This window comes from Toxorhynchites rutilus, chromosome 3 (assembly GCF_029784135.1).
Source record: "Toxorhynchites rutilus septentrionalis strain SRP chromosome 3, ASM2978413v1, whole genome shotgun sequence".
Lineage (NCBI taxonomy): Eukaryota > Metazoa > Arthropoda > Insecta > Diptera > Culicidae > Toxorhynchites > Toxorhynchites rutilus.
In genome coordinates, this window is record NC_073746.1 from 210,810,528 (window position 1) to 210,878,356 (window position 67,829).

The following is a 67,829-nucleotide window of genomic DNA, read 5'->3' on the forward strand; positions in this document are numbered from 1 at the left end:
TTGGCTTTACAGTATCCTAAACTTTTGGTGGTCGCCACAGCAGCACAGTAAACTTTCAGTTGCAGCTCCTCCATGTTCTCACCATCAACCAAGTGCAGCGGGAGCTCTTTATATTAGATACCAGATTAAATGATTGAACAGGACTCTAGGATATAGGATTAGGATGGAGCGAGTGAGGCAGTTTGGTTTGATGAGGTGGGCAAGAATCAAACAGTGATATCATTTCTTCGTAAAATTTGTAAAGAGAAGGCATAAGGTTGAAGTCGCAACTAGCTAAGATGTCTCTAACCGGTAAGACAGATTCTCTTCCTATTGCCCCGAGTGATTCCGATAAATGAGCTCTGGCGAAATGAAAGTTTGTCCAGGAACACCAAATGTGGTATGAATGTGGGGGGAAATTAGCGTGCTAGATTCTCTCGAAATTGCGCGATTTGTTTCTACGTGATTTGCTTGAAATTATGCAATTTTTTTTGCGCGCACGTATTATTCGAGCTAAAAAAATGGGTGAATTATATCTATGATATACCCGCAAGGTTGACGTGGGACTACCTTAGCTTAGCGCAATCATTTGTTTGTATTGATTCAATTTTTGATTGAATGAAACAATTCCCGAATTCAATTGAATTCAATATATTTGCTTTGTGAGTAAAAATATTGTATAATTCCATATAAGGTCAATTCATGCATTGTAATAGATTATGTTCTTCGTTACAAGTAAATTTAATGACAGTCCTTTTACGTTTAGTATGATGTCTAGGACAAAATATGTGAACGGAAGAATTATCAAACGATTATTTTATTATACGTTTCCTTCTGAAGTTTGCATCTCTCAAGTGTACGTATTTCTCGAACCGCGAATTTGCTTGATTTGATGAACTTCAGGCACTCAGTTCCGATTTTGGCATGTACGTCGAACGCATATTGTTTAATCCATAGGCGTCATCGCAGCAATTGGTTATCAACATCTTGCCTAATCATCAAATGGTATGCGTAGGAAATCAACGAGCAGAAGATATGAAGGCAGCGTGGTGTTCGTACTCGCTATTGGAATCCGTGCTAGAAAAACACTTTTCGGAATGCAAAAACCATGCGAGTGCAGAAGTACCCCCGGAAGACCGTGTAAAGGAAACATATTCTAGTTTGCACAAAGGCAAGCAAGTACAAAAGAACTCGCAGTTTGTATTTATTTGCAGAGCCGATATCCCCAGACATCTTGGTTTTGAAGTCTGTGTTAGGGAAACACATTTCAGTCGGAACAAAAATACCCCCGACTTTCATGTATTTGCAGTGCCGATCTCTCCAACGCTGCTTGGTTTTGAAGTCTGTGTTAGGGAACACATTTCGGTGAGAACAAAAATCCCCATACTTTCATGTATTGGCCATGTCGATTTCCCCAAGGCCAAGCAAACCATTTGTGATGACAATTGTCATGCGTAAATGCGAAAACAGAATAGAAACATACGGTATGCGGCATGATGTCGACGCCAAACTCTCTCAGTTTCTATTCTGTTTTCGCATTTTCGCATGACAATTGTCATAACAAATGGTTTGCTTGCCCAAGGCTGTTTGGTTTTGATGGCTGTGTTAGGGAAGCCGTAGATCGGGCCAATCAAAATGAGGCAGTTAGGGCCTTTAGATAACGCTTAACATTTTACAGTTACTTAATTGTTTATCTAATGAAAAATAACACTTTATTAATTGCGATAGAAGCGTAGAAATATTCCCTATTAATTGATGCAAACATCTTTCCGATCCAGTAAGAAATGAAGCATTCGGAATCTTTCATTTTTTTCCTGCATGTTCTGTGTTTAGGTTTTCATTTTACCCCCCATATACTCCGGTTAGACGTAGTCCCACGTCAAAAGTAATTCAATGTAATTGAATCCTTGGCCTATTGTGCTGGATAATCCATCGGAAGATATAAACGCAACAAGGCAAGCTAATTTCTGTTTCAAGACGATCTTCAATGCTGGGATTAGGCATAAAATGTGGGTCTCAAGAGGCCCTAATATTTAGCTAACATTTAGAGCGTTTAAAAGGCTATCTGCAAGGTCAGAAAACGACAACATCCCGGTTTGAGGCTGTTGCTCAGGTGGCTAAAATTGGGTTTTTTGTTGGAAGTAGTTTGGGAAGATTTGTTCAATTCAGGACTTTCTGTAGTAGAGGGCAATTATCTGTCCCGTGAACGAAAATCAGGCAATTTGTGCATTGTGTTATGTCCCGATTTTGTACGACTATGTTGAAAATTGTCTTGAATTGTCTGAGGCGTATAATGTTTGCTGATTCTTTCTCAATGTGGATCAGACGTTGGAATATCCATTGTCTTGTGTGTCATGTCTAGTCATCCAATGTGCAGCCAACGGACTGGGAGACTGCTCAGGTTCCTGTTTATACCCTCCGTTTCAATAAAGGAAGGGGTTTTATGCGTATGAACCTCATTATTGTCTGTTTCCAGGTACGATCGGATTTTTTTTTCTATTGCTCCAAATTGACACTGATACTTTTAATATTGCACATTTGCACATTTCAAGCACTGGCTGCTTTTTCGACGCCACAGTCCGATCGATCACGTATGTTGGTGCGTTTGGTATACCTGGTTATACATGTTTTCCCTGTGCTCTTACTTTCCAAACGTAGAAAGGAAGATAATGAAATGTGGACAATCAGAAATGAAAAATAAATAGCTTTTAAATAATCAGGTAATAAATGAGGCTTTAAATATGCCCGTCTCTGTCGAAGGTCGGCTTAGTCTGTTTTGTTTCAGAAATATCAACATCTAAAGTATTTGAAATCATACCGATTGTTTTATGATCTGAAATTTTGCTATCTTTAAGAATTTCAACCACGCCATCGTCAAAATTGATAATATTCAGATCAATGGTAGTCGATGTTGTTCTTGTAACTCTGGTGTAATCGATAACTCTTTGTTTGAATCCGGTGGCTTGAGTGATTGCTTTAAATTCAGCGTATTTTGTATGCTCTGCCCAATCAATGTTGAAACCACCAGTGTTCACTGTTCGTTTTTGTTCATGTAATAGAATTTGCTGTAGCCATACATCTTCTAGAAATAGTAAGAAGTCCTTGTCGCTGCTATTAGGCAAATGGTATATTCCAGCGTAGATTCCCGATATTGTGTTACATTTTTAACACAACCGCTACCACACAGGGGTAGTGGGTGCAAATTGGTCTTGGGGGCAAAGTGGCCACCTGCTTGTTTGGTAGTATAACTATTGACTATAGATGCCGTATTGATAGTCACCTTATGTTTGAAGAATATAATGACTTTTGAGTCACCCTGTACGCAATTTTTCGTGAAATTTAGTTTATTCATTCTGATATATTGGACAAATTATCAGTTTGAACGACTGTTCACATATTCTAGGAGAGGTGAACAGATATTTTGTTTAATCTCAACGATTAATCAGCAGAGAAATTACTTTGATGTTTGGGGCCAAAGTGGTCATAGGTGAATAACGACTTACAATGTTCTGTTTACTAAAGCTGATATATCGCATCACATTCTGCTCTTGAAGAAGATTCTTTTGTGACTTTGACCCTGGATAAATATGCCACTCCAATTAAATGCCTCATTATGCGGAATGTTACTACGTTTCTGTATGCATGAGAAAATTTAAATTGAGACTCTAGGTGAATAGGATAAGCTTATTTCATACATGTACCTACTATATCAAATATGATCTGAACAAATTTGGACGAGGAAAACGCATAAATCTATTCCTTTTAGCTTGACATGTGCGAGTGACCACTTTGCCCCCTCTAGATGACACTTTACCTTCAAGCAAAAAAAAAGTTCGATTTTTCACCTTTATTTTCTAGTGACGAAAAGTGTACTATTTTAATTTTTTATAGTAAAAGCCGTTTGCTATCTTGAAGAATGAATTGAACTATGATATTCTTCAATGAACGAGAATTGAATCGGTATGTGGACGCTGGATATGGGCATATTCCTTATGGTGACCACTATGCTCTCACTTCCCCTACAATTGTATACTTACACCTGTGCTAAACGTTTTGCAATGCATGGTCGGTCATTGATATAAAATTTCACGAAGCATTCAACATTGAAGTCTTAAATTCAAATTTTATTTGCTAGAATTAATGGTATCACTAACCTTACTTGCAATACAAAAAACCCTTGACTTGCATATATTGAAAAAAATTGGGGAAAAAGAAATGTCGTATATTGTCAATATAAGGCAACACTTAAACATATCTTGTGTTGTACTTATCGCATCGGGTCATACTATACGGCTATTTAAAGACGACAATCTGTGCTACAGGTGTCGTTTTGACAGTGTTGTGATTGTCATTTTCAGTCTCAAGTTATAGCGCGTCAAAGATGGAGTTCACCAAGAAAGAAATTCGCCATATTTTACGTTTTTACTTCCTGCGAAAAAATTCGTGTAGTTTATGGACCCGATACTGTAACGATTCGCACAGCACAGCGTTGGTTTGATCGATTCTGTTCTGGTGTAGTGGCTGTCGAAGATACACCCCGTACTGGTAGGCCAATCGTCGTGGAAACCGATAAAATCGTTGAAATCATCCAAGTAGACCGGCATGTGAGCACTCACTCGATTGGTCAGGAACTGGGTATAGACCATAAAACCGTTTTGAACCATTTGCAGAAGATTGGATTTCAAAAGAAGCTGGATGTATGGTTGCCACACGAGTTGACGCAAAAAAATCTTTTAGACCGAATCAACGCCTGCGATGCACTGCTGAAACGGAACGAACTCGACCCATTTTTGAAAAAGTTGGTGACTGGTGATGAAAAGCGAAAACCTAAAGCGAAAAAAGTCGAGTCGTGGTCAAAGCACGGTGAGCCGGCCCAAACCATCGCCAAGACCGGATTGATGGCCAGGAAGGTTTTGCTGTGTGTTTGGTGGGATTGGAAGGGAATCATTCACTATGAGCTGCTCAATTATGGCCAGACCCTCAACTCGGTTCTCTACTGTGAGCAGCTTGATCGTTTGAAGCAGGCGATTGACCAGAAGCAGACAGAAATGATCAATAGGAATGGTGTTGTTTTCCACCAGGACAACGCTCGGCCTCACACATCTTTGATGACCCACCAGAAGCTACGGGAGCTTCTATTGCACCTATTGCACCCACCGTATAGTCCGGATCTGGCTCCAAGTGATTATCATCTCTTCCGGTCCTAGCAAAACCCTCTTGGTGATACTAAGTTGGCCTCAAAAAAGGCTTGCGAAAACTGACTGTCTTAGTTTTTTGAAAATAAGGAGAGGGGGTTTTATAAGGGGGGGATAATGAAGTTGACTTCTAAATGGCAACAAGTTTGCGAATAAAACGGCGCATATTTGACTTAAATTGGATAATTTTAAGTATGTTAAATAAAGCGTCAAATTTCGATCAGAAATACGACATTTTTTTCTTCAAGCCTATATTTGCAAAGCCGCTTTCCCCAGGTTCATTGGTTCTGAAGTCAGTGTTATGGAACACATTTGGGTGAGAACAAAAACTCCACCAAGTTGCATGTATTTGTGTTGGAGACGACTGTATTCTGTTGGAGTGGCTCCACCTATGGGCGCGCTCCCTACGACGCTGGGCTCTCGAGTGACTTCTCACTTCCGGCATTCTTCCAAAAATGGAAGCAAAAGTGATGAACCAGACAAAATGTGTTGAAAGTAGTTATAATACAGAAAAAAAAATCCCGCGTAAAAGACGAAGAGTAGAGAACATGGAAAACGGACAGCAGCACCATCCGGATGCGTACCATCTGCGGATCCAGCAGTAACAGTAACAGAATGCCCATGCACGAAATCCCAGCCATCCACGAGCATTTCAACGGATAATCGATACTATGCTCGTCGGTCTCGACGGAACGGCGGTTATATAGACGACGTCGTAGTCGGTGGAAAAAGCGATCAGGAGCATGATTGTAATCTGAAATCAGTTCTACAGCGCATCGAAGACTTTGGTTCCACGATTCGAGTGGAGAAGTTAATTCCGCAAACGTCAGATCCAGTATTTGGGCTATGTCATCGATCATCGAGGGCTACGTTCAGTCCAGATCCAGCAAAAATCGAAGCGGTCACAAAAGTATCACCTCCCATTGACGTTTCAGGAGTACGTTCTTTCTTGGGCGCAATAACTTTTTACGCAAAGTATGTGCCGAATATACGAATGTTGTGCTGTTCACTTGACAACTTGCTCAAATCGGATGCAAAGTTTGAGTGGAACAAGGAGTGTCAGCAAGCATTCGACAATTTAAAAAGAATTCTCTCGTTAGATCTGCGATTAGTCATCGTTCTCCATATGGTACAACATGTTTCCAGGGCACTAACCAAGGCGGTGCAGCACTACAGTCAATGACTCGCTCAGTCTAGTGGACGGTTGTATCTTGTTTGGAGAACGACTCGTAATCCAATCGCAATATTGAAAGCAGTGCCTGAAACAACTACATCATGGGCACCCTGGAATCCAAAGGATGAAGCGGTCTCGAGAAGCTATGTATACTGGCCTTCGATCGACGAACATGTAAAGAATTTCGTCAAAACTTGTCAGAATTGTGCGTCAGTAGCACGATCCCCTCCGTAGTCGGACAGTCGAACGTGCAAGCCTAACGATTTGTGGACACGTTGAAACGCGCCGTTAAGAATATTCGAGAGGGGACAAAAGCTATCGAAGAAGCCTTGGACATATTTCTGCTTACGTACCGGAGCACGCTAAACAGCTCCCTACAAGATAACAAATCGCCAGCCGAGGTCATGTTCAATCGTCAAATCAGAACGTGCCTCAAATTGCTTCGTTCACCAACAGCTCGTCAGCCGAAATTAACTGCAGAACCTGATAAACAGTCGAGGTTTTTTAGCAAAGGCGATCAAGTTTACGCCAAGACCATCACTAGGAACAGTTGGAAATGGGTACCTGGCATCGCATTACAACGTCGAACCGTTACTGATTTCGTACCAGATCAGTTTGTGAATCCACGGAGCAATTGAGAACCAAAGCTACCCTTGGATGTTTTACTTGAAGCCTGGAACTTACCAGAACAAGGTTCGACTACTCAAGGTTCACTTCTCGCTCCAGCAACACCACTCAGCAATTATCATCATCAGGCAGAACATCTATATCACAACTAGCATCGTCTACTCCGCGACATGACCAGCTGCACAGTCCTGTGTTTAGTCCTTTGTTGTCTGGCCAGTCTTCACCAACGTCAACATCATCAGCTTCAACCGAATTTGAATCAGCAGTTGAGGCAGATCCGGTGGTAGCAGTTTCTCGACGATCTTCTAGTAATAGAAGGCCGCCGAAGTGGTTCAATCCGTACCACATTTGTTCAAAAGAGGAGATATTGGGGACGACTGTATTCTGTAGCTCGCCCTATGAGCGCGCTCCCTACTACGGCTCTCGACAGTTGCCTGTTACTCCGACGATGCTTTTAGGCGCATAGATGTGTGTATGATAACAGTTGTAATTTGTCTCGACACTTTCAATCAATCTGTTAATTTGTAAGGTCTGCCGATGTAATGCCTCGTGTACCTTTACTGAATAAATAATAGTTTTTGATGTGTTATGGCGGGTTTACATTAGGGAGATCTATAGCTATAGATGGATTTATTCACGTGAAAATAGGTGTAAACGGGTGAGAATAAATATGATACACTTATTCGAGGTATATATAACTTGAATAAATTCAGCATGTGTAAACGCTTGTGAATTTCTCACTGGTGAGAAATTGCTAAAGGTGGATGCAGTTCTACTTCAAGTGAATAAATTCACCGAAAATATGAATATATTCATTCTGCAAGTTCACGCTAGTGTAAACGGTTGATGCGATTTCTATAAATCTCATCATATTTCTTCACATGAATATATCACTAGTCTAAACCCACCCTTAGAAGCGCGTCAGTATTCCCAATGAGATTGATTCCTCTCAAATACAAAAAAAAAAATGCAATGCCGATTTCTCCAGGCATCTTGGTTTTGTAGTCTGTAGTTTCATAGAATATATAATTTTCATGATTTTCACTGTAATTAATTGTTGTGAATGATTGATGCAAAACACTCATAAATCTATCAGAACATTAGTTTATTTTCATGACATATATTATTTTTTATCCCATTTGTTTATTTAATTAGGCTCATTCGCATTTTAGTTTTGAGTTTTGAACTCACAATCGATCGCTAAGTATGCGAACGCGCAACAAATGTGGTTACGAAGACCCCCCATATATTATTTAACTCAATGTAGAAAATTGTTATGGAGTGCCGAAAGCGATTGACGCAAAAATCTCATCAATCCATCATGATTGAGCAATAAACGTTTGAAACTTTTCACGATGCGATCGATTTTCGTTTCTAAATTTGCACCCAATATGTTCCCGAAAGGCGTAATCCTACGTCAAAAAATGGCGTGATCATAAAAAAAATTACTAATTCGTAGATGATCGTGTTGGGGAATCTTCTATGATTGAATGTAGATTAATAATCAACAAATATTTATTAAACAGTATATTCAAGCAAGCAATTTTGTTCATAGAGCGATCAGTTCATTACAATGCAATTTAATACAATTAACTCCATTTTATAACAGATAAAGAAAATGGAATGATATGGTAATTTCTAAATATAAATCATTTGAAGTAAATACCCAAAATAGACAATGGAGCAAAGAACAGACAAGCCGAAACCAAGGCGCCTAGAAGTATATCCTAAGGTGAGGTCGTTTCGTCACTAAGTTGGGTAGGGGAGCGGTATATGAAAACAGTACGGAAGAAAGCAGAAGGGGAATTATTTGCTTGAAGCGTGAAAGAGACAGACTAATCACGAGCGAGCTAGGGCACAAGCGTATTGTTTTGTTTACAAACAAAACACAGTAGACTTCCAAAATGGCTGAATAGTGGTTTTAGCAAGTTGGTCCACCGTAGGATATACTTATAGGCGCCCTTGTCGAAACCAAACGCCAACTTGTGAAATAAGCTTCACTGTACACCCATACCTCGCTTTACGGCCTAGATACGTTCCTGGCCCGCTAAGAAAAAAGCCGTATAAAGAATCAATTATTCCAATACAAATTCATACAAACTCTATCGGATCGGTTCCAAGATTGTTCAACGAAAAGCCGTATAAAGAGCGGCCGTATAGCGAGGTATGGGTGTACTTTCTTCTAAACTTGATAGCGATGATCGCGCGTGGCCTAAGAATCCCATTTCCAGTCCGATGTAAAGTTCGGGAGAGAAAGCTAAAACAAAATAGATGAAACAACGCTCCAAAAGCGCGTTCATGTGTAAGTGATCCTTCTAGAAGCATCGATCACCACACAACACCACGGTTACTTTCATGACGCGTATTATTATTATTTATGCCGGGCAAAATACAGCTATGCAAACTGCCCAAACAGGTGGAATGTTATAAATACAACCACAAACCGGAGGAGCGCATCAGTTTCAGTTTAAATCCCGCCAGGCCGAGATAGTCGTGATCGGTGTGTCGGAAGTAGTGACTAAAGGTGTTCAAGTGCATAAAAAGCGAACAAAGGAGAAATAAATTTCCCCTGAAGTGAAATTCGCCTTCTGATCGAGAGGATGAAGCACTTTCCTCTTATCTCATTAGGACTTTTAGTGTCGATATTCGTCAGCTCGTCGATATGTTTGGAGTAATGAATTAATATTTTAATACGAACGGTTTCGCTCATTCAACTCATCTTAACTCATTAATCTTCTTCACGATCATCTTAACTGGCAGCAAAAATTGAGAGATAGATTGAATAAAAAGTGATAGCGATGCGTAACGGTGCTGTTGATTCCGAGAATAATATGATAATAGAACCTAGTCGATTGTTGATAATTAAAGCTCCAGCTCTGAGATGCAAATGCTTCAAATGCGAATAGAACATGCTACATGGAACAGGAAAAGTATCACAGCAGCTTTTGTTGGTCTAACGGCTGAATCGATTCAGTAATAGCGCAGTGTTATTTCCTTTCTTGTGTGTTGTTAATTTATATCTTTCTCTGTGGCGAATTACAAATAACGTTCTTGAATCGATTCATCCTTTTTTTCGTGGCTGGAAGTTTTATATAGACGACATACACGATATTCATGCTAAAACTTGAGTTACGAGAACTGTTCAATAAGTTAAGAAAATTTGAAATGTACAAGTATCTGAGCTCATTGCATTATTGTTCTTCAAAACATAAAAAAGGTCCACTCTTAGAGAGAGAATGATATCCAAAACATATTTTTTGAACACAACAATCGCTTTTTCAGGATTCAAAAAATGTTGTCCACGCGATTTTTTTAAGTGCGCGAATTGGAAAAAGTTTTTTGCTATTCAAATCAGAACTATACTGTGGATGGTCCATCTACTCGTTCGCAGTGATGTGGACCTTTGTAATGTGGATTAGTACATCTAATTTATATTACGCAACTTAAAAAAAAACTCTGAAACAATTTGTTTCTTAGATGTTTCTGTTTTTTGATGTAGAACTACGTCTTTCAGGAAGGGTGCCAAATCAGAAAACAGGTCACGTTTTTATGAAATAAAGTTAACGTTAATAACTATTTTTCTGTGAACGAATTCTCATGATTTGTATACCAATCGAATCGCAAATTCTCTAAGATTTGTTTGAAAAGTTATAAATTACAATTCGCTAATCTATAAACTGGACGAACTCCTTTTTCCCATACATTTGTTCTGCAGATTTGTTTGCTAACCCTACCCGTATTTCGAATGCTTATAACTCGAACATTTCGTAACAGATCGGAAAGATGTTCGCATCAATTGATAGGAAATATTTCTACGCGTCTATCACAATTAATAAATTGTTATTTATCATTAGATGAACAATTGAATAACTGTAAAATGTCAAGCGTTATCTAAAGCCCTAACTGCTAAGTTTTGATTGGTCCGATTTACGGTTTCCCCAACACAGACTTCAAAATCGATGTAGCTGTGGAAATCCGCTCTGCAAATATACATGCAAGTCGAGGGTGTTTTCGTTCCCACTGGGCTATGTTTCCCTAACACGGACATCAAAATCAATGTGCCTGGGGGAATCCGCTTTGTCAAAACATGCGAGTCGGGGATATTTTTTGGTGTTGAGTACTTTTGTACTCGCTTGTTGTTGTGCAGACCGGAATATGTTTTCCCTAAACATACTTTGAAACTTAGAAGCCTGGGGAAATCGTCCGTTCAGATATTAGAGGTGAATGAACTTTCGCGGTTCGAGAACTACGTAAACATGAGATGTGCAATAATTTCAGAGGGAAATGTAAAATACAATGATCGTTTGACAATTCTTCCGTTCACATGTTTTGGTAGTCCTAGACATCATATTAAACGTAAAAGGACGTCCATCAAATTTATTTGTAACGAAGAACATGATCTATTACAAAAAATTCCATGCATTCTAAAATAATATTTGAAGTGGTAAACAAGTGGATTGCACAATGTAATTGCGTAGTTCTACGTCGGAAATATGCGGTCGTGTCCTACATACAACCCCTTCCAATTTTTTATTATTAAAAATGGATCTAAATATATTGAGCAAGATATTTTTCTGTTATGACCCTTTTGTATGTTTGAGTATTTCATTTCTACATGTTGCTACAAAGGGTGCACCCGTGGCCGAATGGTTAGCATCTCACATGATCATGCCGGGTGTTCGGGTTCGATTCCCGTTCTGGTCGGAGGGATTTTCCGTCAAAGAAATTCCCTTCGACTTGCACTGTGGTCACGCGTATTCTAAAGCTTGCCCCTCGGAATACATTAAAGGCGTGTTATTTGGCTGAAGAAATCTCAACTTAGTATTACTAAATGACGCTAGTTAATGCATACGTTGAGACGGCAAAAGTTGCACAGGGAACGTGAATGCCATTCAAGAAGAAGAAGGTCGCTACAAGATTTTCGTCTGTTGATGGTGGAAGCTTTTTCGATTTTGGTTTTTAGAGTTTAAAGTTGATTCAACCCAACGACTCAGCAGTAATTATCACTTGATGCATAAATAATTTAGGGTGGAAGTACACTTTTTGATCGGCTTTTTGAATTTGTTTGAGATTTGATACAACCATGTTTATCACTCTCTAATTATCAACAGTGGAAAACAATGTAAATATCAAACACTGAAAATTTTTACTAAAATATTTTACGTATGTTAGTACATGGTTTAAGGAACAGGTAAAAAAGTCAAAACACACAAGAATTAAATATCTGCTTGTCGTGTTTTGTGTCAAACATATTTGATCAGTAGTATTTGATCATTTGTCAAATAGTGTCAAATATTTGGATTCGAGCAAACAGTGTACTTTTACGCTTAGGGGTGTCTTCATATACGTATCCCAACTGTTTGTTATTGTAGTGTTTCACTTCTATTGATTATTACCGAAATAAAATAGCAAGTTGATTTGAGCTATATCCGTTCTTCGTAATTTAAACGCAAAATGAAAATCGATTTTTAGAGTAAAGGAAAGTCATAACAAATTCGAATCCTTCCCAGAGCTGCAAAAAAAAAGATCAACTGTTTCTGCTGGTGATTCTCGTCGGGTACTTGAACTAGTATCGTGGCTGCTGTTCATTATTCAATCTCGAAATTGCCATGCCTCCATCACTCGTTCGCTCAATGGTCGCCGGTCATTATACTATTAAACTCTATCAAACGCTTCTGTGTATTAATCAAAACTGCTGACACTCTTGATCGTATGCTGTTTTATCTTTATTTGCCGGGAATGCACTCAACAAAACACACATGAACCACAACACGATCGCTAACTTTTGGGCACATTGCTTTCATTTCGGGCGAACGTACAAAAAAAAACAACTTTTTGTAGCTTATTCGACGAGAACCCCTTTAGACTAACACAGTTCGATGAAGAGTTCGCTAATTGGCAAAAGAACTTCCAAAACTTTCGGGGTGTGCACAACGAGGGAGACGGTAGCAACATTGGATTAGTGTGGCCGTTTAGTAACGTTCATGATGAACCGCTTTCCAGGACTCCGACGGAGTTTCAGTTCGCAGCTGATGCGCAACCGGCTTTCGACCGACAGCCAGAACCGCATCTAGAGAGAGATCGTGAATCACTGGGTAAGTAAATTTCCTTCCTACACTCAATCAGATCCAGTCAAACACAGATTTTTCGGCTACTTATTCAGGCTTTGTCGATTATTCATTAACCCTTTAACCTACAAGATCGAGTTCCACTCGTGATAAATCCAAAATTATCAAAATTATTATATCTATCCTGACTCGTGGTGCACTTACCTTACCGTCATACCGTTTAGTTGTAAGCTGCTTTATAAAAAAAATGCTCGAGATAATATGCGATCTCATAACCCTGAAAAATACGTGAAAACAAGCTACTCTAGTCAGAAGCATTTCGTTGAAGCCTTATGATGAAATTTTGATCATATTTATAGGTAACAAAGATAACAGAACAAGAAATGCCGGGGGTTCCAGTTCAATTCCCGTTATGGCCGAGAGATTTTTTTGTCAAAGAAATGTCTTCCGACTTGCACTGTGGTCATGCGTATTCTAGAGCTTGCCACTCCAGAATACATTCGAGGCGTGTCATTCGGCATAGAAATGATGATGATGGTCCCCCCTCCTTCCCCTACAGAGGTTTGAGCAAGACGAGTTATCTAAAGATATTTTATTTATTTTTTCTCAACATTGAAATCAGTTTAGCAAACATGAAAAACGAACTGATTTTATTTACAGATATAAGTTCAAAAAATTGCGATGTCAAAAAACAAGCCAATACTCAGTCATATCCGCCACAGAGCCGATATGGTCCCGACGAGGACCTTGCAGCCAAGTGGTCCACCAGAGCATAAGTCCAACCGCCAGCCTTGTTTTGGATTGACTATGAATACCCTCATTCAGAGAAATCGAAAAAATTTCATTTACGAAAAATTCCTAGACCGGCACTTTAAAAACTTTCAATTTAATATCCTTCATATTTGTGTCTCGCGCGCGACGCTCAAACTTTTGTAGACTACTTTAAATTTTTTTTAACTAATAAAACTATAAAAACGACAAAATAAAAATAAAAATAGTCCATCATCACCAAGATCATGACAGACATAAAAGAGATCAATACAAATTTAAAAAAAAAGATAATTTAAAAAAAATTAAATAATCTACATAGTATAATCCGTTCAAAAAAAACTTCGTCAGATTCATTGAAAATATTGAAATCTCAACTAAGTACTACTAATAAAAATGGCGCAAATAGTACCTTCATTGAGAAGGCAAGAGTTCCACTGGGAACGTTAGTACCAAGAAAAACCCCGATTATCCGCTAGTGGATGATCCTATGTGCGGACTATTCGCGACAGCAAGTTCTTCGCTATACGGCCGCTCTTTATACGGCTTTTCGATGAACAAGCTTGGAATCGATCCGATAGAGTTTGTTTGAATTTGTATCGGAATAATTGATTTGTTATACGGCTTTTTTCTTAGCGACCCAGGAACGTATCTAGGCCGTAATGCGAGGTATGGGTGTATTTTAAACTTTTAAACCTTCCTGGAATTTGCAAGTGAGTGGTAGGATCATGCTCTTTTGTTTTGGTCATGGCTTTCACATTATCTGACCACTGGTGCACACGATTTTATAGATGGATAGTTTCATGATTTCTGTATTGATAAAACGCTGTTTTCATGCCGAAAGTCTTTTTTTTTCGTGTTTGCACATTTTTAATCCATTATTGTGTTATTCGCGATTTTCGTTATTCGCGGTGACCTTGCCCGACTATTCCGCAGATAAACGGAGTTCTACTGTAGTTCAATTAGTTTAAAATACAAAAAAATTAAATCAGCTAAGCTTCCGGTTGACCAAATCTGCATTGTCGGGCCCTTCCGACCGATACAGCACGTAACAATTGTGTTGCTCGGTTACGCAATGTTAATAGCTGATGGTTCCTGTGGCAATGAAAATATCGCTTTTGAAGTCACAGGTACAGATAACTTGCCAAACCAAATATTTATGAGTGAACTTCGACAGTTTCACATGCTTGAAAAAGTCCATCCCCTTTCTGCTCCCGGTTGCCATATAGAAACTCTGCCCGGAAAGTTGTTTGTACCGTTTTGTCTCATATTCCGAACACTTCATTTTCAAATGTGAATTTACTAAACTTTTATGTTTTAAATAATTGAGTAATGGAAACACAGATATTTTTTGGGATATAGGCTTGATTTTGACATCATTTAGAGGTATCGATATAGTCTATAATTTATAATATTAGACATTTGCAAAAAAGTGACAGTCAAAACCAATGATAAAGGGCCTGATTCTCGAATACACTACGAATACACTTCACGGTGGAAACGGAATGAAACGTATTCGCGATGGCAACGGTACGGTGTCGACATTTGGATACGAGATTAGTTTCCCACTAAACTTATCATTTTAATATCAAATTATCTTCAGATGAAATTTTTGTATGAGATTATTATATCACATGAAGAAAATAAAGTTTTCCACTTACATAAAATACCAGTTTGGTACGAAGAAGTTAATTTTCATTAATGATTTTTTATTGGAAAAGTGCTCATTCTGCCTGAAAACTCATTCTTTTTTTTCCAAAATATATATTTTTATCAAGGCTCGCTCATATGGCGTTAGTCTCACGGGGCCGGGAGTCCAATACTTTGACAATTTTTCTTATTATCTATGTTAGTAATATGTAACCGATTACTCGCGGTTGGCTCGAGTATTACAAGTGTTTTCGTAATTGGGATGTTGTTGTCTACAATGCTCTGTACGTGTGCCCGACACGGGATACTTCCTATTAGGATGCAGCTGACCATTAATCAGCAACGCCCCCCTAGTCTGTAATCCATATCTGGCGTGGTGCATCTTTCTCGATTCGAGGAATCCAGGATAGAATGGTCACTAACCGGCGCAATCATCAGTTCGTGTAGAGTTGTCATGAGCGGTACAAACTTTGGCTCTTGTTGAATGTTCAGTGGACTGCACAACCTTTGGCCCGTGTATCTGTAAAGAGTGTGTGTATGTATTGCCGCGACTAAGTAAAAGTTTATCGATCGGATAGGAGGGATATGAAACGGGGACACAACGAAGGAAACATTAAACGTTGACATCGGCGTTTCTGAGGAACAGGTATAGATGAAGCAGAAGATCAGGATCACGGCTACCTAAGATATCCCGGACGGGGATATACGATTGTCTGCCTTGTGCTCTAAGTGCTCTAGAAAGCTGAGAGCGAGCAGCATGGAACCGGATACACGACCAGACAACATGCTCGATGTCGTGGTAGCCATCGCCACAATCACAAAGATTGTTTGCTGCGAGCCCAATGCGATAGAGATGCGCATTTAGGTTGTAGTGATTGGACATAAGCCGAGATATCACGCGAATGAAATCACGACCTACATTCAATCCCTTGAACCATGCACTCGTCGAGACCTTAGGGATAATCGTGTGTAACCAACGACCGAACTCATCTTCGCTCCACATGCGCTGCCAACAACGAGTGTGTGCTGACGAGGAATGTGAAAAAAATCGTTATAAGCAATTTGCCTTTCAAAAAGTGTGCCTTCTGAAGCACCCACCTCAGCTAGCGAGTCCGCGAAAACTCATTATTATCTTCGACACTTCACTAACTCGTAAAACGTAGTTCAATGGCGTGCCGTTTATTTCGTTCCCACCGTGAAGTATATTCGAGAATCAGGCCCAAAATGTTTGCGTTAGCAAATTCTGTAAAAAACAAGCATCGTTAATTTTTCAGTTTTTGTTATTTTTTCAACTATTTTGTTTGTTGTCTTCATGTTAAGTGCTAGAAAAGTTAAGAATCTAACATCAATGGACGAAAGAAAAAAGATATTTTATGCAGAAATCTTCATTCAAACTAATCTCGTATCCAGATGTCGACACTGTACCGTTGTCATCGCGGATACGTTTCATTCCGTTTCCACCGTGAAGCGTATTCGAAGTGTATTCGAGAATCAGGCCCAGTGTTCGGAATATGAATCAAATTTCTACGTATTATTCAAATTACGAACACTTTATTTTTAAATGTGAATTTACTGAACTTCAATGTTATAAATAATTTAATATTCAAAGCCCTGACATTCTTTGGGGTTATAGACTTCATTTTAAAATCATTTACAGGTATCGATATCGATATAGAGCCCTTGGTTCCGAAACCATGTAAACTATAAGAAACAAATACAATCAATAATTACAAAAACAAAACCCATTTTTTGCGAGCATAACAAAAAGACTAGCCAATTGACTTTAATTTGACCAGTTTTTCACCATGTATATGTATTTGTAAATCAATTTCATTGTAGTCAAATAATAAAGAAGGCTCTATTGTATCCAAAAATCAAATTAATTTCGCGAAAAAGTACCATTTTGAGTAATGAGACACTGTTTAATAGCTATCAAAGCTTAAGTGTTCGGAATATGAGACAAAACGGTAGCTTGTTATGATCTAGGTTTCGTCGTCCATCATCAATAGAACTTCGTCAGCACCGTCGTGTATAATATCAGGGATTATATCCGTATTTTGGACATCCTTTTTTTATCGTTGCGATTGGGAGCCACCGCCTTCTAATAAATCGACAGTGCGGTGGTTTTTTTGCTTGATGCACGGTTGTACACGACACTCGCACCTTGTTTGCGACACCTCGGACTTCCGTTGGGGTTAGGATTGGGTGATCTTGGATCGTTATTCGACATTTCTTCTCCAATTTCCGATTCGTAGATTTTTTTTGATATTTGTTTCTCAGTGAATATCTGTTTCAATTTTACCAAAACTCACATGACTAATTTCATGAACATTGGATCCCTTTCAACGTTGTCAAATTAGTGGTCGTAAAGGGCCTGGCCGGGTAAGGGAGTTAAAGTGCCTCCAAACCAAATCACTAGCTGTATGTCAAGTATTGTATAGGATATTAAATAAGAAATTTTGGTGGTTTTTTTGAACCCCTATGTGGATTAACATAGGATCTATAGTGAAAAACGTACTTTTTCGTTTATTTCATGCCATCCTCAAAAGCTAAAAGATAAAAAATTTAAAAAAATACTGAATGTGCATCTCATTAAGGTGTATCGAGAAAAATCATAAAAAAAAATTCATCAAAAATTGAAGTACTAAAAAAATATTGAAATTCTGAGTTTTTTTTTGAGATTTAGAGATTCAGTACTACTCTAATTCATATTTAAATGTGTTCTTACGGTTTTTCTAGATATGTGTGATTTGTTTCAGTGTTGTGCGGTACAATTTTTTTTAATATTTTCAAAGGGCCTCGCTGGGTACGGGATTAAAAAGTGCCCCCAAACCAAGTCACCAGCTGTATGGAAAATATTGTATAGGGTACTAAATATGAAATTTTGACAGTTGTACCATATATTTGAGTTCTTATATGGGTCTATGGTGAAAAACGTACTTTTTCGTTTATTTTACGCCATCCTCAAAAGCTTCGAGATAAAAATTTGAAAAAAAAACTGAATGTGCATCTTACTGCGGTGTATCAAGAAAAATTTACAAAAAAATGTTTATCAAAAATTGAAGTACTAAAAAAATATTGAAATTTAGAATTTTTTTTTGGATTATAAATTCGGTACTACTCTAATCCATATTAAATATGTTCCTACGGCTTTTCTAGACATGTGTGATTTTTTTCAGAGTTTTTCAGTGCTGCGCGGTACAAAAAATTTTTTGTTATGTTTTTAAAGGGTCTGGCTGGGTGCGGGAGTAACAAGTTCCCCCAAACCAAATCACCAGCTGTATGTAAAATATTTTATAGGATACTAAAAAAAACATTTTGGCAGTAGTACCATATATTTGAGTTCTTATATGGTACAACATAGGATCTATGGTGAAAAATGCACCTTTTCGTTGGTTTTGTTTACATGTGGCGTAATTTTTTCCTGAATTTTTAAGAGCATTGCGAGACACAAAAATAATTTTCTTCATCGTCTGCATTTTTTTTCTTGAAGTCGATAATTTTATTCTATTCTTGGTTTTCAATTGTGAGATTTAAAAAAAAAATATTAGGATTAATAAATCCGAATGATTTTTTCACAAGGACTTTATTTTTTCTCACAGAGCTCTATCGTACTGCTGACTCCTATGAATTTACCATCTAAATCCAATTTTCAGAAATTTTTAATGATGAAAACATAAACAAATTAAATTATTTCGACTGCAAAAAATGGTAAAACAAAACGAAAAAAACTCATACTTCAATAACATAATAAGCTTACGTAGAGATGTATCGAAGGCAAAGTTCATATCAGGTCTGAACTCCTCGAAAATCGATTGTGATCTCATATATTTCTCTGCTTTCCTCTTTCAAGTATAAATTACGGACCCGGGATGAAACCGTATCGGCAACATCTCGTGTATTTAAACCTTTATGAGCCCGTGGAAACTAGGCAACGAATCGACTCCAACTCCACAGAACGTAATCCTTACATGAGAAATAACACATATTTATCTTTGGAATAATTTTAATTATTGAAACAGTTCGAAAAAATGGTGGCAATATAGTTGCTACTACTCGATAACCCCAAAACACTGTTTGCCGTTGCCTTGTAAATTCATTTTATTGCGCCTTTGGTTATAGTTGGTTGGTTTTGAATTATATAGACTTTAAACTCTGCTATGGTTATAAAAAAAATCAAAACAATATTTCTAGTGCAGTGATATCGATTATTTCAGCGATTTGCAATAATTCTAGTGCGGCGAAAAAAAACTCTTTTTTATATAGAGTTTCAAAGAAAAAAATAAAATTTGAATTTTCCATCTAATACACTATTTATTTTATTGAAAAAATTGCATGTTTACAGTGGAAAACTTATTAACTTGTTGCATTTTCAACGAATTCAAACAGAATTTTATGCCGGCGCTCTAAAATCGTGGTTTTGTTACATAAAAATGACTCCTAAACTAATATCGTACATCTTTAACAACCAAAAAAATTGGGGTATTGTCAGATACCTTTAGATGTATTTGGTTAGATAAAATATTGAAATAATATTCCAAGTGCAGCAAAACATATTTTTCGTTGGTGGCAATGTAGTTGCCACTACCCGTAAAAGGGTGAAACGTTGCAATTTATCTTATAAGTTTCCTCGTGCATGTTTAAAGAAGCCATACTTGGCAGCTCTTTCCTGTTAGTTCCAGTTAGACATACAGTAAAGACAGTGCACCCATGGCCGAGTGGTCAGCGTCTCACATTATCATGCCGGGTGTTCGGGTTCGATTCCCGTTCTGGCCGGGGGATTTTTCGTCAAATAAATTTCTTCCGACTTGCACTGTGGTCACGCGTATTCTAGAGCTTGCCCCTCGGAATATATTCAAGGCGTGTTATTTGGCTCAAGAAGTCTCAATTATGTATTAATAATTGACGCTAGCTAATGCATACGTTGAGACGGCAACAGTTCCACAGGGCACGTTAACGCCATTCAAGAAGAAGAAGAAGAATAAGAAAAAGAAGAAGAAGACGTACAGTAAAACCTGTTTTTGTGCGGTTTTTATTGTGGGATTTTTTGTGCGGTATATGAAAAGAAGCATATTTGACGAAATTTTCGTCCATTTAGTTTTTATCGATGGTTTATATGCATTTCAGTGCGAAAAAGCATATCTGCGTCTCAATTATCCACTTCTGAAATCATTCACCTCCTCCCATTAAATGCTCTAAGTTTTTCTAAGTTTTTGCATGACATGATTTCTAACAGCAACACGTTTCGACATGCAGCTAAAAACACTAAACAGCCACGCACAACCAAAAAGGCAAACTGTCCTATCGCAAAGCATGGAAACAAAAGGAAATTGAACGGTGAACGGTGTGGATTTGAGTTATTTTCTTGGGGGAAACTTTCTTCATGCGGTCCTTATCTACCGCACAAAAAAAGTTTTTTTCAAAATGTGTACCGAACACGAACACTATGCCCCGCACAACAAAAGGTTTGCCTGTAGTTTTAAGTAGATATTAACCTAGTAGTATTGAATTTTTATGAGGGCACTCATGTTCAGGCCTGTTGAGAGTCATGAATGAAGTGAGTCACTTTGTAAAGCTCACAAGTTCATCCGGGATTTTTCCGCAAATAATCCTCAGCGGCATTAGCGTAGTGAATGTTGAACGGAGCTATGAATGCATCATCTAAAAGATATAGCTGTTGCTGCACTTCATCTCACATTAGAAAGCTTTATTTTTTTAGCTTAATTTGAGTCCATTCCTGCCGTTTTGTTTTCCATACGTACGGAGCTGCTTTATCGTTCTCGAGAATTGCGGAAGTTCTTCATGAAACTAAACGCCTCGCACAAAGGCTTCGTGCCGCGGGCCGAAATGTGCAGGAACAAGGAGGGAGGCATCATGACGAACAAACACGAGGTGATCGAAAGGTGGAGGCACCACTACGATGAACCCCTAACAGCGTACAGACAGGAGGCCAAGACGGCGTTGAGGAGGACTATACCGGTGCAGTGAACATCGACGACGTACCACTCCCGACGATGGGTGAAGTTGAGGAGACCATTAATCAGCTAAAGAACCACAAAGCAGCTTGTAAGGATGGACTAGTAGCGGAGCTCTTCAAGGGAGGTCCGAGAAAACTTGTAGAGTGTATGCACCGGTTGATAGTCAGGATCTGGGACACAGAACAGCTTCCGAAGGAGTGGAAGGACGGGGTAATCTGCTCCATCTATAAAAAAGACGACAAGCTAGATTGTGGGAACTATCGTGCCATCACAATCCTGAATGGTGCCTATAAAATTTTGTCTCAGATCCTGTTTCGCCGTCTATCGCCAATAGTAAGTAGATTTGTGGGATGTTATCAGGCCGGATTCATGCCTGGTTGCTCGACGACGGACCAAATTTTTACATTGCGGCAGATCCTTCAAAAGAGCCGCGAGTATCAGGTCCCTACGCACCACATTTTCGTTGACTTCAAGACCGTATATGATAAAATCGACTGACGACAGCTATGGAGGATCATGGAGGAACACGGCTTTCCCCGAAAGCTGAGAAGACTGATTCAGGCAACGATGAACGGTGTGCGGTGCAGTTTGTGGATCTCAGGTGAGCTATCGGAATCATTTGAGACACAGGGGACTTCGACAAAGCGTTGGACTCTGCTCTTCAACGTGGCGCTGGAAAGTGTTATGCGGAGAGCGGGCTCCAACATGCGGGGCACGATTTGCAACTAGTCAGTTTATCTGCTTCGACGACGTGGACATAATCGGAAGAACACATGCGACGATAGCCGACTTGTATACTCGACTGAAACACGAAGCAGGGCTGATTGACATGCTAGCAGGAGGGATTGATCGCAACAGAGTTCTTCTTGGTAGTAGTATCGTGATCGACGGCGACGAGCTCGAGGTGGTAGAAGAATTTGTCTACCTTGGCTCGTTGATAACAACTGACAACAACAAATTGTGAAATTCGTGAAATTCGTAGACTCATAGTCAATGGAAGTCGTGCCTACTATGGGCTCCGCAAATCCTTGAGGTCCCACAAGCTCCGACCCCGTACGAAGTGTATCATGTACAAATCCCTAATTCGACCGGTTGTTCTCTATGGGTACGAAGCATGGGCGGTACTTGAAGAGGACTCAAAAGCGCTTGGTGTTTTCGAACGTCGAGTGCTCAGAACAATATACGGTGGTGTACAGGAAAACGGAGTATGGAGAAGGAGAATGAACCACGAACTGGAGCAACTCTAAGGCGAACCCAGCATCTAGAAAGTCGCCAAAGCTGGACGAGTGCGATGGGCAGGTCATGTTGCATGATTGCCGGACTACAAATATGGTGTTCGCATCGAATCTGGTAGGTACAAGAAGGAGAGGAGTCCAGCGAGCGTGATGATTGGACCAGGTGGAGTAGGACTTGACAAGAATCGGTGCAGCCGGGAGTTGGAGAACTGCGGCCAGGGATCGGGTTTTTTGGCGAAAAGTAGTGAATCAGATCTAATCTCAATGGAATGTAGAATCATAGTAAACAAATAAAAACTGAGATTACTCGAACAACTGAAGAAGCCAATCCACCGAGCGACAGGAGAATTATAAGAAAAAAATCAATATTTATTTGTGTAAAAGTTATTGTTTTCAAAAACATTATTTATTAGGTTCTTTTAACATGAAAAAGTTTTGTTTTGTAGAATTTTCAATTTGTGAATCTGTTTTGAATCTTTCAAACATTGTCATGTATAAAACTAATGTGACCACAGCTCCCGGTCCCGTTTATACAGAGGCAAACCAGCCCAGGCAAGACACTCAAATAAATCGAGAAGAATTATGATGATGACGACTTAGTCTCGTTATTAGAGTAGTTGGACGGTGCCTCGTTTTACATTCGGTTTCATGCTGTGATGGAATCTGCCCTTCCAGAGCACTTTTCTGTGATTTTACATCGCGACAACGCTCGGCCTCATGAGGCAAATCCTTAAAATCCTACTTGAAGATACTCGAATGGGAATTCTCATCCCACTTACTGTATTCATTTATTTATTTATTATTTATTTCTTTGATCATCTGACAAATGTCTTAATGAATATAAACATAAAAAACAAATTTTAAAATACAAACACATTAAAAAACATGAATGCGTCCAATCCTTTGACGAAATCTGGTAGATGACTCTCCAAACTCGAACAGATCTTCTACTATCGAGAAAGCACGAATCATTCCCGTTACGGGTTCATTATGACCAAAACTAGAACGGTGTGTCGCGGGCTGTAAAAGGCTTGTTGAGCGAAGAACTCTGGATGGCGCACGCATATTGATGCGGGAAAGTAGCACGGGTGAGTCAATTTCATCGTTGAGTAACTTGGCGACGAGCGTACATTGTTGATGTTTCCGTCTTCGCTCAAAAGTATCCAACTCTAGCAAGAGACATCTGTCAGAATAATACGGAAGATTCTGAGGACAGTGCCATGACAGTGAGCTGAGAGCACGACGAATAAACATTTTCTGTACTCGTTCAATACGTAGGATCCACGATAGTTGATAGGGCATCCACACTACAGAAGCATTTTCCAAAATAGGGCGCACTAATGAACAATATAGCGCCTTCAAACAATAAGGATCCGTGAATTCTCGGGAGATCCTCAAGATGAATCCAAGTTGACGGTAGGCCTTGGAAGCTAACGTCGAGCGATGTATGCTGAAAGTAAGTTTCGGATCCAGTATCACACCGAGGTCGTTCACCGGATTGACACGGGCCAGCACATAGTTTTTCAGAGAGTAGTCAAAGGATATTGGCTCCTTCTTGCGATGAAATGTCATGATAACACATTTGGCAATGCTTACTGTCATTTTGTTCAATTGACACCACTAGGATTGGGCGATCTCGGATCGATTCTTAGAAGATCGATCTTTTCCATTCCGATTTCTGATTTTTTGGATCGATCTTTTGTACTCGAGAGAATCGAGAAAATCGATTTTTTTGCCTTCGATCTTTTCGATCTTTTTGTAGATTTGTTTTTCAGTATACATCGATTTTTTATCTCCCCAAAGCCCAACTAACATTTTTTTGAAACATAATGTCAACATTTGGATCGCTTCTTCTACGATTTATTTCTGTACACGGCTTACAGAGACAAGGCTAGTTCTTTGGCGAGTAAACATTTTTTTTGATGACGTCATCCGAGTCGTCAGTGTAAACAGTCGCCAGTTGTATTTTGTTTTCCGACTTACGCGTAAATGTTCCTGAAATGAAAAATCGAAAATGGTTCAATGCGCTGTGAGCGGGTGTATAAATTATGAAAATGTCATTATCGGGCCAAAAAAGAGATTCTTTCGCTTTCCGAAAAACCGAGAATTATGTTCCACATTTATCCACAAAATAAATGTTTTATCAAATTATTCATGGTATTAAATATAATCAACTATATTATCAACGCACAAACTTACAAAGCACGAAAAATAAAAAATAAGAACACATTGTTTACTTCAACGACTCAGATGACGTTACTAAAAAATGACTGATCCGGAGTAGCTAGCCTTGTCTCTGTAAGCCGTGATTTCTGTACAAATGCTGACAGAGACAGAACTAGCGGCAGCTACTGAGGGGTTGTACCAGTTGCGCAAATGATCACTGAACTTGATGTTGACATCAATTACAGGCGAAAGGTTGTTTTTTAAGGACTTGCATCAAAATCAAGAATCGGCTTCGACTAAATGACAGATGTACGATTGGTTTTTATGGGATCAGTGTAAGTTGAGTTCTGGGCGTATCGTTTTGGGCTGTTGTTGAATAGCGGTTGTTGAATCTAATAATGCTTTTTCAATTAATTTATCTATTAAAACGACTGCCTGACGGGACAAGATAAATGCATTATGTCCTTCATGCCCAAAACAAAATGCGTCTGATGTGTGAATAGAAATATGAAATTTGTATTCCCTGTTTGAAGGAAAAACAACATTCATATAGAATAAGCAGATAAATAAAAAAAGCTTTTAATTTTTCAAAGATCGATTCAGTAAAAATCGATTCGGCAAAGATCGATTCTTTGGTTCCGATTCAATCAGTGGATCGATCCCCACGCCGTTTGGAAAATCGATTCGACAGGATCGATCTTTTTGAAAAGATCGCCCAATCCTAGACACCACTCCTAGAAGCTGTTGAACAAGCTTCGTAACTGATGGCAATCCTCAATGCATTTTACGGTGAGAAAAATTATCAAGTCATCTGCGTAGATGAGAACACAACCTGGTTTCAAAAATGTGGTGACGTCATTGTAAAAAAATGGCAAACAATAGAGGTCCCAAGTTACTGCCTTGAGGAACTCCGGAAGCGGCGGTGAACGGTATTGAAAGATAGCTTCCAAAATGAAATATCAGCAGCGCTCTCCGTTAATCTTTCCATTTTTATGGAGATTCAAATGGTGATGTGACACGTTTTCTAATACTTTTTTGAACACAGTGTTCATTCTCACGAAAAACTTATGTTTTGTTAGGTCAATAATATTTTTACGCTAACATTCATTTATTTTCTTTCTTCTACCTTTTACAGAATCTGACACCGAGATTCTACCCAACACATACAGCAACCCAGACAATGGTCAACCATTGACACCAGCCAGACCATTCAATCCGGCGAATCAACCAGTTGACGCAAGTTCGTTATTCCAGCATCATTTCAACACCTTTTTCAATGCTCCGGATGCGGGTTTCTTCAGCGGTGGCTTCCCTGGTATCGGCTTCCTCGATTTGCAATCTATCAAACCATGGTGGAAAGGGTGAGTAGTATATCGACGAATTATAATTCTTGATTTCAAAAAAGCTACGCTAACATCTGAATAGAAATTATTGCTTTTTACCATCATAGTAAATGGTGGCGATGCACTCGGGCAAAATGCGTTTTAGCAAAACACTGTTGGATACAATAGAGCCTTATTTTTCATTTGACTACAATAAAATTGATTTACAAATACATATTCATGGTGAAAAACTTAAAATATGTTTAATCACTTTTGTCTCAAATTCCGAATACCATTTTTTGTCACTGACTCATATTCTGAACACTTTTGTCTCTAATTCCGAGAATTTAATTTAAAAAAAATCATAACTTTTAAACTACCGGACCGATATGATCGAAGTATCAAATTAAAGTCAATTAGCTAGTCTTTTTTAGGAAAAATGTTATGCTCGCGAAAAATTGGATTTTGTTTTTGTAATTATTGATTGTATTCGTTATTTATAGTTTACATGGTTTCGGCACTAAGGGCGCTATATCGAAATCGATACCTGTAAATGATGTTAAAATGAAGTCTATAACCCAAAGAATGTCAGGGTTTAGAATATTAAATTATTTATAACATAAAAGTTCAGTAAATTCACATTTAAAAATGAAGTGTTCGCAATTTGAATAATGCGTAGAAACTTGATTCATATTCCGAACACTAATGTTAATGAAGATTTCTGCATAAAATATCTTTTTTTTCATCTATTTATTGTAGATTCGTAACTTTTCTAGCACTTAACATGAAGACAACAAACAAAATAGTTGGAAAAACTACAAAAACTGAAAAATTAACGATGCATGTTTTTACAGAATTTGCTAACGCAAACATTTTGTTATTGGTTTTGACTGTCACTTTTTTGCAAATGTCTAATATTATAAATTATAGACTGTGTCGATACCTGTAAATGGAGTCAAAATGAAGCCATATATCCCAATATCCCAAATATCCCAAAGAGTGTCTGTGTTTTCATTAATCAATTATTTGAGACATAAAAGTTTAGTAAATTTACATTTGAAAATGGAGTGTTCGGAATTTGAGACTGTTCGGAATATGAGACAAAACGGTATTATGGCTCTGTGTGTGCCGTTTTAATTTTCACATTCATGTGTTGCAGTTCAGCTCGCATTATATTGCTGACTCAGCTGAGTGTGACCTTAAGAAAGCAAAATACAGCTGGGATTCCCTGAAAAAGGCAGCTGATGATGGTTCGTATAAGTTTACCCTGTGATAACAATATGCAACAAGAAACGAAAGAATACATAAAACAAGCGACCGGTATGATTCATTCGGGAGAAAGTTGTGTTCACCAAATCACGCTCCTTGATTACATTAACACTTTCGACGCCCCGTCACCCAGATATGGGTGATACTTTCCTCGCTCAAATTAAGTAGGATTTTTATAAGGAATTTGATAGAATAGGTACCTAAATGTAACTATAGGATATGAAGAAAAATAATTAAATCATAACCATAATATTATACTGTTTATACTATACTTTTTATTAATTTATAGTAGAGATGGTTTGTACTGCAGTTTTTTGCAGAACCCCTATATTATGACTTTGGCATGTGTTATTGTCATCAATTCGTCTTCAATTGAAAACAAATTGCTAGATCATGTAAAAGTAATCTATAAACTAAGTTTGATCTTCATTTAATAATTTAAACGTAAGTTGGGCTCTGCAAGAAACTCAAAAACGTCGCGTTGGGCGTCGAACGTGTTAACGGTTGTATGAAGTAGCAGCAGGTTAAAGCTTCATCGTTTGAATGTTGGTTTCTTTTTCGGTCGTTCGTGGGAGTTGTTTTGATGATTTCAAAGATTTGGTCTGTTTAATATATGACATTTCAGTTTTGGGGATACACTCATACGTTCCGCGTCCAGTGAATAATCTAAGATTATTTTTATACAAAAACGGCAGTTGAAACCAGTTTTTTTTTGACGATGGTAGTTCTGGAAGATTCCATTCTAATCGAGCTGAAATTAAGATGATTCAGAAGTGGAATAAATTTCAGAGGTTACGTAGAAAGAACGAGAATTGAGGGTTTGGATGTCTCTTTTTTTATATAATTAAATAATCCTTATCAGTGGTAGTACTATATTGGAACTACAAGGTGTTCCAATGATTCCCCAGTAAGCAAGTTCGAAAATTAAGAAACGAAGCACATGAAGCAACAAAATCCAATTAAACATTTAGTGCCAGCGTACTTTGGGTAGTACTTAATTTGGCTTCCGAAAATAGCTTGATTCTGTAGCGCATCAGTGCTCGTAGTGGCTCACTTATGCAAATGAGTTTAATTTATTCTAACCAGACAAAGTTTCTGATTGTTTATGGAGGCCAGTTATTTGTGTTTTTTTTTTGGAATTGAGCTGCTGTAGGTTTGCAGGAGCTGCACTATGTTCGTCAAATGTGTTGACTGCTTACACCAAAATGGTACTATGAAGCTATTTATTCCAATTTTATGAACGTATGAATTTAGAATATTATCAGCTATAAGGTTGATCGAAACTATACAGGGGCGTATTTACGGTTGTTGGAGTCGGGGGCAAAAAAAATGTGGGACCCCTTTTTTACTGTCATAATTTTCAGGTTTTTTTTTCAATAGTATCCATCTAAACTCTTTTTAACTTTAACTTATCTACCTCATGTCGCTGCGTTCCATCTGGGGAACATAGTGCCAAAGTAAAATATTTCCAACTCTTAGCTATGCCTAGATCTTTGGCCAAGAAAGATTGTGGTCTACTGTCTTGAATACGTCAGGCGTCAAGAACCTCAATGACGGAAAAGTTGCGGTGTCTCAGATATTACAGAACAAATTATCCAGCATTATGCATCTTGCCGAGGCGTCGGTGTCTGGTTGACCATCGTAACTTGGAATAACTGCTCGATGTACTCAAACCATCTCTTCAACTGGTCTGTCGGGTAGGTTAATTTCACGCTCCAGTTCACGCTAACGGCACCACGTGTTAGTGAGTTGCATCCTTAGCTCTTTTTTTCCATTCCGTCGCGGCTTTAGCGTCCACTCGTTTCTCTATCTCTCACCAGGTGATATATAAGATCTACTGTTTTCTCCGGGTGCGCGGTTCACCCAGGTTATTCTCACTGGTTGCAATGAAGGCTTTCTTGATGGCGGTTCACTTGTTTTCGACGCTGCCACAGACCGGAATCGGGACCTGAGTTCATCAAAAACTGCCCTTCAAAAAACGGAGACCTCGAGTCGGCGTGTGTTGAATCGATGTTCGAGTTTACAAAGTTCAATGGTTCAACTTGAAATGATCACCGACGCTTCTGAAGCCACTATATCTTGTATATCTCATCGTTTATAGTTTCAGAAGAGATTTCAGTAGGAAACGCAAACTTCTGATGGATCAAGAATTGCAATTTAGCAAATTTTTGAAATTGATGGAAGTCGTCAAGGTCGTTTCGTCATCTATCTCGATGTAATACGTTTTGATGAGCAACTACGCGTACAATTTCCGGGCACGGGTTTTTTATAACTTTAATTTACATCATCTTATTAAGGGTTGCAGGACGATAAGGTTCAAATTTATTCACTTACATTGCATTCACTTTCTGTATTTACACTTTTTTTCACTTGTAGATATGTTTTGATACACTCACAATTAATACAAAAAATACATCTTTTGACATCCTCATTCATTACATCAAATGAGCTTAGAAGAAACAGAAAAAAGGTTTCCAGAATTTACTCAAGCGAGAGGCGAGTTTGCCATGGCAAAATAAGAGACACTTCGCAAATAAGCACACATTAACACTTTAGACGGCGTCAGACGCTGTGATGCACTAAGTGACGTCCGTATATACATGGCATCCGTGGCAGAAGGGCTTAAAGATCACGTTTTTACCGCTCTCCGTTTCACTCTCGGAAAACACTTCGCGTGTATAATTTTAAGATCCAACTCCATTTTATAATGTGGTATAAAATTCTCGTGCATTGATTTAACAGCATCAGTGGTTATGATAGTGATAGTGACAGCCTTAACCCGAGAAACTGCATTTTTGTGTAACTATTTCACTCTGTCTAACTTCTATAAAACCACCCTGATTCGTTGCAACACAAACAGTTAGAATTTCAACAAGATACATTCATACATTGTGGAATGCTTAGAATAAAGTATATTTAACGTCAATTTATTTCAAAAGAGTTGTTTGTTTATTTATTGTGCTTAAATGTGATAATTTCAGCCGTCCAGTTTCTATTAGATCACTTCAAAATTCATAAGTATTATCAATGAAAAATTCAAAACGATAGGCTGATTTACATGTCAATAATGGGTAACCTTGCCATTTCGACTAATAACCTTGAAAATTCGTGTTGGAATACTATTTACCAAATTCTACTGAACGGATTTCTCGATATTTTTCCATTTTTCCGAAACTGCGACCTTGAGTTCTTCAATTGTGGTGTACCGTTTTCCCTCAGTGTAGATTCTGCGTACAAGGAACAAGACCCGTCCCCCTAAGATTTTTAACAAGATTCAGGTCTGGAGAACGAGCTGGACAGTTAAAAAAATTAGGTTTTTGGTCATTAATCCATTGCTTAGTTTACTTGCTGGTACTGGTATGAAAAGTAGCATTTTTTTGCTGAAATGTGAATTTTTTGTGACGATATCCACGCAAAAACGGTAGGAGAAAGGATTTCAGAACATGTGCGTAATCCTTGAATGGTGTGAAAGCTATTTTGAGCTTTCCGGTTGCACGGAATTCCGCTCAAACCATTCGTCAGTGAAGATAACCTATACATTGAAGAACTTTTCGTTATGGTATATAGCAAAATGTATTATTTTGGAAACATTCTTCGTCACAACATACCATGTCCCACTGTCGGCTCATGTGAGCTTTGGCAAAACTCAAATGTCTTCCGATGTGAGATGGTGTAAGATGAGGAGTTTTAACCTTTTAAGCCCTCTTTATGTGAGGATTTTTTACCAAAATTGAACGAATTATCACCCGAGCAGTTGAGTAGTTGATACGAGCAGTTGAGAAAATGTAACTGGTCTTATAGAAACTTGACAGTTGAAAATACGAAAACATTCGTTTACGCTCAGCGCTTGCACACACACATGTGAAAATCATGCAGTGTATGGTAGTCACCAATACCTACACACTAGAATATAAATTGAAGCATTGTTTGTTCACAATGACACAAAGCAGCAAGATCATCACCTGGTCTTATAGAAGTTGGACAGAGTGTAGCGATTTTGACATATCGTTTTACTTTCTATTTCATTACCTTGCTTCAGAACGTTTTATAGTTATCTAAATAGAACAGATTGACACCTTGCATTTTCTAGCGACATCCTGAATTGATATGTTTGGTTCGCACTCGAACTTTGCCAACATATTCTTGGCCCGCTTGGGGTTCATCTGAACACTTCCACGGCCATTTTCTTTTCTTTCTTTCAGTTGTTAGACGCTTCTATAACCCTTTATAAGGCCTTACTAAAAAAAGGCTTTATAACACTTACATTTCACAACCTGGGTCATGCGACTAGATATAAATTGTTTGTCAAATAGAATCCAATGGAAATGTCAAAAAGGATCCAAGTGTTAATTAACATAGAGAAAGTATTGTTATCAAAGGCAAAAATAGTCAAATTCATGAAAATAAACGAACTACCTTTTTTTTATCAATTGATGCTTTTTCAGCTTTACCTTTCCACCTAATTTCTTTGGCAGGAACTGAAATTTCAGTATTGTTGGATGTTCTAAATGTAGTTACAATTCATTTTCGCATCCCGCCAAAAGTTAGGCTTTCATGATCTTGCACGCTGTATTATTTTATATTATAAATAGATAATACTTAAACGAACATACTTCGACGGTCGTGCGTTGTTTTTTCTCATTTTCCAAAGTTTTATCGTTATTACCCTGTGCTGTCTGTCTGGTTCGGACACATACTTATATAAACAAAGCTCAAATCATGAAAACGTTTGCTCCTTTATTTAAAAAAAATAAATTGCAGATAGTGCAAAATTGTAATTTTTGTTTTTTTCTAGCAGACAAACTTGACAAATAAATGCGATTGACGCATGGCTATTCTTACTCACAATTCTATTTTTTTTCATTCCCACTTTTTTTTACTATGACACTCTCTTATCGTATACGAAATTAGAAACGATATTCACTAAAATGGGGGTCTCCGTAGCCACAATGGTTGCGCGTTCGCTTAGTAAGCGATCGATCGTGAGTTCAAAACTCAGGGCTCTCATTGACCATCTTTGTGTTGTTACAGAATAACTACGTCCACGCAACAATCATCAGCGATGGAGATCGATCCACGGTCGAAATAAGATCGATTCATCCATACAACTGCTCTGCTCTGCAAGACACATTTGGCTGCTGTTTTATAAATAACTCAACAATGATCAATCAACTGTCTCCGCTGTCCGGTCTAACTGGATAATGGAAGAACAGAAGGAAAACTCTTACGCCTAAATGGCTACTGTGTAAATGTGTACACTATATGCAATGGTATAGAAGGGAATACTCTAACGCCAAATAATGGCAACTGTGTAATGTGCTAATTATAGATATGATAAACATGTGACATGTACACGATTAAAATTCGGCTCTGTTACAGCTAAATTGCTAAAGAGCCTAAAATAAACAAAATGGATAAAAAAAATCACTAAAATGACATTCTATCTTAAAGAGAGTGAAATTCAATGATATGAACGGTCTAGTAGAACAAATATGAAATCTCTGAAAATGTTACTTTTCTTGTTTAAAAATACCGTGCGTACTTGAAGTAATAGTAGAGCAAACTATGTTAAAGTTCTCAACAATTAAATTATATATTATTGGGTAGTAACGAAACGCTCATACAAAAAATACGTACAATTCTCATACTCTATTAGAGATAACAGATGATGAAAGAATCTTCTGACTTGGTGAAAGTATGATATCATCTCTTCAAATAGATATGGAATATACTGCAAATGAATAGTATCTAAAGTTGTATATTTTCAGTCAGTCCTCTACTTCCCAACATTATTGTTCTAAAGATACAATGATCGTGGGAGAAGCTTCTTAGGAAATATATTATTCATGCAGCACCACTGTAAAGGCGAGGGCGTTGTGACTACAAATTAGAATTTTAGACATTTATTCGGTGGAACGCAATGATTTCCCCAGACCACACGTTCCCTTGCATCGACTTTAGAATAGATATAGCGTTCAATCAGAGGTTTTGTTGACGGAAAAATGAAAAAGGAATTCTTGCGTTTGCTGTCTGCAAATGTACAGCGTAACCTTGAACTATACAACTTAACATTGTTTTATACGAACTTGAGCTGAGCCAAATTCTCACGTTTTATGCGATATCAAATCAATTGTTATGAACTGAAGATTCTCACGTTCAATTGCAGTGTTACAGTGAACGTTGCTTCAAGAATTTTACCATGGATAGTTGATGATTTAGGGCTGGCGGCGATCATTTAATTGATAAAATGTAACGATTTGATTGTGTTTTAGTCGTTGACTACACTGAGTGGAGCTAGCTACACAAACGAGGTGGATTGCCAATTGGTGCAAACTGAGACGATGCTTATTATTGCAGTCCAAAAATAATGGTGTAAGTAAAGTGTTGCGCTCAGATTATAACCTTTTGTAAAAATATGAACATCTTGCCAAAAACTCTGTTTGTCAAACATAAGAAAAAAAAATTCATGGTGTAATTAGTAGTTCGTATTAGTAGATAGCATTAAAATTTTGTTAGATTTTCAAAAATCGATAAGTTAATTGCAGTTTTTAGTTTGTTTAGTTTGTAACAACGGAGCTCTTTTGTGTAGCATTCCGAATTGCACATTAATATGTGATTTATATTATAATGCGAATGTTGTGAAAATTCTGAACGTCAAAGATGTTCAGATAATACGTGAATCACCAAGATCATTTTTTTAGACCTCAATACATAATTCGTGCTGTCCCTAAATACAATAATAGAATACAGAAATACAATATGGGTAAGACATATTATATTTAGGGTAATCAGGAAGACAGAGGTGCTCGCATGGTTAGTGCTATTCATAACTCATGATGATTTCGTTTCACACCTGAGGAGTATCATAGAATATGTTTCCCAAAATACAAGATATGGGATCTAGTGTTTGGGTTATGATATCGATGGTGATGTAGGAAAATAACAACAGTTTGTTTTTAGATTTCACTTATTTATAAATCACAGTACGGAGTACAATAAGTGCTGCAAGTTTATGTATTTATTATCTCGCGGTTCACTGCAACTGAAGAGCCAAATATACTTTATTACACCGACTAGTTATGGTTGCTATGGTATATGGTAGTTGACTGATATAGATATGAGTAACGTCTTACCTCACACTCTTTTTCTGCGTAACAATCGCCAGAGTTGTGGAAAAGTAATAAAACCGATAAAACATTGAATGAATTTGGTGCTTTCCTATCCAGAATTGACTTTTTAGTAGTTTTAGTTCAAGTTTAAGAAGTTTCATATTTGTTCAGTGCTGCATCCTGAAAACGCAAATCACTTTGGTGAGAATTGAGTTTCATTCAGCAATTCCGTGGTTGATTGTAAGCGAAACAGTTTAAAGCATCCATATAGATTTATTTGTTCTTTGTCGATGTTGAGTTTTGTTTTAAAGTTTTGATTGTTTTAGATGAATCATTTTTTTCCTGTTTGTTCATTCATGTGGGTGGAAAGGCTATCTGAATCAACCCTTTTTAAGAAAGTTCCGTAAGTCCCTCCAACATGAAGCAATTTTATCCAGGTAGTTTTTTTTGACGTAGGACTATGTCTTTCATTTCTGTACCGATGTTGGTAACAAATTTCTTAGTCGAGTCTCGAATAGAGGCAGATCGGTGTTTACGAATATAATTCACGACTTGCTGGTCCAATCTGAACTTGATAGATCCAGGTTTACGTCCACTTCATTGCCAAACTTGTCAATTATTCGTTTCATATTCCCCGGACAAATATTGGATTTTTTCGCGATTTGATTGTATGTTATACCCTTTTCCGGCGTACCAAATGTCTAAAACTTTTTTTCAGTCTCCGATTCAATTCGCGCCATCTCAAAAACAACTTTGCAAACGTAAGCAAGTGACCTTCTATTATGTTTTTATCGGATCCCGCAATAAATCGCATCAGAAAACAACTGCAGCAGAAACAACCGCTCAGAAAAAGGGTAGTAGGCTAGAAATACTGTGGCGCGGGACAAACTTCATGAATAGAAGACAGTCTGTGATACCGTGCGCGTGTATGTATTGATTATGATTGTGTGACCTTAGAGGCGAATGAACTGCAAAGCTTAAAACCTCTAAAAAAAGAATGGAATGGAATTATGATTTTGCGTCAAGCAAGCGTAATGTAATCAGACAAACGTAGCCTTGCCAAAGGATCGTATCCCATGTTTCAAACTAACCGGGTAATCTGTGGAACATAGGTTTGCGTGGGAGACACCGCCGCTTCTGACGGCGGGTTGGCGGTGGACTCGGATCGCATCATCTTTGCTTGGGCTTGGGCCGTCTCGATTCTTTATCCTCGTTAAATGGGGATTTCGCCCCCATTATATTGATTAAATTTCGAGAAACGAAAACGAAATATTAATTTATAATAGAAATTACGCTTTTTGTGAGGGATTTAAACCCATCATGTTTTTATCACGCTACAATATTTCTAGCTTACTGCACTTTTTCTGAGCGGTCGTTTATGTTGCAGTTGTTTTCTGGTGCGATTTGTTCTGGTTACGGTTTTTGACAAGTAAACGAAAATTGCTGTAAATACACGCTCAGCAAATATGCACCCGTTTGTGAGTAATAACGTATCAAATGTTTGAGATTACTTTTTGATTATCTCTTTACTTGCTAAGAAATGCATTATTCAGCTTTGGTAACTTTTCGTACATGCCGCTCCAAGGTGATGTGCCCATGCGGAACTCTTGCCGTAGTTGTCATTAGCACCAGACCCGTGTTTGTCTCAAAGTAGCTTGTCAAGGATTTGCGATCAACGAATAGGTATATCTCACAAGTCAGATGTATTGACATCACCATCAGCGAGCACTCACTTTACATACTTACACAGAGAGAAGGCTAGCCACTCTAAATTCAACTTTCCGCTCTTCTCTGGAGTCATCCCTTGGTGCTGTCCGTTGGGAGCGTCTTCTGGCGCTAAGACAGTTGACCCGAAGCACACCATGTTTATCAGTTCACCAATAGGGTCGTTAACGTTCCCGTCAGTTCATTAGTTCATTCATATCTAAGACATGGTGGAATGGTGGTTGTTGCCGGGCGAATTTCGGGAAAATGTTGACTTCAAAATCTTCTTTTAGTGACGTATTTTAACACAGCTTTAAGCTAAAATTTATTAATTTCCGATAAACAAATATAATTTATAATAATCCATAATAATCCTTACATTTGGTTTTCTTCTTTTATCCCTAATTCTTCCGATCTCTTATTTGTTTCTTCTATAATTCTGCTTGAATTCTCAATTTGATAAACTTTCACAATCCTTTTATTTCCTTCAAACCTTCGACTTTCTTTTTAATTTCTGCTTTATATTAGTTCAATTCATTCTATCCATCTATTGTTTATTTTCATCTTTTGACGTAGGACTACGTCTTTCATTTCTATACCGGGGTGTAAAATCAAAGTTTCGAAAACGAAAGCGTTACGCCGGAGACCGAGATTTTGAGCGTTAATAGCTCCTAAACAACTTAACGAAATGGTATGATAAACACTTCATTCGAAAGATAAAATGTCTACGCGTTATATACTTGTTACTTTTTGATCCAAAAACTTGTTTCAATAGTCTTAAAATTGCTTTCAAAACAGGCTATTGAAATCACCAATCGGTATATAAGCGAGCGGCGCTCGGAAATCCACTCAGTTCTAATTGAACAGCGATTGGAGCATGTTGTCGCTGTTGCGGTGAAGCTCTTTATTTTTTCATGAAAGCGCGGATGAACGGTGTCACCAAGAGCCTGTTTGTGCACCTTAGGCCAGAAGGGAATCCATCAGGAGGAGAGTGATGCCACAAACGGTTCCCCGGGAAGAACTCTAAGCAGCCGCTACACACACACATACACGCGCGGAATTCTTTCCGTTTGGATGCCATTCAGCATCGAGAAAGATCCGGAAAATAATCTGCCAGTTCCTCTAGGAATTTAAAAATACATTCATGTGAAAGAGTTTATTTGAATGTTTTCTATCCATGTAACACTGTGACCAAATATGTTTCAATCAAGTGCTATTAACAGATGGTTATCGAGTTAGCATTAACCACTGGTGGGCTTCCAGTATCGAGGAAAATGTGGAAATAACTAATCGTTACTGAAAATAATCTGCCAGTTCCTCTGGGAATTTTCAAAATATATTCATGTGAAAGAGTTTAATTGAATGTTTTCTATCCATGTAACACTGTGACCAAATATGTTTCAATCAAGTGCTATTAACAGGTGGTTATCGAGTTGGTATTAACCACTGGTGGGCTTCCAGTATCGAGGAAAATGTGGAAATAACTAATCGTTACTGAAAATAATCTGCCAGTTCCTCTGGGAATTTTCAAAATATATTCAAGTGAAAGAGTTTAATTGAATGTTTTCTATCCATGTAACACTGTGACCAAATATGTTTCAATCAAGTGCTATTAACAGGTGGTTATCGAGTTGGTATTAACCACTGGTGGGCTTCCAGTATCGAGGAAAATGTGGAAATAACTAATCGTTACTGAAAATAATCTGCCAGTTCCTCTGGGAATTTTCAAAATATATTCATGTGAAAGAGTTTATTTTAATGTTTTCTATCCATGTAACACTGTGACCAAATACATTAGGTTTTGTGATTTTTCAATCAATCGCAATCAACAGGATAGCTTCTGAAGATTATTCTTCCCCATCAGTAGGATATTTCCGTATCCAATATTGGATGCATAAAACCTTGTGCCTCCAACGTAACGCTCTCGTTTTCGAAGTTCTCCAAATATTCATTCATTCAGAATGAATTCAGATTCAACTTCATACAAATGATCTCTAAATCAACGATAGTCCTACGTCACCCTTGCGGTTATACCATAGATATAACCCACTTCCTGTTTTTCCTCATCCTTGGGATGACGTTTCTCCCATAAACATTGAACTTCTATTGTGAAGTTCGGGACTCACTTGGTAACCGGTGGTAACGGCACAGTGGCAACATCTCCCCACCCGTTTAGTTCCGATCGTTGCTTACACAGTGTATTGTCATCCACCAGCACTTGGCAGGGTTGGTTGACTCCTTGCGTGCCGTAGAGCATGAAGTGGTTGGGCGTAAGAGCCTCCTGCTCAGCATGATCCAATGCGATATAGGTTAGCGGCCTAGCATTAACCACCGATTCAGCCTCCAGCGCAACTGTCTGTGGTGTGGTGTGGATACACCGCGATTGCCGTCATCGCCACCTTCACTAGTCTGACTTCCATGATCCTCCCATGAGGGGCGCCAACGGTGGGTTGAACATCCATCTCGTATTCGTGTTTGTGAAGGAAGCGCAGTGTACATGGCGATATTGAACTGTCGCTATAGTATATTGCTTGCTCCAATCAAGTTGGTCCCATTTTCTGGGCAACGGGAAGATTCGTTGCTAAATACCACGTTGCTGGTGATTCCCTTTGCGCCACGAACCTTCTGATAGCTAACACGCATGACTGGGTGGACAAACCATGAACAACTTCGAGATGCACTGCTATACAGCGCTTAACCAGGCATCCTTGCTTTACAAAAACGCGACCGAAGTAGTCTACACGCATACAGGAACGGTCGAACGAAAGCAGTCAACCGAATCTCCGGAAGTGGTGTCATGATTGGTGGACGAGGTACCGCCTTCTGTACCCTACAGTATTGTCACAGCTTGGCTATCTTCCTAGCGACCACGCAAAGCTGGGGAATATAGAACCACTGCTTTAACTCGTTCACTACCATTTCATGGTTACTGTGTAGAAAACGTGCGTGATAATCAGCTACAAGTAACTCCGTTGCCTGATGACTGAAAAGGGAGTAGAACCAGAAGTCTCACTTCGTTGGTTACTATCGACGCTGCAGTGAGCCGACTATTCTACGCATCCCCATCAGCATCCAGCATTGGACTTGAACAATTGAGCACTGGTTCCGTCGACCGATTTCGGCTCCATAACCGGATCATTTTTATTGTAGCGAAGTATTGCGAGTTCATCCGTGTATTCTTTCTGTTGTATCTGGTGCCATATCAGCGTCTCGGCTTGCTGCAGTATCTCTTGAGAGAGTGGGCCCTCCGCATGTAGACCCAGGAACCGCTTCACGGCCCTGACGAAATATCCGGTCGACCGCAGAAGTCTCTTTCATTTTAAGAATCGTATATACTAAAGAATTGGTGGAGAACGAACTCGATGGTGCAGGAAGGCAGCTCGCAAATCTTCTTCCGTCGAAAACTCTTCCGAGTTATCCTTTTGCCAATTATCATCTTGATGCTGGACCTGCATACCACTAGTCGTTAGGATTGAAACTTCGTCGCTTGATCCGCTATATTAATCTTCGACTGTACATTCCGCCATTCGCTCACGGTAGTCATACTGAGGATCTCTTCTACCCGGAAGCCGACGAACTGGTGATATCGTCGAGTCTCGGACTTCAACCACGCGAGCACAGTTGTCGAGTCTGACCAAAGATATCAGGCGGAACCGAAAAGTGCCCAACCAATCCTAATTCCCAGCACTCGTGATAAGAGACTTCTGCTGAACTTTATTGGTTTTCCCTATTTGCGTGAGCACTTCGATGAAATTTGACGTTTCGAATCTCCATTCCAGCCTTAGAATGCACATACTTCACTTTGTTTACCAGGTATACCGCCTCTTCTACGCCTCTACTATCGAGATAATTATTTACGTAGTAATTTTCAATCATCGTCCGGGATGCATCTGGGAATTTGTTCGCGTACTTCTTCGCATTACTGTTTGTCAGGTACTGAGCTATGCATGGTGAGCACGCTGCTCCGAACGTGGCGACTCTCATTACGAAGACCTGCGGTAGCTGACATTGTCAGAGCATCTAGTAAACTAGTCCCTATCGGGTTGGGGCATCTTCTTCCCCACTCTACTACCCAAGCATTGAAATCGCTTCCTATAACAACTGATCTTCGTTCGATGATCTCCTCACTGAGGACATCCAGCATGAAGTAAAACTACCCCATTGTTTATTGTCTGGAGGGTGCTCAGGAACTTCATGTGAAAATTCTTTTGATCTTTGTGATCACGAAACCTTTGTGCGATCATAATTGGAGCTCCTATGACGGCGACCATTATTCTACCATTTCTTCTTTTCCCCTGGTGACAGTAACGACCTGACGACCCGACGACTCGGCCAGCTACAAAAAAAGGGTGCCAAATCAGAAAACAGGTCACGTTTTTATGAAATAAAGTTAACGTTAATAACTAATTTCACTGTGAACGGATTCTCATGATTTGTATACCAATCAAATCGGAACTTCTCTAAGGTTTGTTTGATATGATATACATTACAATTAGCTAATCTCTAAACGGTTTGAATTCATGAAAACTGGAATAACTTTGTTTTTTCCCATACATTTGTTCTGCCGATTTGTGTGCTACCCTATCCGTATTTCGAATGTGTTTGCATCAATTGATAGGAAATATTTCTACGCGTCTATCACAATTAATAAAATTTTATTTTTCATGAGATGAACAATTGAATAACTGTCAAATGTCAAGAGTTATCTGAACCCCCTAACTGCCAAGTTTTGATTAACCCCGATTAACGGTTTCCCCAACACAGACTTATAAATCTATGTACCTGTGGAAATCAGCTTTGCAAATACACATGCAAGTCTGGGGTATTTTTGTTCGTACCGAGCTTTGTTTTCCCTAATACGGACTTCAACATCAATGTGCCTGGGGGAATCCGCTTTGTCAAAAAATGCAAGTCGGGGGTATTTTTTTTCCCGTTGAGCTGTTTCCCTAACACGGACTTCAAAATTAATGTGCCTGATAGATGTCGGGGATATTTTTCGGTGTTGAGTATTTTTGAATATGTTTCCCTAAAACGTACTTTTAAACTGAGAAGCCTGGGAAAATCATCCTTTCAGATACTAGAGGTGAATGAACCTTCGTGGTTCGAGAAATACGTAAACATGAGATGTGCAATAATTTCAGAGGGAAAAGTAAAATACAATGATCGTTTGACAATTCTTTCGTTCACATATTTTGTTAGTCCTAGACATCATATCAAACGTAAAAAGACGTTCATCAAATTTATTTCTAACGAAGAACATAATCTATTACAAAAATTTCGAGGCATTCTAAAATAATATTCGGAGTGGTAAACAAGTGGATTGCATAATATAATTAGTTCATCGTCGAAAATATGCGGTCGTGTCCTAGATACAACCCCTTACAATTTTTTTAAATTATTTTTTCGGAGGGGTTGTGCCTGTAAGGTTTCAACCCAAAAGAACGGTTGGTTTCAAGGTTATACCAGGGTCTCGGGCTCGATTCACCCGTCATTCTGGTTGAGTGATTCTTCGTGAAATAAATTTCTTCCGACTGTGTATGCTTCCGACGCGTATTCTTATTTATGTTATTCGGCATAGAAATCTGAACTAAATACTGATAAATGAGACGGCAAAGAACCGAAACGTTAGTGTCATCGAAGCAGAAGAAGTGACTTATTTTTATTCCCTAAACTGAAGAGTATAACATTTCATAGCCATTTTTGTCGTAGATACGGAATCTTCAGAATCACTGCACCCCAGCATGCAAGAAAACAAAAAGAATTTCAAAAGTGATCATTCCGCTGCGTTTTCTGCGCTGTTTGTTCAAGCTATTCCGTTAACGGTTGTAGCAATTGACTATTTCCTTTGTTGTTAGTTTTTTTTCTTACGATCGAAACAACTATCTTGGTGTATTCTCAACTAGAATTTCATATTAATTTCAAGTTGCTTAACGGGAAGTGAAACACCGGTTGAATATTTATTCACAAAGCAATTGAATATTATCCAAAAAAGTCACTATATCCCAAGTTCATGTTGTCTTCCGCAGTGAAAATGTTTGCGTGGAACGTGAGGAGCAAGAAGAGACAGAGGACGGCGACGACAACCACGAGATCGCCGTTGATGGTGGCAATTTCCAAAGCTTTGGCGTCGTCAATTTGAACATCGAGACGTGCGCTGAGCGTCATAACAAACACGTTTGCACCTCAATGTGAGTGACATACAGTGGGAAGTGAATCTTTGCTTTCTGATGAACATTATTTTTGTAATCAACAGTAAAAATCATAATGGCCGGAAGCGCACGGTTAAGGTCACCCGTCAGTGCTGCCACGGTTATGCTCGTCCAAGAAATGGACCGCCCAATGCACACTGTGAAAAGATGGATCTCTACCGGTTGGATGAGACCGCTGAGCGTCTCGGTGCGAAGGAATTTGTAGCGACCTTGAAGAAGAGTGGCCTCGAATCTATCCTAACGAAAGATGTCACATTATTTGCGGTTCCCGACAGTGCGTACACGAAATTCGCTGAGCAAATGTGGGAAAACGTAAGTATACATTCAGATGTAATAAATGACGGTTGTTCGAGAATTTTTCTTTTACAGAATCTCGTTGCATTTGATCCTGTAATGCGTGCAAAACGGCAGATTGACATGTCCGGGATGACCGCACGTGATTTGATCCTGGCGCACACTGTGAATGGTTCCTATCACATTGAGGATGTGAGCAATGAACAGTTGTTGAAAACTGAACTCCCCAATACTAATATTCGCATCAACATTTTCCCACGAGCTCCATCGGAAGAAAACATGGATCATCCTTATCGTTACACTGCTAATTGTGCCCCTCTAGTAAAACTTAATCGTGTGGCAGAGAAGGGCATTGTACATTTGACCGATCGTGTTCTGATGCCAGTTCGTAACAATATTATGGATATCATTCGAGCACGGGACGACATGACGGTACTGAGAACAATTCTGGAGAAAACAGGGGTCAACAAAATGCTCGAGGAAATTGGTGATGATAAACATTTTACTTTCTTCGCACCAAATGACGATGCGTTCTTGAAACTGGACAAAGACATTCGTAGAAAGTTGAAGGCCGGTAATGGATGTGCTGCAAGTAAGTATCTGCTGTGAGAATGCTCTTTTGTCGTCACAAAAAGCCTCATGATTCATCAATTAGTTGCACAATTTGTATGCCGACTCAGCAGGTTATTACCATTATTCAATTTAGTCACACGTTGGAGGAATAACAATTGATCGTCTCCCTACGTGATGTTATGGTTCTTAACTTTTCCAATTCTTTTTCTATCCTATTTACGTTCGCCAAAAGTGAAACGCAAATTACAAACCAGGATTGACCACCGGTCATCTGTCCGAAGTTTACAATTCGTCTTTCGTTCGTTCCATTATTCTGACGAATGAACACAATAACCCAGAATTAAATACGGTCCGCATTCGTTACGTATGCAGAGAGCGTAGCTTAGATTTCGCACATTGTTAAAACGATTCGCAAATAATGCTGGACTCGTTTACGGACTAAATCGTTTCCGTAAATCATGCGCTTAATGTGCCATGAGTGAAGATCTTCTCCGAGCCTGATTGCTATTCGTTCGTTTTGTTCTTTCAGATATCTTGAAGAATCACATTCTGGACATCACGTTCTGTTCCTTGGCTGCTGTCAGTGGTGTCAAGACATCAACATACAATCTTCTCAGTGAGAAACTAGAACTCGAGTATGGCTCTGTCCCGAAAAGCGAGGTAGATGACCTGTCTGACAAAAAAGTTCAGCATCTAATGATCAACGGAATTGCAACTGTTCGCGAATCTGATTTGTTGGGTACCAATGGTGTTATACACGTGATCGATACCGTTTTGCCGACCACTAGTGGAATGCCCATCTCCACCACTCTTTCCGTACGTAATTTCACAATTTTCAAACAATTAATCGACGATGCCGGTATGGAAGATGAGTTTGATGCTATGTCCAACAAGACATTCTTCGTTCCTTCGGATAAAGCTTTCGAACAGTCAGAAATTGGTCAATATTGGATTAGACAATTGAAGGAACATCCAGAAAGTTTGAAGGACAATTTGCGCCTGAAGGAATTCTTGGAATATCATGTCGGTGAGCCATTAATCAAAACATCTGATCTACAGGAAGATATGATTAAAACTAAGGCCGGTCAAGATCTCCGAGTCAATTTATACACTACGGTAATCAGATAACGATTAATCACCTATTTACAATAATAATATTTAATGTTTGCAATCGCTTCCAGAATCCTATATTTAGCAATGTTATCAACCGCGCAACCGTAAATTGCGCTCGTTTGGTACACTTTGACGATGAGACTTGCGGTTCTGTGGTGCATGAAATCGACAAGGTGCTCGAAACTCCAGAATCGGTGAGCTCACCCGTGAGATTCAGCGCGCGATCGATTACTAATGATTACAATTTTATTTGCAGAATCTGATTGAGGCTCTCAGAACGAACCCTGATTATAGTATGTTCCTTACGCTGGTAGAAAAGGCCAATCTTACGGATCTGCTCCGCGCCACGAATGAAAGTTATACAATCTTTGTTCCCAAGAACGAAGTATTCAACGAAGTTAAGGAATGGTATGACGAACTTTTGGAAAACACGGAGGATCTGGATAACGTCATTCGTTCACACATTGTCCCGAATGTCATTTGCTGCGCTGGAATTGTGCAGTCTGATTGGCCATTCATTCGTACTACGGAAACAATTAACCAGCAGCGGCTGAAGTTGAATCGCAATCGGCGCCCACAGGTGCAGAATGCAGGCGTAACCAAATGTGATATCGTCGCCAAGAATGGAATTATTCATGAGATTAACGATGTGATTAGTGTGCAGAAGAAACAGCGGGCCGAACCTCAGGGATTCCCAAGCTTTGCTCGGCCGCTGACGTTCTGGTTCTGAGGCAAGCTTTGGAATTCTGGCGATGTGCACTGAATATATTTGTTTTCGAATAAAGTGTAATTTAACTGCTTAATATTTTACACATAGCGACACCTACTTGTTAAACATTTCAAAAGATACGAGACTGTACGACAATGTAAACATTGTAGATTGCATCTAATTGATATTATAAATATTCGATGCATGCCGTTGGATAACTGATAAATATAATTTTATGAAAAAGAAATAATTTCCGTCGCTTCTCTTACACCAGCATCAAAAGAAATCTAAATGTGTTGTTTTAAAATATACCTTGGCAGATCCGTTATTCGTTATTCTAGAAATATATTGGGATTTTAGTTTCCGTCTGAAGAATTTCTATTTTAGGGTGGCCCAAAAAATCTTTCTATTTTCAGTTTTTTCCAAAAATTACTTTTTTCAAAAGTTCATAACTTTTGAACCTCTGAACCGATTTAGATCAAATTGAAGCCAATCAACTAACTTTGAAAAATCATATCTCAAAAACGAAAAAAATACCATCTCTAGTCCAAAGCTATGAAAACAATCAAAAACGATTGCAATAAAAAATTACGAAAATTAAATCCATTGTTTTTGCAAATTCAATATTTTTTAATGAAAATAATTCATTGGCTTCAATTTGATATGCCGGTTATCTAAATCAGTTCAGTGGTTCAAAAGTTATGAATTTTTGAAAAATGTCATTTTGGGGAAAAAATGTAAAAAAATGGATTTTTTGGACCACCCTAAAATGGAAATGAGCACCCTAATAAAAAAATAAAAAATACGGGTCTAATGAACAAATATATCACTTTTGACGAAAATCTGAGAACCACTGAGTCGGTTTGGCATGGAATGGCTGTTTGAGTATAACGGTGCGATTTTGAAACTATTAACTCGAGAGTAACGGCATTGGATTGGGAACGGTTACTTAACATATTGAGGACCGCGTCTCATCTGTTGCGGATCGCTCACGAGTTTTCTCGTGTTACGCGTTCCGTCTGTTACGGATGGATCAGGCAATAACCCGTGTTTTCTACACTTGATGGTTAAATCCTTGGCTTGCCTAGAATCTAACAAGACCTACCGATGGCTCGCCTTCGTCTCATCCACACCGAAGGAAACGATCTCATTCGTGGAATCCGAACAAATGGAGCGTACAATTTTATCCCAAAACGTGCGGTCCCAGGCGTATGTCTTACAGATTTCTTTGCGGTTTGATCGACCGACTTAATCCGTATGTAGCGATATGCATATGCGCACAATACACCGATTCAGTATCGACCGATAAAAAAGTTTGATGGGCTTCCCGATTGCATTCAAACTGTTTTATCGGCCAACTATCGGTCGTCTGTTTAATCAGTGAGATGGGGGTAAGACGGACATGTTAAGGAGAACTTCAATTGTATCTTTGGAAACTCATGTTTTCCAAAGTATAAAAGCAGTTTCTTACAGTTCAATATACTGGTTTTCGAAATAATTTGCCAAATGTTTTATAAAAATGTGTGTTTCATGTTTTTTACTGAATTAAAACAAGCCGAAAAGTAGAACATTTTTATCGATGCTTGTATACATGCAGTGGGGGGAATATGGACAGGTCATTAATATACGAAGCGTAGAAGTTTATCGCTCGCGAAAGGAATAGTTTCGCTCCCTCTAAGTGTTTGTGCGTCCAATAACTGAAATAGGACAAAAAGAGAAAGCAATATAAAAAAGAGTTGAATATTTTTCCTTTAACTTTCTATCATGGGTTGGATGTGATTATGGATGTGACTGTCCATTTCAACCCCACCAGTGCAATTATTTCAATAATTTAAATTTACCACCTACGAATGAATTCACTTTTCCGTACATATCTAATATCGTTTCACTGTCAACTCACAAACCGAAATATAACCATCAGCGAATTCAATTTTGCAATTAAACAACTCAAAATGCTTAATATAGAAGCCGCAAAAATTACATCCACACACGGAATCATGTTTGATTTTCGGTTTTTGGTCCCCTATTTCACTTTTGATCAGTATTCATTGTCATAGGATGGTTTAAAAATTCTAGAATAGCATGCATAAGGGGTTCCCATCAAAAGAAATTTGAAATTCATAATGTAACTATACAAATCAACCACCTGTCCATCATACCCCCACTATCCGTCTTACCCGTGGTTCCACTACTGGCTAGGATGACCTACGCACGCACGACGATTGCTCCTCGGTCGATAGTTCAATTAGCTCTCAGTTCGCTCTCAATTCGCTCTCAATTTTATCATCCGACATACGTGCCGTGCGCAGGGTTGCCAATAATATTTTTCAAAAAACTGGAAGAAAACTGGATCCTGTGAAATCGTTTTATTTTGAGAATTTCGGCTTTGATTTATCTAAAATAATTTTTTTAACTTATTCCAATTCTTAAGAAATAGTCCTTCGAAGCGTATGTAGCTCATAAAATAGCGAAATAAATTATTAATTACCCATTCGAGTAGATCAAAATAACGTTTTCCACCACCCGAACATTACTGTAAAACAATATTTGAGGATCGTTTCTTGTAGAACCTCTATAAATATGGTTTTATTTTGAAAAAAAATATTTCTAAATATATAAATAAAAATAAATCTCGTATTTATTTTCAGAGCAAAACCCTTAAGGAGAACGGCTGCAAGTTGTTGTTCGTGGCTATTATCTAAAGAAAGATAACTCTCCTCTGTCGCGATTGAAGTTCGATACAGAGTACGCGCGATTGATAACGGAACATATCGCCGAGAATATGGGTTTTAGAGGATTCTCTCGGTTACCTTCTCAGGTTAACAAAAGATAACTCTCCTCCGTCACGATAAAATTTCTAGAAGGCGTACGCGGAACTTCGGGTTTCTAGAGGAGTTCTCTCGGCTTCTCAGGTTTCCAAAAGATAACACTCCCCTTCGAGATAGGAGTTCGACATATCGCCGGTCCGATTAGTTCTAGAGATTTTTCCAGGTTTCCCAATAATAACTCTCCGCCGTCACGAATGGAGTTCTATAAAGTGTATAAGCTACGAATAACATAACATATCGGCGGGATGATTGAAATTAGAGGAGTATTTTGAGCAGATTTCCCACAGTTAACTTTTCATCGTTGCGATTGGATTTCGATTGGAAAAGATGCATGCGATAAATAGTAGAATATATAGCCGATCCAATTAATTATACTGGTTTTTTCAGGTTATCTAAAAATAATCTTTCCTGCCATGTTGTGATACATGAAATTTTCGGATTTTCATTTCGTCGAATGGTCGATTGATGTAAACGAATGTAAACGGAAGGAATTTTACTTGTTTTTTTACATTCATATCAATCAAGTCAATAGAGCACATTGACCCTATGAACTTCTGAGCTTTAGAATGATTTGGTGGACCTATAACGTCTGATGTTTACAAAAATTTTAAGCCAGCATAGCAAATACACCTTGGATCGACTGGAAAAATAATATCAACAAAAAAAAATTGATCAAGGAATAAGAAGAGTGAGAGAAGGATGATTTTTATACATCGTGAATTTATTTTACAAAAACTTTGTAAAATGATGCAACCATATAAAAAAACTGGATAAAACTGGACAATATTTTAAAAAACTGGAAGTTTGTAAGGTTTAACTGTTTGACTGGATCGAGGAAAAAAAACTGGAAGAATCCAGTTTAAACTGGAACATTGCCAACGCTGGCCGTGCGAATCACTGAGAATGGAATGCACCTAATGCTCTCGGAATCTCTTTTTGATCTCTGTTGTCAAACACAAATTAAATACACAGTCTTTCGAGAATATTCGGCCGACAGTTGGCCAGTATGCGCACTCTTGACTAGAGATGGGCAAATCAGCTCATCATGGTGAGCAGTCCAGAGCCGTTCAGCTCATACAAGTGAGCTGCTCATTTGGAACAGCTCTTCAGCTCAGTTTAATTTTGCGGTTGTCCACACAATTGCATAACTACCATGGGACATTTTATAGTGTGCATTTTTTAATAGACGGAAAGCAAAAAATAAACGAATTTAATTTGTAATTGTACACAAACTAAAACTAATATGAATTCTAATAATATAATATACAACAAATACTGAATGCTGAACTTAAACAACAGAAGAACTAGCAGTAGCCAAATAAAATGCCTTCAGAAATATTGGTCCAGACAAAGTTTTTTGATAAAACTACTATTTTTTTTGCATCCAAGGATATAAAAATAAATCCACTAATAGGCGCAACGAGAAATAATTTTTCGCGATGACAAAGGTAACAAAAGGACCATTATCAATCATCAGCATTTATGCCGGGTGGTTTTCTGAATTTTTTTGATTCGGCACGCGGAAATAAATTTATGTGTTTCCACAGTCATGTTTAAATAACAATATAATATAGTAATTTCATTTACAAGCATATAATAATGTTTATTATTTTGTTTGGCGATGTAAGAAAAATTTAATGAAGTAACGAATTGAATATCTTCAAAACAAAAACCTTTTTGCTATCTGGCATCTCTGCTAAAGTTAAAGAACGAAGGTGAACACACGAAAACAAACTAACGTCATATCATAAAGCGCGGGAGACGAAAAATTCTATCGCGTCTCACAATTCACACTCCCTGCAGTTTTTGCGCTTCACAGCTATGCAGCTCTTCAACTCAACAGCTCGGCAGCTCATCAGCTCAGCTGCTAATCAGCTCAACAGCTCAGCAGCAATATGATGTATAGCTCGCAGAAGCTGAGTACAGTAGTTAACGTTAACAGAGTAGTTTTTAAGAATAGTATTGAGTATCCGTAACCAATCTGTGTGACTTTATGTCAATAATGTCAATAAATTAATGAATATTTTTGCTTAACGAAAGATTTTTAAATGTTTCTGGCAATACAGTGTAAGATCATGTAGTTTTTTCAATAAAATAAATAGTGTATTTGATGAAAAATTCAAACTTTAGTTTTTTTGTTTGTAAGTCTATATAATCTCTATATAATATAAGGCTGTGAAAACTAGGCAACTAGGAATCGACTCAAAACATAATCATTACATGAGAAAGAACACATATTTACCTGTGATAAAAAAAAAACTATTGAAACAATTGAAAAAATTGTGGCAATATAGTTGCTCCTGCCCGTTAACCCCAAAAATACTGTTCACCGCTGTCTTTATAGCGCCTTTGGTTAAAAATAAATTAAAACAATATTTGTAGTGTAGCGAAAAAAAATGGTTTTACATAGTCATACAAAGAAAAAATTGAAAATTTGAATTTTCCATGAAATACACCATTTATTTTACTGTAAAAACTACTTTATCTTACACTGTAGATGGAGTATTGCCAGATACCTTTTACACAGTAGATTCTAAATAGAACGCTTACAGTGAAAAACTTATCAACTTGTTGCATTTTCATCAAACAGATTATTCTACCGCGGTTGCCTAAAATCGTGGCTACCTATAATCGTGGTTTTTCTATATAAAAATGACTCTCAAATCAATATCGTACATTTTTGGCAGCCCTAAGAAATTGTAGTATTGCCAGATACCTCTAGAAGCATCTGGTTCATTAAAATATTTAAACAATATTCCAAGTGATGCGAAAAATATTTTTTGTCACTGCCTTATAAAGGGTTAAGAGGGATTTTCTCAAGAAGTAGTTACTCCTTAGACGAGTGCCTTCTTGTTCACTGATAGGAAAGCTTTACAAAAATTAACGCCCTCATTTATGTTACTTGTAGAGCTAATGTCGATAAGTTCTTCAAATATCTTTAAAGCTCATGCCATCGGCGAGATGTCACATCGCAGCAATAATTCAAAGTGCGGTGTAGATGACAGTGCCTCTTGTTAATTTATGACTGTGGTAGTCATTATACCATAAACCGCAGCATTCCATATTTATGGAAAAACGTTGTATTTTACAGTACCAGCGAAAATAATGTACACGAGTATAATTGAAGTACCGTCAATGGGGGTGAGAATGGGACAAAAAAGGTAGTTTTCGAACTTTTTGTTGAATAACTATCGTAAATTAGAGTGAAACGCAATTCTGATTACGTAGATATGTTCTCTAATGAAGAACTTACGAGTGTTCAGGGAATTGTTGAATAATATTAATTTTTCACTGGACTGCCATTAAGGGAGTTTTTTAAATTTTACTATTTAAAAAAATCGGCAAAAAACCTTAAAAAGGCATTTTTGTCTTCAAGCAGCAACCATTTTGTCAAAAAACATGTTTTTGACTTGTCCGAGGTTCATGCGATAGCGGTATCTTTACTGATTCAGAATCTGTTCGATTTTTTAATTCAGATAACCAGAAAAGCTGGAATCGTGTACACCACGACACAATTTTTAATTTCGGATGGCGATGAAAGATAATTCAATGAAATAAAATTTTCTTAAATCCTACGTTTATTAGACCTTCTACAAAAACGCTTCGATGACCTACCGGGCGGTCTTATGGCAAATGGCCGGTACCATAGCCATAGCCGTTGAAAAGATGGATATCAGCATATGCTTCATCTCTTTTGTGGCCTTGGGGATCAACTGCTTCTTCGTTTTGGCCGCGAAATTGTTGGAGTAGGTCCTCCGTTTGAGGTTCACACAAAAAATTACTATCGGTCGTAGTTGGAGGAAATTGGGAGGGTTGGTGGTCTTCGGTACAAGGTACAAGTACAAGGTACATGTTCAACATGCCTATCTCATTCAGTGATCTCTGGGAATAATGATTTTAAATCCGGACGGATCAAAAGTATACGATTAATTTCTCATTGAAGGAGTCGCATAAGGGTATGTTAGACGCCTTAGTATGGAGTATGGATTCTGGAGCAAAGATTTTCGATATATGAAACCGCAAAACTCTTCGGTATACAGGACGGCATCGATTATATGACCCGTCGATTCTATGACCCGTATGTACGCGGGTAACTTTGTAACTTTGTCTGTAGCGCTGTCTCACATTAATAAAAATTTAACCCCCTTCCTGGTGACTGATTAATCTGAAATTTGTAACACACCTTTATCTCTGCAGTCATTATAAAACAGCGTATTTCATGATCTTGAAAATCCAAGATGGCGGCCGCTACAAAATGGCGAATTTCATATTTTCTCTAAACCCCATCAATATAGGTATCAAACGAGAGGGATTGATTAGTAGAACACAGTTATTTATGAAAAATCTAAATCCAAAATGGCCGCCAGTACAAAATGGCGCCTTATATATATTTTTTCCAAACCTTATCATTTTGGGTATAAAATGAAAGGGCTTGACTAGTAGAATACACTTATTGATGAAAAATGTAATTCCAAGATGGCGGGCGCTACAATATGGTGGATTACATATTTTCTCTAAACCCCATCAATATGGGTATCAAACGAAGGAGATTGACTAGTAAAACACAATTGTTTATGAAAAATGCAAGTCCAAAATGGCCACCATCGCGAAATGGCGCCATATATATTTTTCAAAATCGTATCAATATGGGTATCAAATGAAAGAGCTTGACTAGTAGAACACAGTTATCTATGAAAAATGCAAATACCAAATGGGTCATGTCGGATTTCCATTATCTACAGTTAGTTATTTCATCACATGCCCCACAATTTAATTTTAGTTTCATCAATGCCCTAGGTTAATGAAGGAAGGGCATGATTACTACTAGCTGCTACTCGCCTAAATATTTTCTAGATTTTAGTACATTATCTGTATTATTATTATGTTTAATCACAATGAAATCGTTGAACCTAAAAAGTGTTTTTTACATCTTTTATTTTCTAGTTTTCAGTACATCATCTGTATCATTAGTACATTTCTCTATAATAAAACCGTTCAACAATTTCTTTTAAATTTTGCATTTACAATCTTCATAAATAACCTACTAGTCAAATAGTCAATCCCTTTCGTTTGATACCCATATTGATGGGGTTTTGAAAAAAAAGTATATACATGGCGCCATCTTGTAGTGGCCGCCATCTTGGATATACATTTTTCATAAATAACTGTATTCTACTAATCAAGCCTTTTCATTTGATATCCATATTGATACGATTTTGAAAATATATATATATATATATATATATATATATATATATATATATATATATATATATATATGGCGTCATCTTGTGAAAATATAATAAATAATTGGAGTAATGAAAAAACTTGTGTACCAAACGTGTTTCCATTTAGTACCGCTGCGTATGACGCACCTGTTAATAAGTTTTACAAAAATCAATTAATAATTTCTCTCAATGAAAAGCTGCTGACAAAATGTGTCCAGAATTAAAAGCAAAAGTGGCCGAATTTCGAAGCATGATTCAAAAAGTGTCCGAATTTAAAATCACGACACGATGAAAGAAATTTAAAATTTTCAACTAATATAACATGATTTTGTGGAATTCTTTTTTTTTATCTGTATTACAGTGACTTTCAACTCATTTGGCTGGTTCGTCACTTTTACTTCCATTCTTGGAAGTATGTCGGGAGTGATAATTGAACTCTTGACCTTTAGCGTGAGAGACATGGATGTTACCACTACGCCAGATCGCCTCCTCTTTGTGGAATTCTGTGATTTACAACTATTTCTATAGGAATACTAATTTTTTAAGCTACGATATGTCAATATTTTTTAATAGTTGAAATTATTATCATAAGCGCTTAAGCGTCCGGATTTCGATGCATTACTATACCTGTTCGTAAGAAATACACGTCCCTTTTCTGTAATTCCCCCTACAAGCGTAATAACAGCAACAAAGCACAAAAACACATTCTGTCCATCACTTCTTAAGGTGAAGGTGGAAGCTAGCCACAAATGGCTGCCACAATGGCGCTTATTTCTTTCATCTCCCTCCCTCACCTCTCGCCCGAAAATCAATAATTTTGCGAAACAGTGTGAAGAAAATGATCGTTTTCGCACACTTCCCATCGAGTAATATCAACCAAGCTCTAATCGATTACTCACAAGATATTAAATTTTCATCTGCTTTCGCACCGTATAGTGAAGAACGTCGGAAAACTCGAGCAAGTGCTCTGAAAGTTAAATTTTCGTTTTTCAATCTTCTGCAATGGTTTTGTTTGTATTGGTGGAAGCATCGTTATTTTTTCGACACTGATGCCAAACAACATCATCGAAACAGCTATAAAAACCACTCAATAAAATGTTATTCCGGAGTCATAGCGTCCCATGTCATGAAAATCAATAGAATAAAATTGTGTTGATATCAATACAATTATCATTTTTACGTTTAATGGGTCTATAATGTATGTTTTAGCAACTTTAACATTGGGTAAGAAAATTGTATTGCAGAGCTCGGAACACTGCCACGGCTGCCAATGCTTTCAAAAACAGTAAACGGAAAAGTATTAAATTCAATCTAAATGCCTCGGCCAACGAAGAGAAGGGTTAAGGCTTTCCAACGTGAATATGTGAAAACAATACGATCAACGAAGGAAAATATTAAGGAATTATCAACATCGAGTTACTATGCGGAAGAACTTGTTAATACCAAAAGTGCCCCAATTCGCATGTGTTATAAATTTGCTCATGTTACGCTCGCGTATAATCAGAATCATATGCAAATGCACCTTCTATATATATTTATATTTGCAATTGTTCATCGGAACATATCATTCATACATTTTACTTTAGTATTGAATTGTTATTTGTTTTTTTTTCAATTGTATTCAAAGACTCGTGTCAATGAAGCGCCACACAGTCTGATAAGTGAATTGATCTATTTACGTGTGCTTTGCTCTTCTCTCACAAACACTATTACCCCATTTTTACACGAGGGTTTACCTATACTACTACAATGGCTAGCTTCCACCTTCACCTTAAATGGCACTAACGTTCCTAGAGGAACTTCACCGTCTCAACGAAGCATTAATTGCGTCATTTTTATTAGAACTTAGTTGAGATTTCTATGCCAAATAACACGCCAAGGCAAGCTCTAGAATACGCGTGAGCAGTGCAAGTCGAAGGAAATCTCTTGACGAAAAATTTCTCCGACCAGAACGGGAATCGAACCTGAACCCCCGGCATGTTAGGTCTGACGCTATCTACTCGGCCATGGGAGCACGTGGGAGCACTGTCTATCACTACTGTCGCAAAAACTATGCGTTTTAAGTGCGATTCACATACAACATACACGTCACGTTCACGTCCCGTCACGTCACGATACGTCAATGATTCTACTATGCAATTCTCATGAAAACATTCACATACACCAGCAACGTAACGACCCGTCAGCATACGTTCAACGAAAACGACCGGCAGGGTTTGTAGAAAAGAATAATTGACGGAGACGGACGGCTCGTTTGGTTTTTGTCTGGGCTTTGTGTCTCGGCTTTTGTTTTGATTTGGTTGTACAGTAATTTACATCTAAATCGACATTAGGCTAATTGAACAGATCTGTGATGCAACACGTTTAATTAGACATTTTTACCTCTAGTTGGACATTTGTGTAAACATTGAGTTCGGGACCCAAATTATGGCCCACATTGAAAGTCGCCACCAGTCGCAAATGTCCAATTACTGCTCAAAACCGACTCCAATGCGACACTGAGTGGTGCCTCAGCATATCGCTTTATAAATAACTTACTGTACTTTTTATGCCAACATATCTCTTAGCTACAAATTTCGGAGTGAAAGCATTCGCGACTTGTTGAAAGAATTATTCTATTTATTATTATTGTTGCATAAGGGTCGGACTACGGGGTTTAAGCATTTAAATAATTGAATTCAATGATTCTCATTGAATTTTTCAAAATTTAGAACTGATTCTAGGCATGCTGATTTGAAAGAGGGCATTGCAATTTAAAATTTTTGTAGGTGGCGACACCATGAATAAAATTAAATAAATCATTCGTTTGGCATTTGACGTGACGGTGCTGGTGGAAGCATTGACTGCATGTGTGAATTGGTGGAGACGTTGACGGAACGTAGACGTTCTTCTCTGTAACGTGCTATGTGAATCGCACATTAGTCGGTAAGAAAATCCCATATCTAAAATATCTTGCATCTTGAACCGCAAAAAGTGTCCAAGTACTCCAAGTGATTTTAAATCTTAAGTATGAAGTATATTTTTCTAATGTAAATAAAAAGTGTAAATGGGGTGCATTATAAACGACAATATTCCATGTGCTGATTTTCAGTGTTAAGAGAGTTTATTCGAACAGTATATTTCGGTGCTAGCAGCTGACGCAACGAGAGTGGTCTTCAGCGGAGATCAACGAGGGAAAAGTTTCGCAGTTCGCAGCTTCCCAGCCAGCTACATCCCGGCGATTGTGATAGCCGCATGCGTGAGGCATCACCAGCTATCCAGTTAGTTCGAGGTAAGGTCACACGAGCATCTTTGTCTCCTCTCAAGTGTAGGAATAGACTGCAGTACAATCCAACAAACATACAGTCAGTACAAAGTTAGAAGCACCCAAATCATTTACTTATGCATACATATTTTTATCAAAGTGAAACATTGCCACCCATTTATGATGTGAATGGGTACAGATGTAAATGTTTTGTCCAACACTGTATGACTATATTCTGTGAAGTACCTCATTCTTATCAAATTTATTTATTGTATCTCCCGAAAGTATACTCACTAAAATAGCTGCTATCTGAAAAATAAATTCAAACAACTGCCAGGAGTGTTCATTTTGTTGTTGCCAGTACTGTAATCATGTGAACAGCCTCAACATTGATAACGACTTTCTATGCTTCAATCAGTGAGTGGTGAGATCAGTTTGCTCGTGGAAATGAAGCAGTTACCAGCTACATTCGTGGAGGGCTTTCACGATGAGGACTGTGTTAGAAGAATGCAGTATACACAATTTGGTCGAACCGGCTTAAAAGTGTCCAAAGTTTCGCTTGGAACTGGTACGTTGAGTAAACTTTACGGGTTTGTATTACAACACATATCGTCATCGTATAGAATTGTGAACTGCTTATCTTTCTTATTCCAGTGATTTGGGAGAAACCGATGGAACCAAAGCGGTACGACTTGCACTGAAGAGAGGTATCAATTACATAGACACGGCTCCTTTCTACGGTCAAGGTCGTTCGGAAGAGATTTTAGGCCAAGCGCTTAGAAATGTGCCCCGCCAAGCTTATTATATTGCCACAAAAGTCGGTCGCTACGAAAAAGAGTACGATACAATGTTTGATTTTAGCGCAGAGAAGACACGCGAAAGTGTTGAGAGGAGTTTACGAATAATCGGTGTTGATTATATAGATGTTGTTCAAGTATGCGAATAATGTACTTGTTGAATGAAAAACCAGTATTCCATCTTTTTTCTTGCTATAGATTCACGATGTGGAGTTTGCCGCCGATTTGAATATCATATGGAATGAAACACTGCCAGCTCTCGAGGAACTACGCAGGGAAGGAAAGCTCAAGTACATCGGAGTATCTGCCTATCCACTGAATGTTCTAAAAACCGTTATTTCTGGAGCGCCGGGACGTTTTGATACGATACTTTCATACTGCCGAAATACGCTCTTCGATGAAACGCTGGTGCAATATTTGCCGTTTTTTGAGGCAAACAATTTAGCCGTAATTTGTGCATCCGGTCATGGTATGGGTTTACTGACCAATGCTGGTCCGCAAGTATGGCATCCTGCAAACGACCAAACGAAGCGAGTTTGCCGAGAAGCGAGTGAATTTTGTGAGAAGCACAATGTAGAATTAGGAAAATTAGCTATGTATCATTTCATTCAACTGAGCGGTCCAGCCACATTTTTGAGTGGAATGCAATCGGAAGCTCTTGTTCAAATGAATCTAGATGCGTTTTACAATGGTTTGAATGAGAACGAGCACAGCGTTTTGTCTTATCTCAATGAAAGGTATGGAATCGAAGCTGCTTATCTTATTGATACACTCATATTGTTTATTTTCGCAGCATATTTCCAAAGATAAAAAATCAACATTGGGAAGATATTGAGGTACAAAAATACTGGAGTGTTCTAAATTCGCTACAAAGCGCTGCGAGTGCTACAACGTGAATTTATGTCAATCATTTATGACAACGATTCGGGGAGTAATAAAGATCCAATAAATATAAGCAGAAAAACAAAAGTTTGTCTGAATACAAAATAAGTACCGAATATGAAAGCCCGCACGTCAGTAAGTATTGTGAACAGTTCCCACTAATACGGAAGCTATCCGTACAATCGAACTGAAGTGCTTCGACAACATTCGGACTATGATCCGGTTGCTGTACTGAATAAGGAGGACGCATTGTTGTGTTATACAGCTGCAGCATAGATTAAGGAATGGGACTTTTTGTACCATTGCACAATGGAGATGTATTTGAGTGGAAATTAGCATTTAGAGCTCGACAGTTATTCTCTAGACAAAAACTGTCCTCGACAAAGTTGTTACATATGATAGAGCGCTAATTTTCATGTTATCAAAAATAGGGTGACCAAAATTGTCGATGAAATAAAAAATCTAACTTTCTTATCTTTATAGATAGAGGTAAACATAGTTCGACAATGTTGTAGTCCCAGTTATTTGAGACATCCTTGTAGAACAAAGTTTTTTTTTCTATATCTTGAAACAACTGAAATAACGCTCTTTTTCTAAGTTGCGTTAAGGTCACCATGAAAAAAACGGTTGTTATACTCGAACTTTCATATTTCAAATTCTACATGCAAACTGTCTTCGAAAGATTTTTAGAACATACTAATACAAACATTTTCCGATGCAGAAATTGTCTATATCTCAACTTCACTCAAAGTTGTTGTTCAATTTTCGGTCTGTGACACCGTGCAAACTTTTTTTGAGCGGTAGATAGGGACCGCATAAAAAAGTTTCACCGAAAAAATAACCCAAATACCCGCTGTTCACCATTCTATTTCCTTCTGTTTCTCTGCTTTGCGATGGGGCAGTTTGCCTTTTCGGTTGCGCGTGGCTGTTTTGTGCACAAGAACAGGAAATCGCACAAAAAAGATTTCCCTGTAGTTCCAACAATAATATCAACCTTTTTCGAGTTCATTTTTTCTGTATTATAGTTACTTTCAACATTTTTTGGCTGGTACATCACTTTACTTCCATTTTTTGAAAGAATGTCGGGAATGAGAATTCGTGACCTTGAGCGTGAGAGCGTGAGTGTTACCACTACGCCAGATCGACTCCTTTTTCCAGTTCAGTTTTATTTGAGTTCCTTTCAAACAAATTTAATCGATGTGTCCTCCATTTTGATCAATGACAACTTCATGGCGACGCTTCATGATGAAATCTGCCGCTTTTCCTAAACAAAACTAAAAAAATTATAGGAGGTTGTGTCCAAGATACGACCGCATTGTTGACGTAGAACTACGCTGTTATTTGATATAAGTCGTTTGTTTATACCTTCGGATATTATTCTATAATGCTGTGAAATTTTAGAAACAACTGCTTAGTATAATAATCTCTGAAATGATTTTCTCATTGTAGAATCAGTTGACGATAATTGATTGATGATTCATTCTTGCCCTCGCAAAACAATCGTATGTCGCAATTTATTTCATGTCAACGCATTGAAAATTTACCTCGAAGGCTATTCCGGTGGCCTTTTTCGAAATTTACATAGACTCGGCTACAGTCGATTATATACATGTTGCCGCAGCACCATTATTCCATATCTCATAACTACATCAATATATCTTTGGCACCGCATGTAAACAACAACAATGACAACACTTGCAAGTATCAAATATCATGCTACATGTTATTTAATATTGCCTCAAAGGAATCGCACCTCTAGATATCGTTCGTACAAACTAAGCGTAAACCAAGCGCCAAACAAGCGTTCGCCATAGCATGCATACATTGGTGGCTTGAAACTACTAGCAATATAAACATTTCTCATCATTTTGCGCTATTCTCAAAAGAAACGCTTCTGTTAATATTACTGGTCTCGAAAAGAGTTGCATTACTTTCTCATGCTCGAGAGAAGCGCAGCTGTCACCCTTAGTGGAGAAAGTTTTGCTACTGGCAAGCAAAACCTAATCACATACAAAATTCCAGAACATTTACTTTCATGATGACTAAACAAGAGAAATAAACTCTTTTTGTTAATAACAACTTCGAAAACAGTAGCAATGCTTCATTATGATCAATATTAGCGCAAATGCAATCCTAGTTGAAGGCAGTTTTGCGACTGGCACGCAAACCCAAATAACTTATAACATTCCAGTAAGACATTCAAGATGCTTGGTATTCCCAAATAATTTTTTGGTGCACAACCTTAACGTCTGCTTCGCCATAACGTCAGTTTAATGCATTGATGCATTCTCAAAGGCACCAACGAAGCCCTTATGAAGACGGAAAATAAACAATGTTAACTGCTTGGAAAAAGACTGAATTATGCCACACAGCTTGTACTCTGCTGTAACACCCATCGATGCGAATTCGCTGATGAGTTTGTCAAAAGCGACCGCCTTCACCACCAGCGGGGGGAGCTTGATTTGGTTGCTGCCTGGGCGTTTACATTTTCGACCGACGCGCCGAAATCGCCTTCTTCGCTGTTGTTCGGTGCGGTGTCACATTCGCGAAGGCTCGGTTCAGTGCGAGCGCTTTTCACTGCACCAACACCGCGTGCATCATTGGATGACGCTTACCTCGTAATTTTATTGCCCCTGGCAATGCGATCGTTTTTTGCAGGGCTCGAGCCTGCCTTCCTCTTCTGCTTGCTCATCGCACACTACGCGAAGCGTCCAATTTATGACGCGGAAAGAAGAACACACGATACGAATAACGCGAAAAACGAACAGAAAAATCAAACGACGATTTCCAAGTTGGATTACCACTGGTGGGGTCCAATCTTAGATCGAAGCGCAGCGAAAGCAAAGTGAACTGGATTACTCAACAGTCCGATGCCGAATGAAAGTTTGCCTCAGCGAGATCCACTGTTTATACTCTAGGCAAGTATTCCCCTTCATCGTTCTTCTTTTCCTTTGTTCACGGAGACTTTAAATCCTACGATTTTCCCTCCGTTGGTCGTCGATAAGTTGCTCGTTATTGATAGCTCTGTTCGGGAAAGCACTCAAATGGACAGAACAAATGTATGGGAAAATAGAAACACTTAAAGTTTTCATGAATTTTAACCATTTACTAACCAGGGGATTCTAATGTATGGCATATTAAACAAATCTTACGGAATTTCCGATTCGTTTAGTATGTAAATCGCCAAAATCCGTTCGCGGCAAAAATAGTTATTAACGTTAACTTTATTTCATAAAAATGTGACCTATTTTCTGATTTGACACCCTTAATGAAAGACGTAGTTCTACGTCAAAAATTGTAAGGGGTTGTATCTAGGACACGACCGCATATTTTCGACGTAGAACTACGTAATTATATTATGCAATCCACATGTTTATCACTTCGAATATTATTTTAGAATGCATCAAAATTTTTGTAATAGATTATGTTCTTCGTTAGAAATAAATTTGATGAACGTCCTTTTACGTTTGATATGATGCCTAGGACTACCAAAACATGTGAACGGAACAATTGTCAAACAATTATTGTATTTTACATTCCCCTCTGAAATTATTGCACATCTCATGTTTACGTAGTTCTCGAATTGCGAAAGTTCATTCACCTTTAGTATCTGAAATGACGATTTTCCCAGGCTTCTAAGTTCAAAAGTACGTTTTAGGGAAACATATTCCGGTCTGCACAACGACAAGCGAGTATAAAAGTACTCAACACCAAAAAATACCCCCGACTTGCATGTATTTGCAAAACAAATTCCCCCAGGCACATTAATTTTAAAGTTCGTGTTAGGAAAACACAGCTCAGTGGGAAAAAATACTCCCAACTTGCATGTTTTGACAAAGGAAGGAAGGAAGGTCTTGTATTATAGAGACTTTAAACTTTTGCAGTTCATTCGTCTCTAGCCTTGAGAAAGGCCCTTTGAAAACTCTACTCTACTCTATTACTCAACTCCAGCGCTACCACCTCCGCCCTCTTGCCTTGAGAAAGGCACTCGATCCCTCGCCGTCCAGCTCGTCCAGCAACGATGTTGTCCAGTCGGTGTCCACACAAAGAATGGATGTTTGACAAAGCGGATTCCCTGCAAATCATGAGAATTCGTTCACAGTGAAAATAGATATTAACGTTAACGTTATGAAATAAAAACGTGACCTGTTTTCTGATTTGGCACCCTTCCTGAAAGACGTAGTTCTACGTCAAAATATGTAGAACTGTACTTTCTGATGCTTCCTCATGCTTTGCTCAACAGCGGCATGTTGGAGAAAATAATTGGAGACAGATTCTCGCATACTTCAATGGATGTACGCCAATATTTTGTGGAAACAGCTATCGAGATTCGCCGTTTCTACAACAAACTGGCGTTGATAATGATGATGGTCCCGTCTCCTTCTCCTACAGAGGTTTGAGCAAGACGAGTTATCTAAAAGATGATTTATTTTTCTCAGCTGGTTGCAATAACCAGTTTAGCGAAAGAAAACGAACTGATTTTATTTACAGATATAAATTCGTATATAGTACTGCAATGTCAAAAACAACCCAAGTCGATACCCAGTCGTGTCCGCCACAGAGCCGATACGGTCCCGACAAGACTTTTGCAGCCAAATTGGTCCAGCAAAGCCCAAGTCTAATCGCCAGCCTTGTTTTGGATTGACAATGAATATCCTCATCCAGAGAAGTCGAGAAATTTTCTTTTACGAAAAATTCCTGGACCGGCTCTTAAAAAACTTCAACTTTATATTCTTCATATCTGTGCCACGCACGCGACACTCAAACTTTTGTAGACTACTTTTACAAACATAAACTTTTACAAAACATAAACAACAAAAAATAAAAATAGTCCATCATCACCAAGATCATCATATGCATAATAGAGACGAATACGGATTGAAAACAAAAAAATATAACATAATTGAAAAATTGTTAAAAATTGTCTAAACTATATAATCCGTTTAAAAAAAACTTCGTCAGGTTATACATTGAAAATAATAAAAACAAAAAAATAAAAAATAAAAAAAAACCTTGGTAGCGTAACTGCTTTTTTTGAACCATCAAGTCGTTGGCCGTGTTTTACCGTCAATTGTACACATTTTGTGCAGATCTCATTTTTGTAGTATATGGGTATGCTTATTATACACAGACCTGCGATTTGTCGTGAGAATCATGTGATGCTAAGTGGTGCGGACTCAATTTACTTCATTTTCAAGCAAATTCATGCATGTTTTCAAGCGATTTCTTGCAATAAATTCTCAGACCACCAGAGATGCCAGATTTACAAATATGTTTGTAAATTTACAGACATTTCTGTAAAACACTTTCTATTTTTGTTTTAGACTTTTTGGATATAACAATATTTCACAGGTTTTTGAAAAATAAGAGGCTCTATCCATCACATCAAAAATATTTGACTCACCATATGACATTTTTCTACAGTTTTAATACAGAAAAGTTATTATATTTAGTTTATATCAATACACATGACGTTAGACCAGCGATACTCAACCAGCGGCCCGGCAGTCTTTCTGGTTGGCCCATCTGGTGTGTATAAAGTTTGGAACTCATACACATAAGTACTTTTGCCCTGACATCATTGCAGACGAAAGAGAGCATACGGTTATAAACAATTAATGAAAAATTGCATTCTATGCAGTTAAGGAAAAATCTTGAACGAAAATTGTCTCTGATAATTATTTTCTGTTCTAGATAAGATTGTTTTGCTGAAATGCAAGGAGATTTATTGAAAATAGTTAAGTTAGGGTCAGGACTATGTCTTCTAAGTATTTGAACAACATGGAATAAAAATTTTCATTCTATTTTCAACAATTTACATTCGCTTTTGGGTCTGCTTATGACGAAATATGGGTTACTGTTCGATATTGTTACCACAGACATGGTTCATGGCCGTGTGGTGATCTAAAACTTGTATAACCTTGCATGGCGGATGGTATACACTGCATTTTCTTATAAATTTCATCAACGACAAGACCGCAAGCCTTGGTGGATGTCCAATATATCAACGAAGAAATAATGAATTTTATAAAAATTAACAACGCGTATGTATGTGTATGTATGTATATGTAGATCGTTGAAACATTTAAACACACTTACAACACATAAGTTATTAAGTGGTCCGAAAAATCAATTTTTTCCACTTTTTCCCAAAAATGACAAACGAAAATTAATAACTTTTGAATCACTGAACCGATTTAGATGATCGACATATAAAATTGAAACTAATGACCTAGCCTTTTATTAAAAAATATTTAACTTGCGAAAAGAATAATTATATTTTAGTATTTATTGATTTTAGTCGTTTTTCATTTTTATGACTTTGGCGCTATATTTTTTTATATTTTTTCTTGAAAGCTGAGGAATTTTTACATAACATATCTCGATATCAGAGATGCTATTTTTTCGTTTTTTTAGATATGATTTTTCAAAGTTCACTGGTGGTTCAAAAAATCATTTTTCCCCCTTTGTCCAAAAATAACTTTCTGCAAAAAATCATAACATTTGATTAATTTGAATACACCGATTTAGATGATCGATATATTAAATTGAAGCCAATAAGCCAAGCCAATAATATCACACTTGCGGGAAGATTGGATTCTAGTAGCATAGGTCTAGTTTAGTCACATATGAATATGTTAAATGTTAAATTTACAAAATTATAACTTAAAAACGATAATTATAGCATCTTTGATATCGAGATATGCTAGGTAAATAATCCTCAGCTTTCCATAAAAAATATAAAAAATATAGCGCTCCTATCTTTAACCGAGAAAACTATGAAAAACTAACTCAATCAATAATTACAAAAGCAAAAATTCAATTTTTTCGCAGAAGGAATATTTTTTCAAAGAAAAATTACTCGTAAGCTTCAATTTAATATACCGATGATATGAATCGGTCCAATAGTTCAAAAGTTATGACTTTTTGTAATGGGAAAAATGGGGAAAATTGTTTTTCGAACCATCGATTAGTTTTGAAAAATCATATTTCAAAAACGAAAAAATAGCATATCTGATATCAAGATATTTTATGAAAAAAAAAATTCTAAGCTTTCAAGAAAAAATATAAAAAAATATGGTGCCCCCTATTCCAAAACCATGAAAACATTAAAAAACGACTACAATCAATAATTACGAAAATAGGATCCATATTATCTACAAGTTCAATATTTCTCAATTAAAACTCATTGGCTTCAATTTGATGTGTCGATCATCTAAATCGGTTAAGTGGTTCGAAAGTTATAAATTTTTGAAAAAAGTCATTTTGGGCAAAAGTGGAAAAAATGATTTTTTGGATCACCCTAAAATGGAAATGGGCACCCTAATGAAAAATTAAAAAAATACGAGTCTAATGTTTTGCGATAAAGAACAAAATTACAACTTTTGACGAAGATCTGAGAACCACTATATTGGTTTGGCGCGATGTACAAAGTATTAATGAATATGTGAAAATTAACGTTAAAAGACATTTCTATAGATCTGCAAACTTTTACAGACTTTTCCCCATTTTTAACAGACATTCACATGTTTTTACAGACTTTTTCTAAAAATCATCTGGCATCTCTTCCTTCCACTTTTTATCGAATATTTTCAAATCGCAGGAGTAAACATTTACGTGACTCTGACTTCGTTTGTTTTTATTTCGTTCGGAAAAAACGTTATGTCAAAGAGAGGGGACATTAAAAATGCGTTTCTCAGTGAAAGGCTTAGATGCTCTTTCAGAGATGCAATGGTTAATTGAACAATTGACGGAAAAATGTAGTTCGGTCATTTTATAATTTTAATTATTTTTGCCCTTGACAACAATACCTCTTTTATAGTGTTGATTATCATAAGAAAAATAACACTCCTGATCGTTGGATCTCTTTTGACATTTCAATTGGATCTTTTTTGACAGCCGTTTTGATTCAGTCCGCACTACCTAGATGTGATGGTACTCACACAAAGATAATCAACAAAAAAATTTAAATTTTGTCAATATACTTAAATACCATTTCATTTATGGTTTTGGCTGCACCATGTTTATTTTAAAATTATATTTAATATAACTTTTAAAATTATGACGCTATAATCTTTTTTATTATAAATGTTTTTTTCATTTTAACTGCAAGAAATAAATACTCGAATACTGAAAGACAATTGTTCGAATGAATCGAATATTTAAAAATGGTCCCACGATTAATCGATAATAACTAACAACAACAACAACTTCTACTTCAACAAACACATCTAAACCAAGGAAAGTGAAGTGGAAGGTAAAACGTAATGTCAGAATTGCCGTTCGGACGTATCCCGTAAGTTTGAATTTATTTACATAGATGGTATCCAAACAACACTAAACATTGGCTACAGTTTTGTCGGCACAGTTGATTGCCGTTATGAACCAGCACAAAAAACAAAGCTGCAAATTATGCACCATGTCGGTACCACGATCAAAGCATTCCCTGAATAAATCATATCACATTAGCCGAGCCAGCTGGCGGAAGCATATGCATAAAGGGGACTAGGTTACTATTTTCAACGACAACTGTTTATTTATTATACTGCTTCAAATACCTTCGACGAAATCAAATGTAACCATACCAACGTAAGTAATAACATAAACAAATCCAAACCTTTCGCCTTTCCATTCCTCATACATCTTTTCTAAATAGTGTAAATTACGAGCCACCTGTTAACTCCACCTTATTGATCTAAACAATCGTCGCGATTATCAAAAATGATTGGAACTGTCTGATCACTCACATTTCTACTACCATCATACGCCACAACCACCGCTCTCGTAACGTAAAGTTGTAATCAGAGGGATCGGCAGTGAGAGGCATTGGAACCTAAGTGGTGCGGACTCAATCCACTTCATTTTCAAGCAAGTTAATGCATGTTTTCAAGCGAATTCTTGCAATAAATTCTCAGACCACCAGAGATGCCAGATTTACAAATATGTTTGTAAATTTACAAACACATCTGTAAAACATTTTTATTTTTGTTGCAAACTTTTTGGATATAACAATATCTCACAGGTTTTTAAAAAATAAGGGGCTCTATTCATCACATCAAAGATATTTGGCTCACCGTATGACATTTTCCATAGTTTTAATACAGAAAAGTTATTATATTTAGTTTATATCAATTAACATGACGTTAGACCAGCGATACTCAACCTGCGGCCCGGCAGACTTTCTGGTTGGCCCAAGTTTGGAACTCATACACATAAGTAGTTTTGCCCTGACATCATTGCAGACGAAAAACAGGAAGTGGGTTATATCTATGGTACAACCGCAAGGGTGACGTAGGACTATCGTTGATTTAGAGATCATTTGTATGAAGTTGAATCTGAATTCATTCTGAATGAATGAATATTTGGAGAACTTCGAAAACGAGAGCGTTACGTTGGAGGCACAAGGTTTTATGCATCCAATATTGGATACGGAAATATCCTACTGATGGGGAAGAATAATTTTCAGAAGCTATCCTGTTGATTGCGATTGATTGAAAAATCACAAAACCTAATGTATTTGGTCACAGTGTTACATGGATAGAAAACATTAAAATAAACTCTTTCATATAAATGTAATTTTAAATTCCCAGAGGAACTGGCAGATTATTTTCAGTAACGATTAGATATTTCCACATTTTCCTCGATACTGCAAGCCCACCAGTGGTTAATGCTAACTCGATAACCATCTGTTAATAGCACTTGATTGAA

At 37.8% G+C, this 67,829-nt stretch overlaps 2 protein-coding genes across 3 annotated transcripts; both read left to right on the top strand.

The window, feature by feature from the left end:
- The first annotated feature begins 9,416 nt into the window (after positions 1 to 9,416).
- LOC129780079 (transforming growth factor-beta-induced protein ig-h3) lies at positions 9,417 to 45,392 on the top strand. 2 transcript variants are annotated; one of them, XM_055787993.1, is made up of 9 exons: positions 9,417 to 9,646; positions 12,817 to 13,070; positions 25,976 to 26,201; positions 42,271 to 42,432; positions 42,498 to 42,765; positions 42,823 to 43,339; positions 43,850 to 44,436; positions 44,502 to 44,627; positions 44,690 to 45,392. In XM_055787993.1, exons 1-9 carry the CDS (start codon positions 9,576 to 9,578, stop codon positions 45,161 to 45,163), a joined length of 2,685 nt encoding a protein of 894 aa, XP_055643968.1. In that variant the 5' UTR covers positions 9,417 to 9,575; the 3' UTR covers positions 45,164 to 45,392. The 2 variants fall into 2 exon arrangements, with proteins under 2 accessions (XP_055643968.1, XP_055643969.1); XM_055787994.1 differs by having other exon boundaries at positions 9,418 to 9,646; positions 12,979 to 13,070.
- Positions 45,393 to 56,791: 11,399 nt separating this feature from the next.
- LOC129776863 (uncharacterized) lies at positions 56,792 to 58,458 on the top strand. The gene is made up of 4 exons (XM_055782753.1): positions 56,792 to 57,032; positions 57,097 to 57,376; positions 57,438 to 57,976; positions 58,033 to 58,458. The coding sequence occupies exons 1-4, from the start codon at positions 56,848 to 56,850 to the stop codon at positions 58,133 to 58,135; spliced, it is 1,107 nt and encodes a 368-aa protein (XP_055638728.1). The 5' UTR covers positions 56,792 to 56,847; the 3' UTR covers positions 58,136 to 58,458.
- Positions 58,459 to 67,829: the final 9,371 nt, after the last annotated feature.

Excerpts from the sequence above, each read along its gene's own strand:
- LOC129776863 (XM_055782753.1), top strand. The coding sequence starts at position 56,848 with ATGCTTCAATCAGTGAGTGGTGAGATCAGTTTGCTCGTGGAAATGAAG. Across the intron at positions 57,377-57,437 it reads ATTATATAGATGTTGTTCAA|ATTCACGATGTGGAGTTTGC; the intron begins GTATGCGAATAA and ends TTCTTGCTATAG. Across the intron at positions 57,977-58,032 it reads TTGTCTTATCTCAATGAAAG|CATATTTCCAAAGATAAAAA; the intron begins GTATGGAATCGA and ends TTATTTTCGCAG.
- LOC129780079 (XM_055787993.1), top strand. The coding sequence starts at position 9,576 with ATGAAGCACTTTCCTCTTATCTCATTAGGACTTTTAGTGTCGATATTC. Across the intron at positions 42,766-42,822 it reads CTGAGCAAATGTGGGAAAAC|AATCTCGTTGCATTTGATCC; the intron begins GTAAGTATACAT and ends TTTCTTTTACAG. Across the intron at positions 44,628-44,689 it reads TGCTCGAAACTCCAGAATCG|AATCTGATTGAGGCTCTCAG; the intron begins GTGAGCTCACCC and ends TTTTATTTGCAG.